The 55,672-nt window shown below is 40.9% G+C and overlaps 1 protein-coding gene across 1 annotated transcript; it reads left to right on the plus strand.

Moving 5' to 3' along the window:
• The first annotated feature begins 10,176 nt into the window (after positions 1 to 10,176).
• gabra4 (gamma-aminobutyric acid type A receptor subunit alpha4) lies at positions 10,177 to 54,108 on the plus strand. The gene is made up of 9 exons (XM_017473678.3): positions 10,177 to 10,698; positions 10,910 to 11,028; positions 15,424 to 15,491; positions 15,735 to 15,955; positions 16,707 to 16,789; positions 19,638 to 19,772; positions 22,955 to 23,107; positions 43,240 to 43,508; positions 50,703 to 54,108. The coding sequence occupies exons 1-9, from the start codon at positions 10,604 to 10,606 to the stop codon at positions 51,234 to 51,236; spliced, it is 1,677 nt and encodes a 558-aa protein (XP_017329167.1). The 5' UTR covers positions 10,177 to 10,603; the 3' UTR covers positions 51,237 to 54,108.
• The last annotated feature ends 1,564 nt before the right edge of the window (positions 54,109 to 55,672 follow it).

The raw sequence follows: 55,672 nt of genomic DNA on the forward strand, positions 1-55,672 counted from the left end.
CATAATGTTTTCCATCCATTTATTCACCAATCTTCAGTAATTGCATTGTCAGGGTCAAGGTCAATCCAGAGCCTATGCTGAAAACACTGGGGGTGAGGCTGGAATACATACTGGATAGGACACCAGCCCATCACAGTGCAAAACACACTTGTTTATAGCTAGGGACAATTTAGGTATAAGCAATATTTTTGGGAAGTACTGTAGAAAGAAACCACAGAGCAAACCCACATGAACACGGGGGAATATAACATAACCCAAGCTGAGCACTAACCTGTGGACCCTGGAGCTGTGAGGTGTTAACACTACCTGATGTGCCACCATATTGATTCCCTATTTTATTAAAGCTTGAGATATATATATATATATATATATATATATATATATATATATATATATATATATATATTGGATACCGAAAACATGATATTTCACTATACTTGCTATACTTAATTGAATCTGGCCAGTGAGCCAACAAAGTATAACCCAACAAACTGTGTCTCCAATCTGCTCCTGGAATGTTGCTAGCTTGATTGCAATTATGTGTGGTGGGCTTAGGTAGGTTTCAGAACTATAAGTCAAAACTGTATGTAAAATTTTGGATTTTCCCAGGCCACTGAGTGTATGCCCTCGCCTGACCCTCAGTCTGGAACAAAGGTAATGAGGTCATGAAGTAAACCTGCTCATAGTCTGATTCCAACAATGTTTTCTCAAACATTGGTTGGGATATATGCTCTAATTTTTTTTTTTTCGGACACAAAATGGACACACCTCCAACTTAATCACTACACACAGCAACAATAATCAGGTATCAGTTATAAAGCCTAAGTTAGTGAGTCCTCCAGTGATGTAGAGTAGGAATAGCAAAGCAAATATTTCATATTTCCTTGGGTTTCCTTATCATGATTTAATGTTGCTTATGAAATGTACTGAATGCATTGTATGGCAAGTATCGCTAATATTTTCAGTCAAAATAATTCACAATAGAGTGAGTACTACATCTTGACACCTCTTCCATTTGCATATATTATGATGAATATCCAGCATTATACATCTTCCACTGCACATATGTTTGACCTTAATCCATTGAAGACAAAACAAATATCTAATATATATTAAAGTATGCTTTGACTTTAATGGATTATAATATAACTAGATACTTACCATATTGGCAACATAAAAGCTAAACACACATGAACAGCACTGGGCTTCTCCTTGTTGCCTTGTTCAAGCAATGACTGGTTATAGTAAGATGTATCAGGCCAGAATACAGTGCGTAAGCATGCATATGTTTTGGGCTGTAAGGGGCTGTGTGGGTGGTAGGTATTTATTGCCTTAACATGGGGTGGTAGTGAGGCGTTTGGTAAAACAGCCAATCTCCACATAATCTTATCATGGCTGTCGCTCTAGCCTCAGGGCACTGACAGCAAGGTAGAGCAGGAAGGAAGAAGAGTTGGTAGAACTGGAGGAAGTTAAAAAGATATCCCTGTCGTCTACACATTAATTCTGGCCCCCGTCTTTATATTTCCCCACCTCTTTTTTCATCACTCTCTCATGTGCAGGCCTTCATTGGGTTTGAATATTCTCTCTCTCTCTCATATCGGAAAGCACACTTTCTATCAATTGTGTGAATAGTGCATGAGTGAAGTCCCTCTTGCTGTGGTAGTTTTAAAGCTGGCAAAACAACAGGGAGTAGGTAATACTTTGTCGTTTGACAGGTGCTCCAGTGGCACACTCCTAATCTCCACAGAAACACAGAGGCTGTTCCTACTGTGTTCATTACTAGTTCAAGTGACTATATCACAATTAGCTGAAAAGGAGATTGTGATGTTCTGCCTCTTCTTTTGGCCTTCTCAGATTTTCTGGCTAAATAAATGTTTTGATCTGCAGGTTGCACGTCTTATGTTCATTTGTGGAGCTTGTAAAATATGAATTCTTGCTGCTTCACTGTTGCACATTGTACAAAGAAGCTGTTTTTTAATGAGGTAATGTTTATTACCACCCTCCTCTTTTGCCTCACCCCACATGCACTCCTCATTATCGCATGCTTTACTGCAGTCGCTCATATGGAGAAGAGGAATCCTGATGAGTCTTATCAATATAAATTATAACATTGTACTGGTTTTTAGTACCTTTTACACTGCACAAAAGGGTTTGCATAGGGAGATCTGCTATAGCTGTTGCTAGCAATCCTCACTCTCACACAGTCAGATAAACAATGCTTTTAAACAATGCTCAGATAAACATAAAGTTATGTTCTTGTTAATGTACATGTATATAAAGTCCATCCATCCATCTTCTACCACTTACTCCTTCTTCAGAGTCACGGAGAAACCTGGAGCCAATCCCAGGGAGCATCGGGCACCAGGAGGGGTACACCCTGGACAGGGTGCCAGTCCATCGCAGGGCACAATCACATACACACTCACACACCCAGTCATACACTATGGACACTTTAGAAATGTCAATCAGCCTACCATGCATGTCTTTGGACTGGGGAGGAAACCGGAGTACCCGGAGGAAACCCCCGCAGCACGGGGAGAAAATGCAAACTCCGCACACACATGGCTCCGGCGGGAATCGAACCCCGGACCCTGGAGGTGTGAGGCTCCTTCCACAACCTCTTCAGGCTGTTCAGGGTTGCACTGGATCCAGAGCCTATTCTGGTATCACAGAGTAGATGGAAAAACAGCCTGGATGGGATTCCAGTCCATCACAGGTCACCATGCACACAAACATTTGCACAAACGTGTATACTAAGGGCAATTTAGCATAGCCAATCCATCTACCTACCGCCATGTTTTATGAGGAAACCTAGACCCATGGAGAACATATGGATCTACATCCTTGAGTTCACACAGCATTCTACCAACTATGTAACTCATGGTACAATAAGTAATAACATTGAAGTGCCTAACCTGAGAAGGAACTAAATGGGCCACATTTAGCTGCACTGTGGGCACTATGAATATCAGGTAATGCCTTATGGGCTAAGTAATGTACCTTTAATCTTCCATACTTTTGTCAATTATGTGCTCCATTACAGGTGGTCAGGTCATGATATTCTCTTGAACTTCTCTGGATGATCACACTGATTATGTTTAGGTAGTTCTGAGATCTTTGCTAAATAATTATCTTTATGACAACCAGTCTACCTCCAGAGAGAACATTGGAAAGCATTCTTTGATAATTTGGGAGCAAGTGAAATGCACCAACCAGAAGCTTTGGAGGTTTCTACAGGAGTCACTGCAGCAACTGTCAAGTTGAGTGGGCTCATTTCCTCTACTGTGAAGAATATGCCCAAGATTTCCTGCACCACTCTTCCACAGATCTTACTCCATTTCAAAATGTTATAGGTTTCCAACCACCATTATTGAATGCCTACACAAATGGCAGCTCTTCCTGTGGAGGAGTGATTGCATTGTGCCAAACAGGTTTGAGACAAAGCCCACATATGACTTTAAAAAGCTATCTGCAGACCTTGCGTAGGAGGGCAGATCCATAAGGAATTCCTGCCAACAATATCATTTGAGTCCCAATCAAAATCAAATTCGAGAAACTCCCCATTCTTTTGACTGGGTTATAGTCTTAGAGTTTTGTGACTGAATGGCAGTGTTTGGAGGACTACACATCTCCAAAATATTTATAAGTAATTTATATATTTTTAAACTCTCACCATGATATATGCTGTTTTATTTCTTATATATTACACAGCGATCTTAAATTGCACTTTATGTAATGAAATTCCATTAACTTAATTGTATTCATCGTTAACATGTTCTTGTCACCTTTATTCACTCTGGCTACCAGTTTGTCCTTTCTTTATTTTTGACCTGTCTTTCTCCCCTCTTTGAGTCTATTTATTCCCCTCACCCTCACTGAAAAATCTTAGTTGGCTGACGCATCACTTTCTGTCTCAGAGCCTTGGTGACAGCACCCCCCACCAGCAGTAGCAGATGTAGCCTAGCTCAGGGAGCCAGCTTTTGCTGAGTAGCAACATCATACTGCTATGGTGAATTTTCCACTATTTGGCCTTCCTGCCCTTCTTATAACAGTGGGGCAGGGCAGCTATAAAAAGTCTAAACACCCCTGTTAATATTGCAGGTTTTTGTGATGAAAAAAATAAAATAAAAAAGCATTCTCATTATGGCATTATGTCAATTGGCATGGGCATCTTCTGTGCACAGCGCTTTTCAGGTGACCCCACAGATTTTCAAGTGGATTTAGATCTGCCATGCCAAAACCTTGATATTGTTTTTGCAAAACTATTTGTTTGTTGACTTGGAGGTGTGCTTCAGGTTGTTCTCATGCTGAAAGGTGAAATTACGCTTCAAGGGTTTAAGCAGAAGCCTTAATGTTTTGCACCAAAATTGATTGGTATTTGGAGCTATTTATTATTCCTTATTAAAGTCCCAGTTCCAGCTGAAGAAAAACAGCCCTAAAGCATGATGACACCATCATGCTTCACCGGTGTATGATGTTCTTTTAGTGTCAAACATCCATCCATCCATCCATCTTCTATACCGCTTATCCTCTTCAGGGTCATGGGGGAACTTGGAGCCTATCCCAGGGAGCATGGGGCACAAGGCGGGGTATACACTTCACAGGGTGCCAATCCACTGCAGGGCACAATCACATACACATTCACACATCCATTCATGCACTATGGCCTACCATGCATGTCTTTGGACTGGGGGAGGAAAACGGAGTACCCGGAGGAAACCCCCACAGCACGGGCAGAACATCCAAACTCCGCACACACAGGGCCACGGTGGGAATCAAACCCCCGACCCTGGAGGTGTGAGGCGAACCCCTAAGCCACCGTGCGCTAGTGCCAAACATTCCTTTTGGAATTATGAATTATTATTCATCTGGAATTGGTCTCATCAGATCATAACATGTTTTTCCACATGGTTTGAACTTTAATCTTTTATTTGTTTTTTTTTTTAGTAAGGGCTTCCTTCTAGCCACCCTACCCCATAGAACAAACATGTGATGAATACGAAAGATTGTTGTCACATGCAGAGAGTAATCAGTACTTGTCAGATATTCCTGCAGCTCCTTTAATGTTGCAGTAGGACTCTTGGCAGCCTCCCTGGTAGGTTTTTGTGTTGCCATTTTGTTAATTTTGCAGGGACATCCTGTTCTTGGTAATGTCACAGTGTGTGCCCCATTTTCTCCACTTGTTGATGATGGCCTTCACAGTGTTCAAGGGTACACCTAATATTTTGGAATTAATTTATACCCCTCTCCTGATCGATATCTTTTGACAAGTGAGATACCACCATACATGCTTTGTAAGCTCTTTGTAGACCATGGCTTCAGCAGTCAGATGAAAACAAGAAGATGTGAAGAAAATCCTACAGAAACAGCTGGTCTTTATTTGGGGTTAATCAGAATAATTTTATTGATGACAGCTGCATGATTATTACTTTTGAACATTAGCTTGAATGTGACTGGTTCACGTTCACAGCCACATCCCCAATTATAAAATGGTGTGCTCATTTAAGCAACCAGGTTATTGTAACTTTTTAATTTTTTCTATTTTTCTCTAAAAAGTTTCTGATTGTTTTTCACTTAATTTTTATACGGTGTAATTTCAGATTGAGGGTGGAAAAATTTCTGACATGATTTATTTTGGTTTCATATTTTTTTATCACAAAAACCAGAAATTTTAACGTGGGTGTGTAGACGTTTTATATCCATTGTAAACCTCAGAAGCTACAGCAGACATTACTGTCAGCCTTTCTGAAATTTTATTTTATAACTACAGTGGCCTTGTCAGTAATGAAAAAGTAGCGCCACTGTATAACCCCATTATAGAGTTTACTCAGGGAATATGGAATGATTGCAGGCTACTGATTGTGTTAAAAATAACAGAATCTTTGATGATGGCCTACAAACCATGAATTCAGATTAGGAAAATCTACAAAATTGTATTGCAGTAGGTAGGACAGCTACCTGTAAGAGGTTTCTCCATGAACCATGACCATGCAGTCATCCGTAACACTGCCACAGACTAGGTGATGACACGGAAGCACTACTCTTCCTGATAGTGTATTTCAATGGGCGTTTTGACTGTGTGTCTATGTGTGTGCATGTGCATCTTTTCATGTCAACTGCTTTTCTTTGTTTGGGATTTGATTACCAGACAGCTTGAGTCACAGTTCTGAGTCATTAGTTTCATTTGCCAGGCTTCCATAAGAGCCCTATCCACATGAGCACTGCAATAAAGAGGCCTCTCTCCTCCTCCTCTTCTTTCTCCTCCCGCTCTCATTTTCTCTCACCCTCAGCACGCTCAATGCTTTCACACCCTCTCGCTCTTCTCAGCGATGTTCTCACAATGCCAAAATGCATCGAAGTGGTGATGTACTAATTTCCAGTGCATATCTGCTACTTACTGCTGATATCCACATAATATCTTCCATCTTCTTGAAGCTCCTGTATATGACTAAAATTAAATTAGAATTAAAGTTAGGTTATAGTAGGGTGCAAAATTATGTCAACTGTCACACCTAATGCGCATTTATTCCCCCCATTTTCCTATCATGGTTCATCCCTATGGTAGCTAATAACATCTGTTCAGCTGTTGCGACATGATGTTAAAAACAATAAATTCTACCAATTACGAGTCGCATGAGATACAAACCATTTGTTGTGATGCTTTTTTAATGCAATTTCTAAGCTATTTCTAAATTCCTACAAATGAAACCTAGTAAGCTGACCACAAACTACTTATTAGTACAACACCGATCAAAATAGCAACCCTGATACATAGATGCATTTGTCTGTATAGTATTAAGCTTGACGATAGAACCTATGAACCTGCTCTTTGGTGGTTCAGGACAAAACGGAGATGCATGCGTATGCATACACACTTTCCCATATCATAAGCATATCCTGTGCATATGCTTTTTTACAAAAGTATAGCACCTCACACACAGATGTAGTTCTCAGCATGAACAGACAATGACCACAAATTCACACATACACATACATTAACCTCTCTTCATGGTCATGTTGTATGCAGAGTCACTGAGAGGTAAGCTGAATAGACTAGGAAAGGTCATGCAGGCTTATTTTAACTCTAAATTAGGACAGGCCTCAAAGGTCTTCTTAGAGGTGGAAAAAAAAAGATACAATATAAAACGTGAATATTCATGTATATTTATGAAAGAGCTGATACTAAATGATACTGATTATTATTTATTTATTTATTTTGACATTTCTAGCTACTACTATGCTTATGTAAGTATGTTTATGGCAAGTTGTAAACATGAGAAAGTTAATATTCATAATTCTTCAAGCAGTGTTTTTCACACCTGGTCTTGGAGTACCACCCCCCTGTGTATTTGTGTGTTTTCCCTGCTCCTAACTCATCAGCTAATTAACAAGCTTGAATCCGATTGAACTGGATGAGTTAGAGGAGGGAAAACACCCAAATGTGTAGAGCAGTGGTATTCCAGGGAGATGAGTCTTAGAGTCTTAGTCTTTCACACACATTGTCTTAGAGTAATGAGGCCATGGCACAGACACACACACACACACACACACACACACACTGTCTCAATTAGGTTCATTTTTATCTTACAATTTTAACTGTGAAAACACTTCCACCTTGTATATTATGTTATGGCATCACAGCGTTCAATCTCAGTAGTTCCAGCTAGATGAAAGTGTTTATCTGAAACAGCCCATTTTCCTGTTCTACATAGCAACTTGGACTGTGCTTACTGAGTATCTTTTACCCCACATTATACAGTGCATCTGGAAAGTATTCACAGCGCTTCACTTTTTCCACATTTTGTTATGTTACAGCCTTATTCCAAAATTGATTAAATTCATTATTTTCCTCAAAATTCTACAAACAATACCCCATAATGACAACGTGAAAGAAGTTTGTTTGAAATCTTTGCAAATTTATTAAAAATAAAAAACAAAAAAAGCACATGTACATAAGTATTAACAGCCTTTGCCATGACACTCAAAATTGAGCTGAGGTGCATCCTGTTTCCACTGATCATCCTTGAGATGTTTCTACAACTTGATTGGAGTCCACCTGTGGTAAATTCAGTTGATTAGACATGATTTGGAAAGGCACACACCTGTCTATATAAAGTCCCACAGTTAACAATGCATGTCAGAGCACAAACCAAGCCATGAAGTCCAATGAACTGTCTGGAGACCTCCGAGACAGGATTGTATCGTGGCACAGATCTGGGGAAGGGTACAGAAACATTTCTGCAGTATTGAAGGTCCCAATGAGCACAGTGGCCTCCATCATCCGTAAACAGAAGAAGTTTGGAACCACCAGGACTCTTCCTTGAGCTTTCCGCCTGGCCAAACTGAGTGATCGGGGGAGAAGGGCCTTAGTCAGGGAGGTGACCAAAAACCCGATGGTCACTCTGACAGAGCTCCAGCGTGTCTCTGTGGAGAGAGGAGAACCTTCCAGAAGAACAACCATTTCTGCAGCACTCCACCAATCAGGCCTGAATGGTAGAGTGGCCAGAGGGAAGCCACTCCTCAGTAAAAGGCACATGACAGCCCGCCTGGAGTTTGCCAAAAGGCACCTGAAGGACTCTCAGACCATGAGAAACAAAATTCACTGGTCTGATGAAACAAAGATTGAACTCTTTGGCCTGAATGGCAAGCATCATGTCTGGAGGAAACCAGGCACCAGTCATCACCTGGCCAATACCATCCCTACAGTGAAGCATGATGGTGGCAGCATCATGCTGTGAGGATGTTTTTCAGTGGCAGGAACTGGGAGACTAGTCAGGATTGAGGGAAAGATGAATGCAGCAATGTACAGAGACATCCTTGATGAAAACCTGCTCCAGAGTACTCTGGACCTCAGACTGGGGCGAAGGTTCATCTTCCAACAGGACAATGACCCTAAGCAAACAGCCCAGATAACAAAGGAGTGGCTACAGGACAACTATGTGAATGTCCTTGAGTGGCCCAGCCAGAGCCCAGACTTGAACCCGATTGAGAGATCTGAAAATGGCTGTGCATCGACGCTCCCTAGTCAACCTGATGGAGCTTGAGAGGTCCTCCAAAGAAGAATGGGAGAAACTGCCCCAAAATAGGTGTGCCAAGCTTGTAGCATCATACTCAAAAAGACTTGAGGCTGTAATTGGTGCCAAAGGTGCTTCAACAAAGTATTGAGCAATGGCTGTGAATACTTATGTACATGTGCTTTTTTTTGTTTTTTATTTTTAATAAATTTGCAAAGATTTCAAACAAACTTCTTTCATCTTGTCATTATGGGGTATTGTTTGTAGAATTTTGAGGAAAATAATGAATTTATTCCATTTTAGAATAAGGCTGTAACATAACAAAATGTGGAAAAAGTGAAGCGCTGTGAATACTTTCCGGATGCACTGTATATGTCGAAAAAAATCTTAGCTGACTGGAAACTATAGATAGCACTTCTGCAATCTTCCCAATGTGACATCATGTTCAGCCTGCAGGTGTTAATTAACTTTCCTCTATCATTTCTGGGATTAAACGTGGCACTCCCGTACGCCTTGCAAATAGCAAAGTCAACAGTGAAGGGTGACAGAACATCAACATACTGCTTTTCCCATGTCAGTGATCAGTGATCCATGCAAACACACACACACACACCTCTGAAGACTTTGTCCTGTCTCAGGTGAACTGAAATCTGTGAAGCAGCATGCAGTTTGTCCTACTTACTGTACAATGTGACTGTACCTGTGAAATTAAGTCTCTCTCTGTGTGTATGAGATTGTTGTGACAAAGTGTGACCCATTTAAATTCATGGTGTTGTTTCCATGCCCAGACTTGTGCTTTGGTGTATTTGGTGGCACAGTCACCTTTTGTTGTTGTTGTTTGCAAATTGCAGAAATAATTAATTGCAATCCTTGGAGGAAAGTGCCTATAACACTTACTCTAACACGCACTGATTAATACATGCAGGATCACTTTGACACTTACACCTCTGCTTGTATGAGTGAACATCAATTAACACGAAGTCAAAGTTTCCACGCAGTAACAAGGCATGGCGTGTCTTGTTCCATCTCGCCAGCACCCAAACTAATAATGGCGTTGCCAGATTGGCCGGTTTAACGCCCAGTTGGGATAGGTTTAGTCATAGTGGGGTTATAAAACCCGCCTTCGCCTGGAACATATTATGCATCGCAACCCAGACTTACACTTTGGATTGGTTTATGATGAACTGGGAAGCTTTTAAAACCTTGACTGGATTAGAAACAGCCGGTCCGATCTGGCACGCTGTGCGCTGAGTTCGCTCCTTCCTGCTTCCTTCCTTCTCACTGTGCGCTTGAAGCACTGCAGACTCACAGCCCAGTTTTTGCACTGCAACATCTCCGTTCTGTACGAGGATGCTTTTACACACTGACAGAGTTTCACCTTTGGATTTATATTTCTCGTGAAGAGATGGGACTTTAGACGGATTCTTTGCTTGGCTTTTTTTTTTCTTTTTTTTTTTTTCCTTTCATTGGCGATCGAGACATTTTTGGTGATGGTATTAGAGCATTTGGCGCGGATGCGCTCTTTTTCTCGCCTGCTACCTTTCCCTGGGACAAGTCATTTGGATATGTGAAGGAGCTTGAAGTATGGCATGCAAAAGATGGTCTCGGCCAAGAAGGAGACGGTGATTGCAATGTGCCCCACTTACATCTCCACACTCTTCTACTTTCTGTGCGTTACGGCTTGGTGAGTTCCATACACCCTGCGCACTCGCCTCTAGTTTTGGCACCACAATCTAACATCAAGTTACCCAGATCGGGTCACATATGAAGCCAAGTTCAAGTGCAGTGGCACTGATTTAGCTGTCTAAAAGGACAGAAAATGATATGGCTATTTTCTGTGCGTGCGGATCGATGGCGCATCCTAACGCGTATGTCTTGTTGCGTGTCGTTTGCAGCATTAAGAGAATCTCAGGTCAGGTAAAGAGGGATGAGAAGTTATACCCCGAAAATTTCACCAAGATCTTAGACCAACTTCTGGAGGGTTATGACAGCAGACTGCGCCCTGGATTCGGCGGTACGTATCAAAAATGAATAAATCAAAATAAATAAAACGTTTTAGTAGTCTGATAGAGAGTATGTTCAACGAGGAAAGTTGTTTAATAAGAAGGTTGATCTGAAATTCATATGCTTCTCCTTTCGTACCTCCAGTGTCTAAGGTACCTCCTTTTTATATGAAGGATGCTAGCTGTTTTACATTACAGTAAAGTCTACTGCTGAATGATCACCCTGTGTTGCAGAACCTAAACCTTTGCAGTGTATATTGAATGATCAGATACAGGGTTAAATTAGCTCTAATAAAGTGCACTGAATTAGTTTACATTGTTGAATAAATGTATTCAGAGTTCATTTGGATCCAGCTGGTGATTATTGTGTATGAGGGTGTGTGTAACTCCGAGCTGATAACTCGGACCTGCTGTGGTCACTGTGTAGATCGGTGCCTACTATAATTCTAATGTAATCAGGCTGAGAATTGTTTAATTCCCTTTGGAACAATCTTGGTATCACAGTTTACCCAGGCCACACAGAGTAAGCGCATATAAGAGCTTTTTATTCGTGCTTCTGCCTAGAGGTGTGGGACTGTTTTTTTTATTATTATTATTATTCTACTCAGCTCACTCACGACATCCTATCCACACCCACACACACTTGACCAATTCCTCCAGCTCCCACAAAAAGACAGGGCTGCTGACACTTTTGACCAATCCCTCCAGCTCCTACAGACAGTCTTGACCAATCCTTCCAGCTTCCATAGACAGTCTTGAGCAATCCTTCCAGCTCCCACAGACAGTCTTGACAAATCCTTCCAGCTTCCACAGACTGTCTTGACCAATCCCTCCAGCTCCCAAAGACGGTTTTGCCCAATCCCATCCACACCTCCATACACTTTTGACCAATCCCTCCAGCTCCCACAAACATGCTTGACCAATCCCACCCACTCCTGCAGTTATAATTTTAATTTATACCTACTCGTTATATTTTCCAATGAACTTCTGTTTCTCAAAATATAAATAAATTTGTCATTTAAACCACAACAATGCTAACCAGGATAGGTCTACTAAGGATGCTGTAAATACGTCTTGCAGCTTCATATCTGACTGCCCACTCCTGTCTGCATGAAAGTCAAAACAATTCCTGAGACATTTTTTGTTGGGTCCAGCAGGATCCTTGTTATGAAGCACACCTCTAGTCTGCTTGAGCCCTTGGCACAGTGGTTGGTCAGTAATGTACAACTTTTAAATAAATAAATAACATACAGCCACACATACATACTCAAATATACCTTGGACAACAGGCTCAGGTGTGCCACATTAGTCATTACTGTACCTCTCTAGCTCATCCACAAATGCATCCCTTCTAGTGCTACACTAAACCAAGTGCCCTCAACTCTCAGTAAGGCACAGGTTCCTTACCGTGGTCCTGGAGTACCCCCTATCTTGCAGACAGTGTTTTCCAGCAATTTTCCTCCTCCCAACACACCTGATTCAATTAATCAGCTTATGTCTGAGTTGAAGTTATTGTGCTAGACCAGGTGAAACACCATATAGGACAGGGACTACTCCATAATCAGGTTCTTGGGAACCTGTGTTTTATAGAATAAGTACAGATATTGTTTGTATGAATTTATGCCACACACGTAATTTATCGTGGGAGAAACATAACTTAAGTGTGCATCAGTAGTTTCACAGATTTTACGCCAGGTTTTGGTATCAATTTACCTAATGACCATTTTTTTAAAACTCTTACAATAATCCACTTAGAGAATAGACCAGAGGTGTCAGACATATGTCCTGGCCCACTACATGTTCTAATCACTAACTGAATTTAAATCCGTGATCTAACCGTTGTCGAACTGAAAATTTTGAAAAAGAGCTAGTCTCTGTTACTCCACTAGGGGGCAAAATAGAGCAATAAACTCAGCTACTCACAGAATGTGCTAATGATGTGTAACTCCTCATTAGCAAGCTGTAACCATGTTTTTCCAAAAGAAATAATGAGGGATTTCACAGCAATGGGGAAGACGACTTATGCAGTCCCAGCTTTTAAGTTTTTCATTTGTACCTTTCAGATAAATTCCAATAAGTGAACATAAGTGTTATTGATGTGTTATTGGTCTACTAAAGTGATCATTTTTGGCCTGGTCCACCAGACTTAAATTCTGTTTACAATTTATAACAGTTTATTAAAGACTTCTATTTTTTGATATCAACTGCAATGAGCTGCTGTTGCTTCTGTTGCTGTTGGAAACTGGAAAAGGTACAGTGCTTGTTGACTGGTGAAAGTGTAATGAAGTTTTTGTATGAATTCACTGTGCTGTATGCAGCATTTCCTCCTTCACTAGACAAGTGTGCAAGTGCATTCCCAACTCCACCTGACAGGCGCACATCTAAGAGGCCACGCTCAGGCCGCTTGACTGTTCTGAATTCTGAATTTGTGCAAATACAATGACATTCCAGTATTGAAAAAAGTTGTTAAAAATCATTTATATATATACATACATACATACATACATACACACACACACACACACACACACACACACACATATATATATATATATATATATATATATATATATATATATATATATATAAAGCCAGATATGTTAATAAATGAATTATCATGAAAAATGTTTTATGCTTGCCTGCACTGAAAAGATGGCAAATGTTTTAAACATTTTATTTATTTATTTATTTATTTGTTATTACTATTATATATATATTTTTTAATAAATGATTATGTTGTAAGGAAAGTGTTCTCTCAATGCCTGTTGGCAGTCTGGCAGTCTTTTGGTTACATAATATTGTTACAATTATTCAAAATATTCACAAAACAATAATGGCCAAACAATAACGTACATTTTCTCTGTCTGCTATTTGGAAATTCAGATCAGTTGTTTACATGTGCATGGAAACACAACTGCTAATGTTTCAGAAGTTGATCCTCTAACCAAACAATAAATGATTTACTATTTACTGTGAGTTAGCCAGTTATACACCAGTCTCAGACATTCTTAAATAGTGTTCAGTTGGAGTTCCGTAGATCATGAATGTTTTTAATAGAATTGCAATGCAAATCACTATTCATAGCCATGTGTAGATATAGCCGCAATATGATAGTACACCACTAGACTACACCCTTATGATTCCCTTGCCGTGTACTGATAATAAGTTTAAGGACTGCAAACATTCAGCACCAGGTTTCACATTTTTGCAATGGTGACTAGATACACATTTTTTTTGTTTGAGAAGTGAAGCATGATTCTCCTCATCAGGAGTCATATGTTCAGGACAGATTTGCACTCGGTTGGAGGTATTTGGAAGGGCTTGAGTTAAATTGCATTTAGGTGCAAATGTTGGCTATGAGGGTACTTGAAACTTGGCAGCCAAGCTTTTTTTATTCTTCTTCTTCTTATCTGTTTTCTCTCAGAACATTCAGCTGGCGGGGTAATGATGCAGTGTGTGCCTTCTGCAGCCATTTGTTTAATGTTTGAATTCAGTTCAGACCATAATGCCTGCAACCCAAATGAGTATGCTATGGCAAAAGCATGTTCAGATAGATAACAGATGCGAGATGTAAGAACTAACTTCAGGAGCTGTTTTTGTAGATGCCAGGTTTTGTTGTTAGATTCAGAGCCATAATCATCATTTTCAGAGCAATCAAGTGGGGATGCAAAAAATAGCAGTCAAACCCAATGATCTATTAAGAGTTCTGGGGGTATTTTGCCCTGATAAAAATTAAGTTAAAGTATTAATGCCAGTACACTTTATTATAAACCAAATCACATGTTCTGTAATCCTTAGTGAAGAGGTTTTAGTTTATATAATAAATAATATCAGCAACTAAATATGACAGTGTAGCTATTTCAGCCAACCACAAGCCTTGGGGATAATAAAGTTTTCCAAATATACACTCACCTTCCACTTTAATAGGAAATAAATAAAGATAAAGATCTGGTGATTTTTTTCCCCTATTCTTCAACTGTCCTGTTTGGGTGAGCATTTCCACCCACAGAGCTGTCGATCACTCAATGGTTTTGTTTCTCGCACTATTCTATGTAAACTCTAGAAACTGTGGTGCATCAGATTCCCAGGAGATCAGCAGTTTCTGAAATACTCAAACCAGCCCATCTGGGACAACATCCATGCCATGATTAAAGTTCCAGAGATCACACATTTTCCCCATTCTGTTGTTTGATGTGAACATCAACTGAAGCTCTTGACCTGCATCTGCATGATTTTATGCCTTGTGCTTCTGCCACATGATTGACTGATTATATATAACAGCATAAATGAACAGTACAGATGTTCCTATTAAAGTGGACAGTGAGGGTATATGGTTGTAAAATTTCTAGCAGAGTCCTAAATTTGACTAGCATGCAGAATGAATAATGATGTCCATCCTTTCATAGGTCCGGTGACTGAGGTGAAGACTGGTATCTACGTTACTAGTTTTGGCCCAGTATCTGATGTGGAAATGGTATGTATGCACGCAACATGAATAAGAACCGATCCTTAGGAAGTGTCATTTTGAGTGGGTGGTCATTTTTAGGTGTTTGTGTCGATCAAATGTACAAATATTGATATAAATACAATATAACATTTGTGACCTTGTAGGGATACTTCACTGGTCTCCAGTAACAAATTGTAGCTGAATAGCTTTTTGGTCACTGGGGTTGGAAGCTTACATCTGTTTGCTTTGATTCTTTCTTTCTTTTTTCAGGAGTACACAATAGATGTGTTTTTCCGACAGACGTGGGAGGACCGGAGGTTGAGGTATGAGGGACCAATCGAGATTTTGCGACTAAACAACCTAATGGTGACCAAAGTGTGGACTCCGGATACCTTCTTCAGGAACGGAAAAAGATCTGTGGCTCATAATATGACTGCACCAAACAAACTCTTCCGCATAATGAAAAATGGCACAATCCTTTACACCATGAGGTACTTATATAATACTTGTATAAAATTATACAATATGCATAGATAGATTCTGCGGTGGGTTGGCACCTCATCCAGGACCCCCATCTTGTGCCCCAAGTTCCCCTGGGATAGGCTCCAAGCTCCCCCGTGACCCTGTGTAGGATAAGCTGTATGGAAAATGGATGGATGGACATAAATTTGTAAAGATTGTAAATCTATTCTGTGGTTTAGTCATATGAAAAAGAATTGAATTCAATATAATTTTCTAACAAGAAGGTAAATTACTTTTTTTGTATGGATATATATTTTAAAATAATTTTCCACAGCAGTAATTTATTACATGTAGAGCATCACTGGTGACATTTATTCTTAATAAAACTATTAGATGGCCATGACTTATTTATGTGTGGGGGCAAGATCCCAATGCATGGATTAGTAAGGCTTAGTAGCATGAGAATGAGATTAAGTGTGGCCACATTTGGAGTGTTCATTCATACAGGGTTTAATGATCGTTTTTGTTGAATAATTTTATGCAATATTAACATTCTACTCTATGAAAAATATACAACCAGTAACTAATAATATAGCGTGCATGTAAACTACTCTACACCATTTCAAGTCATAGCCACAAATTTTTATCTCATTTCCACAACTTAATGATCTCATTCCCAATTGCCTTACTAAGTGATAGCTATGTTTTATTTATGGAGGGATGTCACCATGTCACATATGTGTCATATGTGTCAGTTTATGTTTATGTGTTGCTGTACAGGCTGACAATCAGTGCAGAGTGTCCAATGAAGCTAGTGGATTTTCCTATGGATGGCCATTCCTGTCCACTTAAGTTTGGCAGCTGTAAGTTATTTTCATTCTCTTAATGTGATCAGTTTGGTGGAGTAGGTTTGCGCTGAAGTTAATGTTACTGACAACTTTTCCTATTACAGTATGTAAAAACACTGATGAGTACTGCTGAATTAGTTCTCATTATAAAGACTCTAAACTTTAAAGACTTGCTCCTGCATCAAGGCAATAATTGTATGCGGTGTACTGGTGTACTTGTTATAGCTGAGCAAACACTAAACTGTGGGTAGTGCTGAACCTAATAACCCCAATGAACGACTTTAAATGTTGTGATTAGGCACTTTCAGTGTACTGTATATGTACCGTACCAGTAAAAAGTTTTCACACCCCTGATCATAAAAGGGTTTTCTTCCTTTTTACTATATTCTACTATTGTTGAATAGTAAACAAGATGTTAGCTCTATATATTAAAACATAAGGAATTATGCAAGTGTTAAACAAAAATTAAAACTACTTCATGTGTTCAATTCTTTACAGTTAAATCTCTTAAATCTTGGTACCTTCTGAACCAGCTTCATGAGGGCGGTTCATCCAGGATGTTTTTCCTAAAGTTCCCAAAAAGGCTGAGCCAGTTCTTAATGAAAGCTACTTGTTTTTATAAACAATTTCATTTTAAGTAAAAACTACTTATTAGAAACACATTTTAATCACAAATAAATATTTTAAATTACTATTTTAAGAAAATGAAGATACTGAAATATACAGTATATATCCATCTATTCATCAGTAGTGTTTTGACTGTTAGTATACTAATATGTGGTTTTGTATTATTAGGACAGATACCCCTAGCCTAAATTTGGTTTTTGAGGTACAGGCTATCTCTGTGTGGTTTAATATCTATGAGGCTACAAACCATTAAAGGAATGAAGTTGCTAATTAAGGAGGGAGAAGGAAATGTACTAGTGAAAAAAATAAAAACTTGATAAAGACCCAAACTTGTCCAAGCACAACCAGTTTTGCCTCAAATACACCCACCAGTGCAACGATCCCTAATAAATTGCTCAGAATGGTGGCATAAATGGACTGTATTTGCAGTGAATCATATTTAGAGGCATTAATGTGATGTGGAAGCAAACTGCCTTGTTTCTCTACACAAAGTAGCACTGAATTTTAGGGATGTTCGTTTGCAATTCTTCTTCCATTTGTCGCATGCAGAAATATGAATCAGCTCCTCTAATTGCTTTTTTTTCCTGTGAGAGTATATAGATGCAAAATTAGATCTGAACAAAGAATCCCTCTATCAGCACCTGCCTCTGTGGTGGTCAGTCAGCAAAAAAGGAAAGCTAAAAAGCAGAGGGGAAAACTAATCTCTGATCGAGGAATCTGTAGTTGGTGTACAGCAGGGGGCTTTTATCTTCACGAGCTGACAGATTTGTAGATAATATCAGTCCAGGAGATGGGGAAAAGAAAAGCTTGACTGGCGAGAGGCTTTTCAGAGCCCCTCCTTCTGCTACCCAAGTCATTAGATTGTGACATTGTGGAGGAGGACACACGAGTTCTGGTTTTTCAAGAGGAGGTTTCATTAATCTCGGTTTGGGAGAATTGTTAACCTCACTCTCTTATATTTGGCCTGAGGGAAAGCAGGAAGACAGGGAGCTGATGGAGTCCTGTGGAGCCGACAAGGTCACTACGGTTTTTTTTTTTAAATGATTTTTGCCCCGGGACAGTGTAGACCTATTCCAGTTCCTACCTTCTCAATCTCTCTGTTTTGTACACTGGTTTTCCTCTGTTGCATAATTCTGTTATTTTAATTGTCACTGTTTTTCTTTGCTCATTTTTCTAATATGCTTTCCTTCCTTACATTAATTCCTTATTTCCTGTACTCACACTTTCGTACCTGCATTAACCTCACACACTCCGCTCTTGCTGTTGGTGGATGTTTCGTTCCACTTCAGCAATGATTTTTCTCAGCTCTACCTCACACTACTGTGGAGAAAGAGAGAGAGAGAGTGAGGGGGGTAACAGAAAAAGATGGATGGTCTCAAAGGAGGACAGGAGAATTGGGACAATGGGAGCTGAAATACAGACCTATCGGAACAAAATCCTGAACATATACTCAGCCCATCATTTGGCACTTGATGTATAGAGTGATACTCCGTTGTATTCCGCCTCTACTGAGCTCTGCCTGATTTTCTATGATTGCTCATTTCATGCTTGTTTGTGTAGCAGTAATTGCAGTGTACAGTGTATGTGGCTGAGTGTGATGTCCTTGCCAGTGTTAGAACACTGGCTGACACACACCAGGGACATGCAGATTGTGACACTGCAGTGAACCCACAGGGCTGACATGTGTCCTATCATGTCCAATCCAAAATTAACCCAAACTCTCATGAGTTTGTGTCATATATATATATATATATATATATATATATATAAATGTGTGTGTGTGTGAGTGTGTGTGTGTGTGTATATATATATATATATATATATATATATATATATATATATATATATATATAAACACACACCATTCCATGCTCTACCTATCTATACCTCACTCACATCATCTCAGACATTTAAACATCATTTCTTACTTCTTCATTCGTCTCTGTGCACTTTCCATTTGTTACTGACACACACTCCATGTCCAAGCTCAACCACCACTCTCAAAATAACTTTTATTTCAAAATAACAATGTGACATCGCAACAGATCAGCACTTTTTTTGACACGTTTGGGTTTTTTTTTCTTTTTTCCTCTTGACATTCCCAATCTCACACACACACACACACACACACACACACACACACACATACACACACACACACACACACACACAGTGTCGTGACACACTGTGTCCAGCTCCAACTATCCTTCTCAAAAATAACTGTGTTATCTCCCAGATGCTTACCCTAAGACTGAGATGATCTACACATGGACCAAGCACTCTGTGGAAGTTCCTCCTGAATCATCCAGCCTTGTTCAGTATGATCTGATTGGACAAACTGTCTCCAGTGAAACAGTCAAATCTATTACAGGTACACACATAGATCCTTTGAACAAAATGACAAACTACCTTCTCTTGCAGAAAAAGCTCGAGCTGTTTCTTTACTGTATGCATTAAATGCAGTAATAACTTGAAGGTTTATGTAAAATCAGTAGGGACACAGTGGGAAAGGAAAGAAAATATATGTCAGATACAATCACAAATATTGTATAGCATGTTTACAGCGGTGATAAAACTTGGTGAATGTCCTTAGATATACTGTATATTTATTTTATATATTTCTTTGCCTTCTCATTTGCAAATCATTTGTAGCTGACATGGTGAATTATATAATACTTAAATAATTTAGGATTGTAGGATTTTACTGTTGGGTATGGAAGCCCGTTTCTGCACAGTTGAACTTTCTTGTAATAATGACTTAACATCTCACAATAATGAGAAACTTTCTTATAATAATAACTTAACATCTCACAATAATGAGAAACTTTCTCATAACAGTGACTTAACATCTCACAATAATAAGAAAATTTCTTATAATAATGACTTAACGTCTCACAATAATGAGAAACCTTCTCGCAATAATGAGAAACTTTCTCGTAATAATGACTTAACATCTCGCAATAATGACTTAACATCTCATAATAATGAGACACTTTCTCGTAATAATGAGACACTTTCTCATAATAATGACTTAACATCTCATAAAAATGAGACACTTTCTCATAATAATGAGTAACTTTCTCGTAATAATGAGACACTTTGTCATAATAATGACTTAACATCTCAAAAAAATGAGACACTTTCTCATAATAATGAGAAACTTTCTCATAATAATGAGAAACTTTCTCACAATAATGAGAAACTTTCTCACAATAATGAGACACTTTCTCATAATAATGACTTAACATCTCATAAAAATGAGACACTTTCTCATAATAATGAGAAACGTTCTCACAATAATGAGAAACTTTCTCACAATAATGAGACACTTTCTCATAATAATGAGAAACTTTCTCATAATAATGAGACACTTTCTCGCAATAATGAGAAACTTTATCACAATAATGAGAAACTTTCTTGTAATAATGAGATGTTAGTCATTATTACGAGAAAGTTTCTCATTATTATGTGATGTTAGTCATAATTATGAAAAAGTTGCTCATTATTATGAGATGTTAAGTCATAATTATGAAAAAGCTTCTCATTATTACTTCCAGAATCTTGTTTTTTACTCAACTACGGTGGAAATGGGCTTCCATAGTTGGGGCATGTAGGTAAGGATAAGATTTATTTGAACAGTGAAATTCAATGTAAAACTAAAGACAAAAGCAAATACCGTGAATGTCTCAGTATGGATAAGAAATTCCACTTTCTGCTTAAATGCAGGATTTATATATCCATGATTCTGGTTTCCATTTTGTTCACAGATTGAGGTTTTGTGGTAGCGACTGAATAGTTCTAAGTTTAAATCCCAGGAAGGTCAGAAAGCCGCTGCTGGGCCCCTCAGCAAGACCCTTAACGCTCAACGGCTCAGCTTTATTTTTGGTTTGCATTAAGCCTCAGTTGGATTGTGTGCTGCCTCACCTTGCTTTTGATAAAAGTGCCTGCTAAATGAATACATGTTTGAGGGAAAATAGAAACGGATAGCACACCGTGTTATAAATAAATAAACAGTGAAAAATAAAAGGCGAATTTAAATGCTTTTAGATGGGATTTTTTTTCCTCAGTCTAACTGCATGCTTCACATCAAACAGATGGTCCAAACAACGCCCCATTTCATGAGGCTTATGGTAGGAAATAATAATTTCTAGACTTCTATATACAGTCAACTCCAGTATTGGCAAGCTTGGTGAAAATGAGCAACAATAAATATATTCATTCATTCATTCATTCATCTTCAGTAATCACTTTATCCTGGTCAGGGTTGTGGTGTATCCATGGGCAGGAATAGACTCTGGATGGGGTGCTAGTCCATTGCAGGATACCTTGCACACATGCATTTTCACATGCATTCACATCTAGGGGCATTTTAGCATGGTCTATCCACCTACTGACAGGACAGTTGGCAGGACACCAGAGAACCTGGAGGAACCCCTCACAGACATAGAAAGAACATTTGAAGCCCCACAGAGACACTGTCCTTCCAGACTATAGTTATTTCTTTATTATGGCAATGATTGTGCTTAATTGTATTTGAACTGCCTATGTGTTCTTTTTTTTAATATCCATTACCTGATTTGTGTCAACAAACAGCTGTCTCTTTTGTGTTGAAAGCTTGGTGGTTTTTCTATTACTCTTAAAGGTTCTCAATAATTAATTTTAATACGATTTCCCTTTATCTTACAAAGAGAATTACTGATAATACTAATATTGCACGAGCAAGAGTGCGGTTATACTGAATACTTGTTCAGTATAAAAACTGTTTGCAAGTGCAATATTGTTTTTATACAACAGTTCTTTAAACAAGAAACTAATTTTAAGTAAGTCATATTTCAGACACAAAATGGCCAAAAGTTCTGTTTATTTTTGCTCCACTTGTGGAAATAGATCCCAAAAAAGAAACACTCCTTTTATATCACATGAGCTAGCTGGCTCACATTGATTTGTACATTCCTATTAAAGGTGCTTCTGGTGAAACTGGCATCCCTTCTTGCTTTTCATCTTGAACTGATGAGCTTTCATATTTTAAGCCAAAACTTATATTCCTGAAAAATATAATTTGCCATGTGCACTGATGATGATACTAACACTACTGTAACAACTAAGAAGTGGAATTTTACATGGCAAACACAGACAAGTGGAGTGATACACATAGTGAAATGTCCCAGTGCAGTTATAAGAAATATAAGCACTCTTGGAACACAGCTCGACCAATCAAATTAGTGGACTGGAATGAACTGTTGTATAATACTCATTATATAGCAATGTGCCTATTTAAAGAACATACAGTACTTTTCACACTTTTCTGGGTCACAAACATACTTTTAGAGAGAACGTGAAACAAATTCTGTACTGTAGCATAGTTCCAGGTAAAGCAGGCTGATCTTTCTCACAGAATCATAGCTGGAACCTCAAAAGGACATGATTTGATTGGTTGATATTGGGTTCCCTTGTCTCTGTGTGCATGGCAATGTACATAAAAATTAGAAGACAATTTGTGACAGTAAATGTTTTTTAAGTTGAAACTGCTTCTGGTTTGCCGCTCTCTTCCAGGTGAATATGTCGTGATGACTGTCTATTTCCACTTGAAACGGAAAATGGGCTACTTCATGATTCAAACGTACATCCCATGCATCATGACAGTAATCCTTTCCCAAGTGTCTTTCTGGATAAATAAGGAATCTGTGCCTGCCAGAACTGTCTTCGGTGAGTATTAATCACAAATCCCCTAGAAAATTCCGACTCTTTCTCATAGGTTGAAACGACATTCTCATGCAAATATAGAAGAGCAAAGGAACGGAGGGAAAACGCTGCCTGCCTCTCCCTTTTGCTCGCTTTCTGTCTTTGTCTCGCTTCCCTTTTCATGTCTCATCTAATGACGTCTCCCCAATTTCCCACTGTTAGAGTCTTTAGCTAAATAAGGGATAATTGTCTATAGGCTTGAACAATAGCAACTCTCACTGTCTCTCACTCATGTTCTGTCTTTCTTAGATACTCACTCACACACGCATGCACGCACGCAGGCACATGCACACACACCCCTCTTATGTCTTGCTACACTTTACCTGGGGCTATGGTGATGCTGAGAATAGCACGTTCTCATTCTTTGCTGGGAAAGTGTACCATTGACCCATCTTCAGAAGCTTCCTCACAGTGTGCTGTGCTTGGAGCATTGCCAGCAGAGTGGGCATGAACGTGTGGTTAGTGACACTAGTGCGAGATGAAGGACAGTACTTAGAGAGAGTAAAAACAGCAGAAAGAGAAAGGACTGAGAACACATGATATGATTAATAGTGCTTAACAGCGTTAATAGAGTATTTCAAGTGGGCACAATATGGTATCATCAGTGCTTAATTTGTTTTCTCGGTGCTGCCTTTATTTGAATTGATGCAGCATAGGAATATTTTAGTGATCGTTGTTGCATCATGGCTATAATGACAGTGTATGGAATTCTCCTAATGATGAAGTCTGCCATACATAATGACTCACTGCAATGATTCATGGAGTTGTATGCTTTTTAGTCACACCTCGCTAATTAAAGCCACATGTAAATGCTCTGGTTGTGCAGTTCACGTTAAGTGTGTGTGTGTGTGTGTGTGTGTGTGTGTCTACTGCCAGACATAAATCAGTGCCCTCATCCTAAACTCAGCTGCAGTTGTTTTAAGGTTGGGGTCCTACTGCGACACTTCTCAAGATCTTGTTTAATCCAAGATGCCGGAGATTAATGGACTATATAGGCAACCAGATTAGTTTAGCAACAGAGAACTAAAGCAAAGCACATTTAGGTCTTCAACACATGCACTTTATCATTTTTTTTTAAATAGACATAACATTGATTTAAGTTGTTTTTATTTAAAAATAAAATAATAAAAATCCAACAAAAAAAAACTGATTCCCTGGCAAGGTCTATGGAGGATTGCATATTTGTATTGGTGGAAAGGGTACAAAACACCTGAGTAAAATTACACTCCAAAAAATGACAACTTAGCAAATGGAAATACCTTGAATATTGTCAGATTGACCGAGTATTTCCTATTATAAGATTACAATAAACCAAATACATACATATATATATATATATATATATATATATATATATATATATATATATATATATATATATATATATATATATATGTATGTATATATATATACAGTGAGGGAAAAAAGTATTTGATCCCCTGCTGATTTTGTACGTTTGCCCACTGACAAAGAAATGATCAGTCTATAATTTTAATGGTAGATTTATTTGAACAGTGAGAGACAGAATAACAACAAAAAAATCCAGAAAAACGCATGTCAAAAATTTTATAAATTGATTTGCATTTTAATGAGGGAAATAAGTATTTGACCCCTCTGCAAAACATGACTTATTACTTGGTTTAAAAACCCTTGTTGGCAATCACAGAGGTCAGACGTTTCTTGTAGTTGGCCACCAGGTTTGCACACATCTCAGGAGGGATTTTGTCCCACTCCTCTATGCAGATCTTCTCAAAGTCATTAAGGTTTCGAGGCTGACGTTTGGCAACTCGAACCTTCAGCTCCCTCCACAGATTTTCTATGGGATTAAGGTCTGGAGACTGCCTAGGTCACTCCAGGACCTTAATGTGCTTCTTCTTGAGCCACTCCTTTGTTGCCTTGGCCGTGTGTTTTGGGTCATTGTCATGCTGGAATGCCCATCCACGACCCATTTTCAATGCCCTGTCTGAGGGAAGGAGGTTTTCACCCAAGATTTGACGGTACATGGCCCCGTCCATCGTTCCTTTGATGCGGTGAAGTTGTCCTGTCCCCTTAGCAGAAAAAAAACCCCAAAGCATAATGTTTCCACCTCCATGTTTGACGGTGGGGATGGTGTTCCAGGGGTCATAGGCAGCATTCCTCCTCCTCCAAACACGGCGAGTTGAGTTGATGCCAAAGAACTCCATTTTGGTCTCATCTGACCTCAACACTTTCACCCAGTTGTCCTCTGAATCATTCAGATGTTCATTGGCAAACTTCAGACGGGCATGTATATGTGCTTTCTTGAGCAGCGGACCTTGCGCGCGCTGCAGGATTTCAGTCCTTCACGGCGTAGTGTGTTACCAATTGTTTTCTTGGTGACTATGGTCCCAGCTGCCTTGAGATCATTGACAAGATCCTCCCGTGTAGTTCTGGGCTGATTCCTCACTGTTCTCATGATCATTGCAACTCCACGAGGTGAGATCTTGCATGGAGCCCCAGGCCGAGGGAGATTGACTGTTCTTTTGTGCTTCTTCCATTTGCGAATAATCGCACCAACTGTTGTCCCCTTCTCACCAAGCTGCTTGGCAATGGACTTGTAGCCCATTCCAGACTTGTGTAGGTCTACAGTCTTGTCCCTGACATGCTTGGAGAGCTCTTTGGTCTTGGCCATGGTGGAGAGTTTGGAATCTGATTGATTGATTGCTTCTGTGGACAGGTGTCTTTTATACAGGTAACAAACTGATATTAGGAGCACTCCCTTTAAGAGTGTGCTCCTAATCTCAGCTCGTTACCTGTATAAAAGACACCTGGGAGCCAGAAATCTTTCTGATTGAGAGGGGGTCAAATACTTATTTCCCTCATTAAAATGCAAATTAATTTATAAAATTTTTGACATGCGTTTTTCTGGATTTTTTTGTTGTTATTCTGTCTCTCACTGTTCAAATACAACTACCATTAAAATTATAGACTGATCATTTCTTTGTCAGTGGGCAAACGTACAAAATCAGCAGGGGATCAAATACTTTTTTCCCTCACTGTATATATATATATATAATCTTTTTCAAGCTATTTGTACTCATTTCAAGCTTGAAATAGTCTTGATCTATTGACAGACACTTTTACTCATGTGAATTATTTATTTCTCAAAAGGAAAATAGGAAAGCTACAAGCTTGAAATGAGAAATAATGTCTAGAAATATGTTCAATGATCTTATATTTGGTTTATTGTAAACTTATAATAAGAAATACTAGATAAATTTCAGTATATTCAATATATTTTCACTTGCAAAGATGACATTGTTTTGCAGTGCACTCCTATTATAGTAACAATTTACTGGAGTAAAAATAAAAGTAGCGTTCAATAAAATTACTCAAATAAAAGTAAATAAATCATCTGGTGAAAATTGACTTGAGTAATTACTTTACAAATGACTTTTTATATGTGATGCAACTAATCTGAAAATGTTCTAGTTTTCTATTCTGTTCTCATGTTAACTAATCAAGTCAGCTATGCTGAAGTGAACACCACCTCGATTATTAACAGTATATAAACAAAGGTAGGCTAGCTAATTTAGCCAAATGCCCTTGGGGTTTTAGTAGCTTGCTAAGTTCATTATCTAGCTAGCTCATGTTAATTGATAAACATATCTTTCTAGCTACATAGTTAGTTATCTATTAAAGGTGCCACTTACACATTATCCTGGACATTGCTACTGAACACAAAAAGGTAACATTTTAAGTTTAATGCAGAGTATTGACACTGTAACACATCAAAAGATCTGGCTAGCTAGTCTAGTTCACTTAGCTAGCTAATGGCTTAACTGTACATGTTTCCACAGGCTGGATGTTTCAATGGGTTTTGGCTCACACAATTTGCAGATCATTATCAAGCTGTTTCTTTTGAGATACCTGATAAATGCTCATCTGTCTTCACTGCTGATCCTGATTAAGCATTTGGCGTCTGGAGTGTAGTCTTTTTCAGTTCAGCCCTCAAAATTAAATTATTAAAAATTCGGACATACTGTCTTTTAATTAGCTTACTAATTTTACTACTAATATGTTTATTACTAATAAATATATTATATTTTTAGTCTGTAACGGTGATTAAAAAATGAATGGAATGAAGGTGCATATTTTATTTTTAAAAAATAATGTGTATAAAGTATGATTAAATTATACTCATAAAAGTATCATTACACTGAACCATGTACTGAAGTATTGTAACGAGAGTACTTGGAGTTTGATACTTTCCATCCCTGCATATTTCAAATAAACAAAATTTTTGTATGTTTGGGTGTTTCTACCAAAAGGTACAAAATACAGGGTGGAGTCAATGGAAAAAAATATTAATTTAACACATGCATTGTGATTAGCTAAGCATGAAAGTTACTTCAGGAAGGGCAATTGTGCACGACTGAAAGGCAGGTATTACATTTGCAGACATCCCCCTAGTTTAAGGCAAAATGTTATTATTTACTAGGTTTTAATAATGATTAGGTTTAATACGATTGTCTCAAAATAAGCAGAAAGTTTCTCAAAATTATGACAAAGTTGGTTTCATATTAGTTGTTCACCACCAGGTTCACACCTCTGATGCCAACAGCATTGAAAGAGAGCCTGTAAAAAAAAGCTTTTATTCACACCTTATGAACAGGACATATGCGCTTTAATTTTGCATTCGTATTGTATTTTGAATAGTTTTTCTACATGTCTCACCACTTTAAACTATACTGGACAGACAATTACTGTATGTGCATGTGGAAAGCTGAACCTTTTACTTTATTCTACTGGGAGTCTCGTTCTGGTTGTCAAGACCGAATAGCACATTTAAAAAAATGTATTCTATGTAAATTAACCACAGTACGCCCACTAATTGCTCAATTACTGCTCAACTTCTTAAGGTTTAAGTTTAGGGTTAGTGATGTAGTTACTTTTCTTACAATTTGTATGAAATCCAATTAAAATGCCCTCAACTGGTCAAAATCCTATGAAAGTTGTACAAGATCAGGCTCACTGATACCTCATTTGCCAGCACAATCTGACAATTACAAATTTGCAAAAAATTTACAGAATCCAACTTTTAAGAACAGTGATACATTTGGGGGGGCACAGTATCTTAGTGATTAGCACATTTGCCTCGTACCTCCAGAGCTGATGGTTTGATTCCCGCCTCCACCCTACGTGCACAGAGCCTGCATGTTCTCCTTGTGCTTCAGGGGTTTCCTCTTATAACGGTTTTCACCCCCAATCCAAAGATGTGCATTATAGGATGACTGGCTTTCCCAAATTGTCTGTAATGTGTGAATGTGTGTCTGAATGTCTATGCAATTGTGCCTTGCGATATGTTACCTGGGATAGGCTTGTATGGATAAGTGGTATGGAAAATCGATGGATGATGCATTTGGAATTGTAGCTTTTCCTACATCATTTGTAAGGAATTTGATTAAATTGTGCTCGCTTGCTAGAAATTCTACCTTTATGAGGAATTTGAGTGCTGTACACATTTAGAGAGAGACAGATGCATGAAAGAATGATTATAATCACCCAGTGCTGTTTTGAAGCAATCCAGTGCATGCAGTTTCACACCGTGCTCTTGTTCATTTGAAATGCTCAATTTGATACGTCAAGTGGATGATGAAAACCCATTTTGTATGAGAGTGCTTGTATAGAGTTAGTTTCATTCTTGTGTGTTTGTGTTTGGATGTCTTTATATATGATATATCTGGTGTCGTGTGTGTTAGAGTAAATAGTGTCACGGTACCTCTGTCCACTGTCTGATGCAGTCAAGCTTGTGTGTGTATGTTTGTGCATGTAGGAGGAGGAGAAGGGGGATGCTGGGTGCCTTTGTGTTTGTGTGTATGGGAGTGTGTGGGGTGGTGACTCAAATTCTGGCACAGTGGTTGCTTTATGGCAGGGTTCAGGAAGAAACTCACGCATACGCGCATTGCTGCTCGTTCAAAGAAATACATTTTAATTAAGAATGAGTTAGGGGCGCCCCCTTGTGGTTGAAAATTCCACTACGTGTTAGACCTGAATAACACTGCTTTGATAATATGCCATGTCACTTCTATAGTTCAAATCCCCCTTTTGTCCATAGTCATTTCTTTCACTGAAAGCCCAGAGCTTCTTGTTTTAACCTTGAGACATTTTTTTTTGGCATTTTTTGTTTTTAATACCAGTAACAGCATCACGAAACTCACAGATCACTCTTGGCATAACTCCTCATTAGTTTCAGCTGTGTTGTTGTCTTTGGGAGCCTGAAACACAATCCCAGCCTGAAGGTATAGACAGAGCCTCCACACTAACTCTGACTCCAGCAGAAACATTCTGCACTCCTGAAGTAACGCAGATGCTTTAGTAAAGCGAACTGCACAGTGAGAGGAAGCTCTGCCACAAACAAAAGGAATGTGAAGCGGCAGACAGTACTGTATTTGTTAGAGGAGGATGGCAAAAATGGATATGATTAGATTCCCGTTACTGCAGGGGTCCAGAAGAAAACACACAGTTATAAAAAACATGGCTGGACTTTTCCAGACAAATGTTAGACAGTCAGTATGTATTTCACCTTGCAGTTCAGTTGAATTCTGTGTATAAATAGATACAGTAGGAAAGGAAACAAGGCATCTCAACCAAACTTGTGTGGAAAATGTAACTCCTAGACCATGATATTGAATAATCAATTTATAAATTTAAATATTTAATAATTTCTTATACTGTTTAGAAATGTAAGCAATGTGTCAGTGTCAGTGAGAAGCAAAGAAGTAGATTTAATTTGAGCTCTGTTGTCACCTCTAAAATATAGCACACCTGCATTCTAGGAACCTTTTTATGTGCATCCAGCACCTCTGCAGCTGGATGTAAAGTCTCCCACAACAATATTATCAAAATAAATTATTTTTGTTTTTAGTTTACCAAAAGTAAAACAGAACAACAAAAAAACAGCAATAGAAATGTTCAAATATTGCTAATAGCCTCTTTCACATAACGTAATCATTACAAGTTCAAAGTTCACCTGAATTTGTTGTCATGAAGCAAAGCCTAGAGTCATATAGCATTCACCGTTGAGTGTGTCATGGTGAAAAGAAAACAGTTATCATTACCAGCATTATTTAAGAACACAAACAAAATATTTAAAGTGGCAAGAGTGCAAGAGAACGAGCAGCATCAGGTCACTGATGAAGCAGTTTGGTGACCGTTCCCAGTGATGATGCTAGCCTGATTGTGGAAGATTTTTAGAAGCGCTTACGTGGCTAAATGTTGTCAACCTGCGCATGGCTTTGAAAGTGAAATTGTCTACCCGGAATTAAATAGAGTTAACAGCCCACGTAAGTCATTTGGGCTTTTATGGAGTACAGGAACTCAAATAGACAAAAAGTTCCAGAAGGAGTGAGGCAGTTGATGGCTACTGTGAATACCATACCAATCTCGAGTGGAGTGTGATCAGGGTTTCTCCAAAATCTTATTTGTATCTCATTTGTAGCTCGCAGCATGAATCCCTTCTCATCCTCACCATCTCATCTCTAATGTTTGTGAACATCGTGGGTCCACAGTTTAATCCCATTTGCCATTTGTGCGCTCATGGATACATAAGGGACACAGGGAAGAGTAGGAGGACACTGACATTACAGCTTTGTGGAATATTTTGTCTTAGGTAAGACGATTTTTTCTTGATTGTGTTGTGCAGTTAATGTTCACTGTAAGTACGCTTACTGTATGAAACGTAGCTTTGTTTTTGAAGTGCTTTGGGCAAATGTGCTGTGTAGCTAACTGAGGTGACAGCACATAAGCTGATAAAATGTGCAATCCATAAATATTTCCCTTTGTACTGAGAATGCTCACTGCTATTAAGTTCATTATGCTATTATGTCGCTGTACAAAATGTGATCAATTACATAGGCCTACCTATCATCATTTAATATCGTTGGCTATGTGAGATACTGGAAGCACTATTGCATGTCTGTAAGTTCGAGGACCGTGACCTTTCGCATGCCTCCTGACCTGCCGGATCACTACCCTCTTAATGTTCCAGCACCTGCAGATTTACAAATTAACCACTGGTAGACAGTATATGATGATGTAATATCTTTCACTAAATTTAGCATCCTGAATGTGCAGTACATAGATTTAGATTAGCCATATTACATTAGTAAACACACACACATGCATACACAACTACATGAGATCTAATTTTATTGATTATGTTAGATACATAATAAGAGTCCAAATTTATATTATCCAAAAGTAGGGGTGTAACACAACGCCATTATCCGTATCTGCATCGGGCTAGCGCTCTAAGTATTTGTATCTGGTCAGAAGTACAGCAGGTAAAGGAAAATGGTTTGCCAAGTGCTTGTATATCTAACAAAAATTGTCCAAGTGTAAGGATATTAGCCCGCGGTGGGTGGAGCAGAGACACACAGGAGGCTGTTGTTGCTTTCCGGAGGAATCGAGGCTCTTCTTGGCGGTCAGGCAGCGCCGCGCGTGCAGCTAGGGAGCGGAGGCTTCGTTCGGGTCCGAGTCTTCTGCAAGGGAGAAACAAACACACACACAATGTCGATTAGACAACACGCGTAGTGACACCAATGCTAAGAGCTCGCAGGAAGCCACGCGCACTTGTCATGTGAGCGGAATCTCTCGCGTCGAGCGGAAGAGCGGCCCTTTATACTCTCCCCTCATCCACTGGATGGTGGAATTCTCCCATGCGGTGCACTAGTCATCGGCCGGGGGTGTGTCCGTGGCCCCGCCCCACCGCCACATGCTTCCTGCTTGTCCACAACATTGCAGTGGGGTCGTCTCTTCAGCGCCAGCGTGGCAGTCCGGGAAGGAGCGATTTTAATTTCTTGTGTGCCGGCTATCGGTCCGTCGCGACAGTAACCCGCCCCCCCCCAGCTCCGAGCCTATTGCTGCCGCGTGTCGGGCTCACAGTGCGTCTCGTCGTGAGAGCCCATCTTCATTCCCATGGTGGACCCCCGCTCGGTGCTGGACCTGGAATGAGAAGTCTTTTAATGCCAGGAACCATCGGGTTACCCTGGTGTTAGTGTCTTTGGCCTTGGCCATTCACTGCAGTGGGGCGTGGTCTGTCACCAGGACGAAGTGCGGACCGGCCAGGTAATATCGGAGCTCCTCTATGACCCACTTTATCACCAGGGCCTCTTTTTCCACGGCTGCATATTTCTTCTCAGTGGGGAACAGCTTCTGTCTGATGTAGAGGACCGGGTGTTCCTCTCCGTCGAAAGTCTGGGAGAGAACTGCACCCAGCCCGGTTTCGGACGCGTCGGTGTGCATAATAAATGGAAGGGTGAAGTCTGGGTTGTGTAGTACTTGAGCGCTGGTGAGGGCGTCTTTCAGGGCTTCGAAGGCCCTCTCCACTTCAGCTGACCACTTCACCCGGTCCAGCTGGCCCTTTTTCGTGAGGTCTGAGAGGGGGGAGGCTACAGAGGAGAAGTTAGGCACGAATCGGCGATAGTACCCCGCCAACCCCAAAAAGGCACGTACCTGTTTCTTTGATGTGGGCTGGGGATAGGTTTTTACTGCCTCAATTTTCTTCATCTGGGGCTTTAGCAGGATCCGGCCGATACAATACCCGAGGTACTGTGCCTCCATTAGCCCCAAGTGGCACTTTTTGGGGTTGTCCGTCAGCCCAGCCTTCCGGAGCTCCTTCAGGACGTCCCCCAAGTGGAACAAGTGGTCCGACCATGTGGAGGAGTGGATAACCACATCGTCTAGGTAGGCCACTGCGAAGAGGTGATGTGGGAGCAGGACAATGTCCATTAAACTCTGGAACGTTGCAGGCGCTCCGTGGAGCCCAAAGGGGAGAACCCGGTACTGCCAGTGGCCGTTTGCTGTGCTGAATGTCGTCTTTGGCCTTGCCTCTGGGGCTAGGGCCACTTTCTAGTATCCCAGGGTGGATATGAACCAGGCTCTCCCCAGTCACTCCACCAGGTCGTCCACTCGGGGGAGGGGATATCTGTCAAATTCTCAGACCTGGTTCAGCTTCCGGAAGTCGTTGCATAGCCGCATACTTCCGTCGGGTTTTGGCACAACGACGATGGGGCTGGACCAGGGGCTGTTGGACTCCTCGATGATATTATCTCACAACATTCGGCTAACCTCCTCCTTGATAGCCTGGCGGCGGGCCTCCGGGACTCGATAGGGCCACTGTCGCACCACCACTCCCGGCTGGGTCTTGATTTCGTGGTGGACCAGTTGCGTCATCCCTGGGGAGGTAGAGAACACATCTGTAAATTGGCCCACCAACTTTGATAACTCCTGTTTTTGCCCGGGAGTGAGATCTTCACCCAGCTGGATCACTGTACCCTCATCCTGGCTTGTCTCCAAGGTCGCGAACGCCGACACTATTGGGGCTGGCTCTACCCACTTCTTCAACAGGTTTATGTGGTACGTTTGGGTGTCGGTTCGCTTACCGGGCTGTTGCAGGCGATAGTTCACAGGCCCCTTCCTCTCGAGGACGGTGTAGAGCCCTTGCCATCGGGCTAGGAACTTGCAGGAACTGTTCGGTACTAGCAGGAGCATCCGGTCGCCAGGTTGGAGCTCTCTGGGTTGCGCTGGCCGGTCGTACACTCGCTTCTGCTCCTCCTGGGCGGCTTTCATGTGCTCCTGGACGATCAGGGCCACTCGGTCAATCTTCTCCTGCAATTCCTGCACATATTCAATGACCAAGCGGAATGGGGAGGGCTGTTCCTCCCAGGCTTCCCAAGCCATGTCCAGCAGTCCTCGAGGTCGCCGTCCAAAGAGGAGTTCGAAGGGAGTGAAGTACATAGGCGAAAAGTACAGCGAAAAGTACATAGGGCAGGAGGAGGTCCCAGTTTCTTCCTTCCTCATTCACCACCCTCCGTAGGATTTTCTTTAAGGTTTGGTTGAACCTATCGATGAGCCCGTCGGTCTGGGGGTGGTAGACGGACACTTTCAGGTGCTTAACCTGCAACAGCTGACACAGATCAGACATTAGCTTGGATACAAAAGGCGTACCTTGGTCCTTTAAGATGTCTTTTGGTATCCCCAAGCAGCTGAAGAGGAGCATCAGCTCTTTCGCGATATTGCAGGAGGTGGCTTTGCGGAGGGGCACTGCCTCAGGGTATCAGGTGGCATAGTCCAGGATGACGAGTATGTACTCGTAACCCCGGGCAGACTTGGGGAGTGGCCCTATGAGGTCCATACCAACCCACTCGAAGGGGACGCCTATGACAGGCAGAGGAATAAGGGGAGCCGGCGGGGGCCTCCGTGGGGCGGTGCGCTGGCACTGGGGGCAATGTTGGCAGAAGCCTCGGACTTCTGTGTCCATTCCTGGCCAGACAAAATGATCCCTTAGCTTTTCCAGGGTGTTTCGTGGCCCCAGGTGGCCACCGAGCGGATGGGTGTGGGCCAGGTGCATCAGTGTCTGTATTTTGGTTTTGGGGACTACCAGGAAGTCCACGAGCTCCCCTCGGTGGTAGGCTCGTTGGTAGAGGAGGCCGCCCCGAACAAGGAAGTAGGAGGAGGGGAGCCTCTGGTCAGGGTCCTGGTCGACCCCCTCTATCTGTCGCACCTGGGCCCAGCAGTGTTTCAGGCGGTTGTCTTCCTTCTGCTCCCGCCCAAAATTTCCCTGCCGGTTCACCTGTTGGAACACAGACAACATGGGGTTAGCGTGTGTGTGCGGCTTACCTTCGGCTGTGGCGTCCCCCTCGTCTTCCGCCAAGTAGGCCTGCTGGGCTCGGGTCTCCTTTGGGTGCTGACGTGCCCTGCCGGGTTTTGGCGCTGGGCCGGTCTCTCCCGAGGAGCAAGGGCACCGGGAGGTCGGGGATAACGCCGACTAGGAGCGGCCAGGTGCCTGCTTTACCCTGGATCTGGACCTCGGTCGCTGGGACTTCCCTGGTATCCCCATGGACACAGGTCACGGTGATTGTCCCGTCCTAGCCAAGTTCTTTTGGCAGGACTGTCAGCCGGGTGAGGGTCACGGTACTCTCAGAGTCAAGCAAGGCGGTGACTGGGCTCCCTTCGACCCATACCGACAGGGTAGGGGCTCTTGGCGGCCTCAGCGTGTGGACCGCACACCCCGCCAACCAGGGTTTTTGGGCCTTCTTAGGTGGCCCCAGGTCCGGCTCCATTGGCATGGGTTCGTCTCTGGGCGTCCCATAGGCGGTTGGGCTTCGGAGGGCCCTCCCCCTCTCAGGGTAGCACTGGCGGTCGGGCCAGTGGGGCAGGAATACTCGGGGCGGACTACTGGACCGCCGTCCTTCCCGGCCGAGTTCCAGGATAGCCAAAGTGCACTCCAGGGTGGCTATGAATTCCTTAGGCATCCCTGATGCGCGCACTCCCACGACCTGTCTCTCGGTTGGTGGTAGGGCCCTCAAAAACGGTCCATGGCTACCTTTTTTGCACCTCGGTGGTGGTGTATCTGTTGGGCTGAAGCCACCTCTTGGTAATACGCAACAGGGTGTTCATCTGGCCGTGTGGTCTGGCCCCTGGCCGATAGTTCCACCAATGGAACTCTGCCACTGCCTGGTGGGGGGTTCACCCACACCATGCTAGGATCTCCTTCTTCATCTCTCCATAGTCAGCGGCTTCCTCCGGAGAGACGGCATAGTAGGCCATGCACGCCTCCCCGGAGAGCAGCGGGCCGAGGATGCGAGGCCACTTGTTGCGGTCCCAATCTTCGTGGCGAGCGATGCATTCAAAGGCCTCGATGTCGTCCTCTGGGTTTAGTGGGGGAAGCAGGTGGCGGACCTCACGGCCGGGATCAGGGAGAGGTGTGGCAGTGGTGGGAGTCGCTGCTTTCAGGGCCACTAATTCTTGGGTCATGGCCTGTACGCTGTGCGCGAGCTGCTGTGTCACTGTCTGTTGCTGGAGGCTTGCCTCTAGCAGGCCTTGCAACGTGGGGTCCATTTTTTTTCTTTGTTTTTTTTTTTTTAAATTTAATGAGTGGGTCTGTGCTCATGCCTGCATCCTCCACCAGTGTAAGGATATTAGCCCACGGTGGGTGGAGCACAGACACACAAGAGGCCGTTGTAACTGCGAAAGGAAAGTTTTCTTTATTTATGAGGTTCTGGGGGTGTGCGTGAGTGCGAGGGTGTACATGCGTGCTCTCGTGTGCTTGCATGTGGGCGTGGCACCGTGTGGTGTGGGATGAGTGGGCTGCAGGGCTTCCGGCATCGTGGCGATGCTTTCCGGAGGAATCGAGGCTCTTCTCAGCGGTCAGGCAGCGCCGTGTGAGCAGCTAGGGAGCAGAGGCTTCGTTCGGGTCCGAGTCTTCTGCAGTAGAGAAACAAACACACACAATGCCAATTAGACAACATGCATAGTGACACCAATGCTAAGAGCTCGCAGGAAGCCACGCACACTTGTCATGTGAGCGGAATCTCTCACGTTGATTGGAAGAGCGGCCCTTTATACTCTCCCCTTGTCCACTGGATGGTGGAATTCTCCCGTGCGGCGCACCAGTCATCGGATGGGGGTGTGTCGTGGCCCCGCCCCACCGCCACGTGCTTCCTGCTTGTCCACAACATTGCAGCGGGGCCGTCTCTTCAGCGCCAGCGCGGCAGTCGGGGAAGGAGCAATTTTAATTTCTTGTGCGCCAGCTATCGGCCCGTCGCGACACCAAGCATGAAGAATAAGGAGCTTGTACTCAGTAAATTTCTAGATAATTATATCCTGTCATGTCACAGCAAACCAGCGACTCCATTTCCCAGAATGCACCTCAAACTACGAACAAAGCCGACACAAACTACAACTCCCAAACCAACACACAGACATGTTCACCTACCGGAATACTAATCAGACACCTCTCTTTCCTATCACACACACACACACACCCCACTTTAAGAGACTGCCTGTTCACACAAGCTTTGTAAAGTATACACACAGTTACAATTGTCTCTGTCTATACCAAGCTGGTATCTGGCTCTGATAATCTGGTGTTGATTCTGTTTTGTCCTCGACTCTGATTATCTGCCTTTCCTGCTCTAGTCTGTTTGCCTGATCGCCTGACCTTTGCCTGTCTTTGTTTTTGATCTTTGTTCTGCACTTTGGATTGTTATATTCTCATTAAAGCTGCCATACCTGCATTTGCTTCCGTCTCAATCTCCATTACATGACAGAATACTTCGCCTCAACAAGGATGCCGCAGGTCCTCCAGACTTGTGGCAGACTGTCAGCACCCACAGGCAGCTTATGGGAGAACACCACCAACAGCTCGTCAAGCTGATGGTCCAAGTCAACCGACTTTCTCAGGCAGCTCCAGTTGTCACACAGACGCGCAACCCTCTCCCTCCGAGGCCAACGTTGGAGAAATATGCAGGTGACCCCGCCCCGTGCAAGGGCTTTCTCCTTCAGTGTTTGTTGTATTTCACCATCTAATAGATGTCCGAGACCCGGAAGATAATCCACTTCATGGAGTTGTTGACCGGCAGTGCTTTGACCTGGGCGATGGCGATATGGGAACAAGGCGGCGAGCCCATCTGTCCTTATGAACAGATCACAGATTTATTTCAGTGCGTCTTTGACCATTTGCTCAAAGGCAGAGAAACAATTGATCACCATCACACAAGGTGCACACCGAGTAGCAGAATATGCTCGGAAGTTTCGCACCATTGCAGTGACCAGTGGATGAAACAATCCTGTGCTGAAAGCTGCTTTTCACCATGGTTTAAACCCAGAAGTGCTGACGGAGTTAGCCTGCCGCAATTAACAACTAACCCTTGATTTTCTCATTGACCTGTCCCTCCGTCTTGACCGCCTGCTCCAAAGCCGTCGCTCATTATGATGCGAGGGAGTCCCAACTAACATCAGCACCATCACTGAACCCATGCAGCTGGGATGCACCTGGCTCACTGAAGAGGAAAGAGAGAGGCGGCGCCAAGAGTTCTGATGCTTCTACTGTGGGCAGAATGGCCATTTCATCTGGCAGTGTCCCCTCCGAGCCGAGAATGACACCAGGGAGAGCGGGAGCCACAAAATCTTCTTCCAAAGAGTGAGTCCATCCCAGCTTTCTTCTCAAGCCTTCGTTCTACCTGTCATTATAGAATATTTAAACATGGTTTCTGTTCTGACAGCGCTAATTGTCTCCGGTGCAGCGGGGAACTTCATTGATCAGGACACAGTCACCCAGCTCAACATCCCTTCCAATCACTACAACAACCACACAAGATCCAGGCTATTGACAGAGCACCCATCAGAGGAGGGACCATCTCACACTGCACAAAAACTCTCTTACTCCACATTGGCCCTCTGCACAAGGAAACCATAACCCTATACATCACCGTATCTGCTAGGCATCCCATCATCTCGGGTCTCCCATTGCGAGAACACACAACCCTCTCATTTCCTGGTCCAACAGGCAACTCACACACTGGTCTCCATACTGCCACGCCCACTGTCTCAAGACATTAGTCATTTCTCTGGCTGCCCTCTTTGTCCAGTGCCCTGACCATGAAGTTCCAGTCCAGATTCCATCAGAGTATCAGGATCTCCGGGAGGTGCCCTGTAAGGAGAAGGCCAGCAGGTTACCACCACATCCCATGCCAAAGCCATATCTCCCTGTTGTTCTCGCCTGGTTTCCCACTGAAGGCAAGCAAGGTGGAACCTGGCCAGTACCTGGATGGGAGACCTCCTGGGGAAATCTAAGGTTGCTGCTGGAAGGGATATTAGTGAGGTCAGCAGGAGGTGCTCACCCTGTGGTCTGTATGGGGCTTAATGCCTAAAAACAGCACTGTTGTTCAGATGAGACATTAAACCAAGGTCCTCTGTGGTCATTAAAAATCCCAGGACACTTATGGTAAAAGGGTAGGGGTATACCCCAGTGTCCTGGCCATATTCCCCCATGGGCCCTTCTCTATCATGGCCCCCTTATAATTTCCATCTCTGAATTGACTTCATCACTCTCTCCTTTCCAGTAATAGCTGGTGTGTGGTGACGAACTATGGCTGCTGTCGCATCATCCAGGTGGATGTTGCACACTAATGGTGGTTTACATACTATGTAAATTGCTTTGAGTGTCTAGAAAGGCACTATATAAATGTAACAATAACTGTAACATCAGCCATATGGCTGTGCCGTTGAGCTGCTTTCTGGGACAAGTCTACCTCTGTCAGTAACAGAACAATGAGTGATGGAGGATTATATTCAAGAGGCCCTACAGCAAGATTATATCAGACCTTCAATGTCCCCTGTTCTGCTGGTTTCTTTTTTGAGGAGAAAAAGGGTGGTGGCCTCTGACCATTACTGGGGCTTCAACCACTGTTTAGTAAAATACCAGTATCCACTGCCTCTGGTTCTGGCAGCACTTCAAAGTGCCTACAACTTAGTTTGAATCAGAGAGGGGGACGAGTGGAAAACGGCCTTCAGTACCACCTCGGGCCACTATGAGTATGTGGTCATGCTATATGGGTTCTCTAGCGTCCCCTTGGTGTTCCAGTGCCTCATAAATGATGTCTAAAGGGACATGTTGGGGAAATATGTCATCACCTATATCGACAACATCCTGGTTTATTCCAGTTCTCCTGAAGAGCACATCCACCATGTACGCCAAGTCTTGCAAAGACTCCTTCACTATCAGCTTTATGTTAAAGCAGAAAAGTGCGAATTCCATCAGCACACCATCTCAGTAATGGGTTGCATCATCAGCCCTGTGGGAGTCACTATGGACCAAAGCAAGGTAAAGGCAGTGGTGGACTGGCCCACACATCGAACCGTGAAGGATTTGCAGCGATTTCTGGGCTTTGCCAACTTCTAGTGGTGTTTTTATTAGAGGGTTCAGCTCTATAGCACATCCCTAGATGTCCTTGCTCTGAGGAAGACCCAAATGTCTGACCTGGAACCAAGCCACTGAAGTGGCCCTCACACAACTCAAATAAGCATTCACCACAGCTCCAATCTTCAACTACCCTGATCCCTCCAAGCCCTTCATCGTTCAGGTAGATGCCTCTGAAACAGGATTCTGAGCCATCCTCTCACAAAGGTTCAGAAGAAAACCCAATTGCGTTCATTTCAAAGAACAGCAGAGCGAAACTATGATTTGGACAAAAGAGAACTTTTAGCAATCAAATTAGCCCTGTAGGAATGGTGGCATCGGCTGGAGGGAGCTACTCATCCATTCATCATTTTCGCAGACCACAAGAACCTCGAATATCTACATACAGCTAAATGTCCAACCCCATGACAAACCCACTGGTCCTATTCTTCTCCCGATTCCAATTCACACTGTCTTATTGACCTGGGTCCAAGTACACCAAGGCTGATGACCTCTCCTGTCTTCACAACACAGAAACCCAAGAGAACAAGGAATAATTTATTCTGCCCCTTCATATGTCATAAGCTCCATAGAGTTGGAATTGGATCAAACCCTGGCATGCATACCTTGATCACAAATCCCACCTTCATGTCCTTCAAGTAAGCTGTTTGTTCCTGAGCGATACAGGCTGGAGCTCATCTGCTCATAGCTGCTGTAGCTACAGTTCATCCAGGCATCCAACGCACCTACCATCTGTTGCAGGAGAAGTGCTGGTGGCCAAACCTGTTCAGAGACATAATTAATGCAGTGTCTTCATGCTCAACATGTGCCCAGTCAAAGGTACCTCAAACACTACCAGCTGGCAAACTCAACCCTCTACCCATAACTGAATGCCTCTGGTCACACATTGCCATCAACTTCCTCAGAGACCTACTGGAATCTTAAGGCAATATGACTCTCTTGGTGGTCAGTGACTGATTCTCCAATTCGCTGCGTCTGATTCCACTTCCCACCATTCCCTCAGATTTCACTACAGCCGAACTGCTCTTCCAACATGTATTCAGATACTTTGGGATTCCAGAGGAGATAATCAGTGACAGGGATCCTCAGTTCACGTCCAGGGTATGGTCCAGCTTCATGGAGAAATTGGGGATAACAGTCAGTCTCACTTCAGGCTACCACCCACAGGTTAATGGTCAAGTGGAACAAGCCAACCAGGAAGTAAGGTGTTTTCTCCAATCATTCTGTGCAGCTAAGCCTGAGGATTGGTCTAGATTCATACCTTGGGCCGAACACACCCAGTACTCTTTGCGTCACTTAGCAACTCATCTCACCCCGTTCCAATGTGTGTTAGGCTATCAGCTGCCCCTGTTCCCTAGAAACACCAACCCCACGGACTCTCCGATTGTTGACCAGTGGTTTCAACAAAGTGAACAAATATGGGAAGGTACCCATCAGCATCTAGAACGAGCCACCCATACCTACAAGCAGAAGGCCGATCGATGTTGTAGTGAGCATCCACAATACTAACCATGGGAAAGAGTTTGGCTCACTACCAGAGACTTACATCAACCTCACACATGCAAGAAACTCAGCTCCAGGTACATTGGCCCATTCAAAATAATCAGATAAATAATAAAACAGATAAACTAAGTCACTTACAAACAGGATTTACCACATCGCAGTCCCATAGCCCTATCATTTCATGTCTCTCATCTCAAACCAGTTATCCCTGGTCCACTAGCCACCGATATTCCACCCAATAGCCCTCCTGCTCCATTGGACATTGAAGGCCAACCAGCCTATCTGGTAAAGAACATTCTGAATTAGGGACATGGCCCGGAGGAACAATGTTGGGCCCCAGCACATAACATTCTTTAGCCCAATCTATGCAGAGAGTTTCATCCCCACCATCCAGAATGTCCAGGTCCAAGATCCAAACTTGAAACTGGGCCAAAAACCTCCTCACTCAGATGGTCTTGGTCCATTTGTTTTGGTCCACACCTGAGTGTGATAGCAGTTCTGAAACAATACTGAAAAGCAAAACACATGAGGGTTTGATTCATCCGTCCATCCATCCATCTTCTATACCACTTAATTCTTTTCAGGGTCATGGGGAAACCTGGAGCCTATCCCAGGGAGCATCGGGCACGAGGCGGGGTACACCCTGGACAGGGTGCCAATCCATCACAGGGCAAAATCACATACACATTCACACACTACGGACTTTTTGGACATGCCAATCAGCCTACCATGCATGTCTTTGGACTGGGGAGGAAACCAGAGTACCCGGAGGAAACCCCCGCAGCACAGGGTGAACATGCAAACTCCACACACACAGGGCTACGGTGGGAATCACACCCCCAACCCTGGAGGTGTGAGGCAAACGTGCTAACCACTAAGCCATCGTGCGCCGGGTTTGATTCAAACAGACTGAAAAGTACATATGAGAAAGCAACCTAGGGATGAAAATCTATAACTGTAAAGGCTATAAATGTATCACACAGCACTGCATGTTCATTTTAATGAACATGGTCTTTGTTTGTCCATCAAGCTTCATATCTGATTTCTTACTCACTTCCACATGAATTAAAAACCTTCCACTCACATGATGCATACCTCTAGTCTCAAGATGCCCTGTGAACTTTTCTGGCATCCTGTTCGTATGTGTAGTTGTCTCCGTTTGGTAAAAAATATCTGTTCATTGCAAATGATGCATTCGTGTTTGGTTATCCAATACACTTGATTTTTTTAAATACTGGTTTATTATTGATGTGGTTTTACCACCAGAACATAAATATCATGTAACTCTAATAAGCTTCAAGGCGTCATAGGTGTGAATTAAATATAGAGATAGAAAATGTTAGGGGAAAGTCTGTGAAGGATTTTTTTTGTCATCCATATCCAGTCTGGGTTGTAAAAGTTTAAAAGATAATAAGTCCAATGTTCTCTCCTAACCAAGATTTGCTTTTGTTTTCAAGATTAAACTACAGATCAAGTCACCTTTAGGAGAAAATCAACGTGAGCTATATGAACGAAATCCTTCATGGACATTCATATACATTTCCATGTATGGCATTTGACAGATATCCTTTTGCAGTGCCATACAGTTGTGCTTTGTTGTCTGCTTGGAAAATAATTATTTGCATACAGCTACAGTAGCTAGAGTCCGGTGATACCAAATAGACACTAATGACTTCAGTTATTTGGTTTTATTTGCTAATAATATGAGGACAGAATATTATTGTAATGGCATAATCCATGTATGGGAAACCTTTATGATTACCATTAGAATTTAAAAACTAGGCAACAAACTTTTCACAAATTGATTTTTTACTTTAATCATAGTTCAGCACTGTAACCAGTGCCATTGTTATTTCCTTGTTATTTTCAGGTATCACCACAGTTCTCACCATGACCACTCTGAGCATCAGCGCCCGTCATTCTCTGCCTAAGGTCTCCTATGCTACAGCCATGGACTGGTTTATTGCCGTGTGTTTCGCCTTCGTTTTTTCGGCCCTCATCGAGTTTGCTGCTGTGAACTATTTCACCAACGTGCAAGCGGAACGAGCGAAGAAGAAAGCAGCCAAAAATGCTGTCACTGCAGCTGCCAACAGCTCCATACCATCAGGCAAGGGCAAGGACACTAAGGAGATTCTACAGGTGAGTATAGTAACCCTGTACCTCAAATCAGTATTTGGCTAGATAGTGAAAATTGTTGTTTCATTTGTCATTAACAATGTTATCTTGTTGAGTAAAATTTCAGTAAAACCTCACACTGTAATAAGACGGATCAAGGGGTTAAAGGTCAGTTAGGTTGTTCTAAGACTGTGGATAGATTTATTTATATATACAGTACTGTGCAAAAGAAATGCTGTAAAGCAAATGTTTTTTAAAAAACAACGAAATGATACAACCCCAATTCCAAAAAAGTTGGGACTGGTATGGTAAATAGTAATAAAAATAAAGATGAGTGATTTGTACTTTGTACTTTGACTTGTATTTAAACAAAAAATGTATGAAGACAAGGTATTTGATGTTTTACCTAATCAACGACATAGGTTTTGTTTTTTTGTTTTTTTTTTAATATAAACGTTTATTTTGATGCATACAACACGTTCCAAAAAAGTTGGGATGGGCAGGACTAATAGCGATTTGACAAGTTGAAAATAAGATGATGTGAAGTGAAACAGGTGAGGTAATCCTCTAATCATGGTATATAAAAAGCCTCCAAAAAAGGCCTAGTCCTTCAAGAGCAAGGATGGGTCGAGGCTCACCAATCTGCCAACAGATGTGTTAGTGAATGATCCAACACTTTGAGAATCACATTCCCCAAAGACAAATTGGTAGGATTTTGGGCATTTCCCCTTCTACAGTGCAAAATATAATTAAAAAATTCAAGGAATCGGTCAAATTTCACTGTGTAAAGGGCAAGGCTGAAAACTACTTCTGAATTCATGTGATTTCTGAGCCCTCAGACATCACTGTCTTAAAAACCGTCATGAGTCTGTAATGGATATCCTGACATGGGCTCACGAGTACTTTGGAAAACCACAGATACATAAACACATCAACACTGTCCAAAGGCGCCACCTACTTCTCTGGGCTTGGTTTCATCTGAGATGGACAGTAGTACAGTGGAATCGTGTTTTGTGGTCCGACGAGTTGTTTCATATAGTTCTTGGACAAAACAGCCATTGTGTTTTCTGGGCCAAAGAGGAAAAGTACCATCCAAGCTGTTATCAGTGTCCAGTCCAAAAGCCAGCATCTGTCATGGTATGGGAGTGTGTCAGTGCCCATGGCATGGGTAACTTGGACACCCTTAATGCAGAAAGATATGTACACATTTTGGAGCAACATATGCTGCAATCCAGTGCAGGACAACTACAAACCACATTCTGCCCGGAATACAAACGCATGGTTACATAAGCAGAGAGTGCGGGTGCTAGCATGGCCTGCTGCAGTTTTGACCTGTCTCCAATTGAGAATGTGTTGTGCATTATGAAGTGCAAAATAAGGCAACGAAGGCACCATACAGTTGCACAGCTGAAGAAATGCATAATGTATGAATGGGGGAAAAATCTGCTTGCTAAACTTAACCAAATGATGTCTTCACTCAGCGTCCAATCACTTAATAAGTGTTATTAAAAGAAAAGGTGATGTTACACAGTTGTAAACAGTTGACTGTCCCAACTTTTTTGGCATGTGTTGCAGTCATAAGATTTTTCAAAAATAAATTGAATTCACAAAGTAAAACATCAAATAATGTGTTTATAATGTGCTTTCAATATAGTACAGGGTGACTTGAATTTTCAAATGACTCTTTTTGTTTGTTTGTTTTTTGCATTTCTCATACTGTCCCAACTTTTTTGGAATTGGGGTTGCATGTTTCAACATTTTTTTTCAAATCTCACATAAAGACTAAACAGTAATAAAATAAACAAAGTCAAAGTCAAAATTTGGTCTGACAATCCTTTTCTTTTTAAAATAGTAATCCCAGTATAATTTGCATGGTTTTATAAGGAAAATGACTTGTAAGTTTTACCAAGTTTTACATCTTGGAGAATCTGCCATAGTTTTGCTGGAAACTTTTACTGTCACACTGGCTTCTGTTTTTGCAGGTAATTCCTAGCAGTCTTCATTGTTTTTTTTTTTTGTTTGTTTGTTTGTTTGTTTTTTTTGTTTTGTTTTGTTTTTTTTGGGGGGGGGGTCTGAAAAGTGGGTTTTTTATGTAATATGCTGCTTTCTTTACAGACCTACAAACATTTTTTGTAACACAAAATCATTTTGTTGGAAAAATAATGTTTGGAAATATAAAATGAAATATAAAAAAACTAATTGCCCCCTTAAACTTAAAATCTGGTCGTGCCACCTTTAGTGCCAATTGCAACCAAATGCATTCGATAACTGCAGATCACTCTTTCACATATTTCTAGGACTAGGACTGACTCCTATGCTTTGGATCATTCTCTTGCTGCATAATCCAGTTGCGCTTGAGTTTCAACTTACGGACTAAAGACCAGACATTTTCCTTTAGGATTTTCTGTTAGAGAGCAAAATTCATGTTTCCCTTATTTACTTCAAGTTGCCCAGACCCTGAAGTAGCAAAGCATCCCTACACAATCACACTTCAACCACCATGCTTGACCATAGGCATCATGTTCTTTTTGTGGAATTCGGTGTTTATTTTACATCAGATGTAACGGGACTCATGTCTTCCTAAAAGTTCCACTTTCAACTCATCAATCCATAGAACTTCTGGGAAAGTTCACTACTGTGCCGAATTTTTCCATTTGGAGATAATGGCTCTGACTTTCTCACCTTTGGAGTAACAGAGCCTTTAAAATAGCTTTGTAACCCTTCCCAGACTGATGTATTTCAATCACCTTCTTCCTCATCATTTCTGGAATTTCTTTCAACTTTGGCATAGTGTGTTACTGGGTAAGACCTTTTAACCAACTTCATGCTGTTGAAAAAGTTATATTTAAGTGTTGATTTGATTGAACAGGGTTTGCAGTAATCAGGCCTGGTTGCATCTAATCCAGCTGAACCCCATTATGAAGGCAGTTCTGTAGATTTGGGGAGTTAGTAACTATGTGGACAAATGCATTTTCACACAGGCCCAGTTGGTATTGGATAACTTTTTTGCTTCAATAAATAACACTGTCATTTAAAAACTATGTTTTGTGATTACTCAGGTTGCCTTTGTTCTATCTTAGATTTTGTTTTAATTTCTGAAACAATTTAGTATGCACAAAAACAGAAGAATTCAGGTAAATACTTTTTCACAGCATTGTACATACACACACACACACACACACACACACACACACACACACACACACACACACATATATAATATATAAAAATAAAGCAAGAGAAAGCATGGACTTTTTCCTCCAAATATTTCTTATTTGAAGAATATCTCAATGTTAATGTGTTAATGCTTTATCGCATTGGTCAGATCAGAGGCTTATAAAATGGCACTTCATAAAGTGCAACAATCCTGCCATCCTAACAGCAGACAAAATAGCAGCAACCATGTGTTATACCTGCCGCATATCACACGTAATCCTGTGTCAGAGGTTACAGACATTATCCCTCAAAAAAAGGAAAAATATGTTCACTGTCAATGACAATAAACAGAGTATTTTTCATATATAGTCATATGATGTGATTTAAGATTTAAGAATGTTCACAGCTTCAAGCTTCTGTCGACCTCATAGTCCATTAACGGTTGTAAAATCACAAATAAAAACACACCAGTTGAAGACACACTGATCGCTGATTAAATGTAAGAAGTCCTGGTTTGAGTGCATACAGTGGATTTTGACTAAGCTGCCTTAAAGCCACGTATGTGGTTCCATCTAAACCCATCAGAGCTAGTCCTAATAAGGAATGATTGCAGACTGATGGTAGTTTAGTGTAACACCATACGGATAACAGATTAATGGGGTTGCCTTGGCAACGGGGACAAGGCACATCTGTAAAGACTTTTACCAAGCTACAGAAAGAAGAGGGGAAACGAATACTATTTTTCTAGACAGGAATAGATATATGGGTTTTTATAACTGAGTATAAGTTTGCTAGATCTTTTCTCTCTCTCTTTACATTTCTCCTTTAATTAATTAATTTTCATTCTGGAAAAAAAAGAAAAAACAGACACAGGAAACAATGTTTCTTTTCTAGAAGTTTCAGCAGTGATTTAGTACTAGTTATAGGAGATTATAAAGTCATACTCCACACACATATTCTACCCTCAGAGGAATAAAGGATTTATTAAAGGCTGTAAATTCCAACCGTAGACATTTATGGTGTACGAATTCAAAGGTCAGGGCGCATTACTGCTCTAAACATCAACACTGCATCTTTCACACTGTGACACCCCAAGGGTGTCCTCCAGTTTTGAGACCATATCAATCGAGGACATGTGTTTTCAGTGCTTCGCTAACCCACATACAGTACAAACTTGCAGTGCCTACCAGAATTATTGTCACCCTTCATAGAAATGAGAAGACATCAGTGTATGAAATAAATAAAAACATTTCCACTTCATCAGTTGGAGAAATTCTTACTTCTAACAAAACATTATTTGCAATAGAAATATTTTTATAACAGTATTGTTTCTTTAAAAATATATGTGCCAAAAATCTATCTGTCTATCTACCTATCGATCTATCTATCTATCTATACAAACATACTGTCATTTTGTTTGTATAGATAGATACAATTTTGTTTGTTTGCCACTATACCTTTGGGCTATACATATGAGGTTGCAAAAAGAACAGCCAAAAGAGCAGAATTTAGAATTTAGCACAGTCCAGATTTGTTTTGTTTTTTTGCAGCTGTCAAGTTTCAAAATCAACTGTTAAATGCAAGGTTCATAACAATAAGCTGTTTGGATGTGTTGCCTGAAAGAAGCCCCTCCTTAGAGCATCTCACAAAATGCAGTGCCTCAGTTTCATCAAGCATCATTAAAACTGCAATTGGCATAATGTGGTGTGGTCAGGTGAGAATAAAATGAAACTTTGTGTACATGCAAAGCATCAGCATGTTTGGCAACAAAAGAAAACTAGATATAAGGATAGCCTAGGGATCACCATGGGATTACTTTACTGTAGATGGTAGCACACAGACACCTTAAAGATGGCTGTAGAAGTTTTTCCTTGGATACCCTAAAGAGAGCGATTGCTAATAGCAGTTTACACTCAGGTCTGAAGAGTTGATAACTTCAATTTGATATAAGAGGCGAAGTTAAAATGCTAAAGATGCTCATACTCTACTCAAGGTTTCTTCCTCTTGTCGCCTCAGTGAGTTTTTCCTTGCCATCATTTCCTCTGGCTTGCTCATTAGGGATAATCTGCTTTGTAACATTATCCATTTTTAAAAGCACTATGTAAATAAAATTGAAACTGAATTAGAATTGAATAAGGAAAACGAGCTGATACCATTGTAAATGATAGGGGTGGGTCATTGATGATGGGATAATTGTGTGGTTGGTGGCTCAGTGCTTTTGTGAATATTTATAGCATTATGGATTCTGCTAAGTACAGGTACCCTGATTTTTCATCCCAAAGCTGGTTAAACAAACCAATAGTTAAAAACTGTTTTTCTTCTTATTATTATTATTATTATTTTAAATGTTTTAAAATAAACAAAAAATCTGTGTTTTTGCAATGGTCATCTCAGTCTCTGGATTTGAACTCCACTGAAAACCTGTGCTCTGAAGTTGAAGAGGGGCACTCATGCACAATCCTGAGACTATAACGGAGCTCAAAATATTCTAATAGACCAAAATTGTTAGACATTACAGGAAGAAAATTCAGAGCTGTTATTCTGTCCTGGGTTGGTGTCACAAAATATTAATTAAATTTTAATTTTACATTTTAATATAAAAGTACAGTGTTTTGTAGAATAAATTGCACTGTTTAAAAAAATCTTTTAAGTAAAACAATACAATGTTTCCCTGCATGATTCATCTCAAAATACCAATTATTGCAACTTATTACATATTAATTTTTGCTCATTTCCCTGAAGGGCACCATTAATTCTGGACTGTACATACATATTCACAGTGCAGTGTGGAGTTCTGCATTTCTCTCCCTATCCCTTTGTATGGTGATGTAAGCCGTGTGGTTAGTACAGTTCCACACGCCTCCACGTTCCTCCCACTGACAGTAGAATAACACATGCAAAAGCTTCCCACTGATGCATATGCATGAAAACAGGCCTATACACATCTCCTACAGGAGTTGACGCCTGAATGGACATGCATCGTTGACTGTAGAGTCATTTGCATTTGAATAAAAGTCTTTTCTCTTTTTGTCTTGCTTAATGCCTTTTCATTTCTTATGACAGCACACCAAGTATTTAGCTTTACTTCAAATATTGTAAATAAAGAATAACTAGCTATATCTTAAATAATGTGCATAAATAATTAAAGTACAAACTACCATTCAGGTGTGAGGTTAGACATTAAATGTGAGATTATGTCATACAATAGGTCATACAAATGTATAGGGCGGCATGGCGGTGCAGTGGGTAGCATTGCTGTTTCACAGCTCCAGGGTTTCCCGTTAGATTCCTTAGCATGAATTCCTGTCTTTCATATGCACTCTTCAAGTACACAAGGTTTCCTCTGGGTTGTCTGGTTTCCTCCCATCTCCCAGAAACATGGCCAGGATAACTCACCCCTAGGTGTGCAGGAGTGAGTGAATGTGTGTATATATGGTGCCCTGTCATGACCTGGTATCCAGGGTGTATTCCCACTTCACTCCATGTGTTCCTGGAATAGGCTCTGGATCCACAGTGGCCTTGACCAGGAAATGTGGTCATTGATGAGATTTAGCCATCCACTTTCCATACTGCTTATCATATACAGGGTCATAGGGGAGCCTAGAGCCTATACTAGGGAACTCAGGGCACAAAGCAGGTGACACCCTGGATGGGGTGCCAACCCATCGCAGAGCACAATTGCACACACATTCACACACCCATTTACGCACATCAGACAATTTGGAAATGCCAGTCTGTGTACAATGTACCCCTAAAGCACAGGGAGAACATGCGGGGTGGGAGGGCGAATGTGGGATTCGAACCCCCAACCCCGGTGGTGTGATGCAAACTTGATTTTTTGAAGATGTTCATAAATCTCTCATTTTCAAAGAAAGTTAAATAAATAATATTACGCTACAAAAAAATACAAAACTATAAATGAGTGATGAAATACTGCTGTTTATCATAAATTAATAATGTTAATGAGACTTTTGGGGAAGATAAAAAATGGAAGAAAGGAATAGTTAAAAAGTGTCTTGGTTGTTATCAGCTAAACACCATGTCTTTTTATTTCTCCCACAGCAAAACTCAGACACTAATGGCAACCTACGCAAACGTGTAAACTCCACGACTCAGTCTCAGCCCGACCCTAAGGGCAGCCAAAGAAATGAATCCTGCAGCAGGAGCTCTATGGCTGTTTCCAAAGAGCTCCAGACAAGCCAATTATCCTCCAGCTCAAGCGCAACAGACAGCCCCTCAGGCCAAACACGACCCCATCCCAAATCCTTCACCCAATCCAAAGCACTCATTCCAGCTTCAGCTTCCAAAACCACTCCCCCTGCTCCGCCTTCAGTGCCAACAGTCCCTGAGCTCTCGTCAGCCAACACACCCACCAGCTCTGGTTCTCTTCACCATCTTCTAGTCCCAAAGTTGGAGAATATGCAGAAAACAGAAACCAAGGCCACATCCAGTGCTCAGCCTGCAGCTTCTATGGGCGGGGCAAGCAAGATTGATAAGTATGCACGCATCCTTTTCCCAGTCTCCTTTGGGGCATTTAACATGGTGTACTGGGTGGTATACTTATCCAAAGACACAATGGAAGCAAAAGGAGCCTAATCACAGAATTTTCTGATTTTGTCACATTTCTTGAAGCCAAACTGCAGATAAAGGGCACAATATCCCTCCAAGGATTGCGTCAAGCAAATTCAACACAATCTCTTGAATCTTCTATCAATGAATGGACAAAAAAAATAGCCTGGACAAGCACCTCAGATGATCATCTGGGTAACATAATACCAAAATCTTTTAGAGGTTGTCAATGAGTCTTTTCACTGAATGAGCATGTGGATATTTAAATACAGTCTTAGATTTACTGGCCCTTTGTAAAACTGGTCATAAAATGGCAGACACATTTTTATCGAACACGTAGGTGTAGGGATATTGCCACTGAAAATGAAAAGATAAAAGGAAAACCATTACAATTTCATCTATTTTTCTATTAGTATGTGTGTGTTTTCTGGCAAATCTCCTTCGAAACCACAATTTGTTTTCATGTTGAGACACATTTGTATGTGTTAACAGTTAACAGGCTGTCTGATGGATGTTGTCAGCAGTGAGGAATTTACTCATGAGGAACTTGCTTTGTGTGGGCAGATATCCGAACATCAATAGCCAATCTGTATGCATGTCTTTTATTTCTCTCAGAGAACTCACTAGCTAGTTTATAATTTATTTTCTTTCTACTTTAAGTATTGTGCTTTTTAATTTTTGCATTGAATGTTGCACAGGCATTTTACATCTCCACAAATTAAATGGCCACCTGGCACCAGTTTGCACCACAATATTTTTGTTAGCTTTTACAAATCCCTTACTATATAATGTTTTTATTTTCTTCCATGAAATAGTGGTTCGCTGGAAGTGTGTAACATTGATGAATGATGAATGACAGCATGGATAGATATACAGATCCCATATCGCATATGAGTAGGAAGCATTGACATGTGCTGCGAGTGTCCATACTAACAATATGTATTATGTATGACATTAATATTATGTTTAAATAATTATCCATTTTCTAAACATGTGCGATGCAAATTTACTGCATTATAAGAATATAATCTTCATTAACCATAAGATGCTAGGCCTTATTGACATTTTGGTGACTAACATTCCCATTATTTTGGATATGTAGGAACATTATATGGCTTTTCTGGAACCATTATTTGTTACAGCCTCCAGTTACTTGGTCATTAACTCTCAAACCCATGACTGGTTTTCCAGCCTATTACCAGCACCAGCCTTGAGTCAGCAGGCCTATACTTCATCACATCCTTTAATCATACCCATATTGATCATCCGGCCATTACCAAAACAGCCCAACATCCTTCATTCAGCTAATTTAATCTAAAATGAGAATGCATTTTGCATTCCTAACCCCAAGCCAGTAACAATGAATCATTTTATTATGAAGATTTTTCCTCCATTACTAAGAGAAAGGGGAAAAAAATAAGAGGTTCTCTTTGTGGTTTTGTTTTTATGCTTCTGTTCCTGTTTTTTTTTTTCCTTCTATGCTCTATTTCAGTTCCTGGCCTAGAGGCTAAGCATAAAACAGGGCATTTAGTAGTGGAGGGTCCCTGGGGGGATGGCACGCTGTTCCAGACACTTACCTCTACTACACTTATAAAAGGCACCAGAGGGCTTATTACATTTCATACCCTTTCCGTTTCTTTTCAGTTTGACATTTCTCACCACACTCTTCCTCTCACTTACTTTCATTTTCTGTGTGGATGTGTAAATAGAGGACATTCTCTGTGTAGTTTGTGGACAAAGCTATCAGCAGATTGATGGAGCATTCCAAAAGTCTGCTATTTCTGCCTTCTCCGGAAGTGCACTTGAGTGTGAAATTGACTTTGTGCCCTTGCTTTCACCCCTCCTAAAAATATTCTCTCTCTTTTTCCTCAAACACACACTCATTCACACAATCACTCATTCACAGACAGACATTAAATTCTCGTTAACCTGCCAGCCTCTGGTGTACTTCCTATTTTTGTTTTTTCTGTCTAAACAACTGATGCTAATATGGATCACAGTGGAGTCACAATGCAATTGAAAGATTTTTAATATGACTATTCAGCCATTATTTTAGTCTCTCCTTTGTAGACTGGAACAGTTTGTGGTAAAGGCCTGGGTCTATGTACTTAACAGACTGCAAGGGCTATTTTCTCACAATTCTTTCACCTACAATGTAGTGCTTAAGTTGATTCATTAGGCTGTAATTGGCTTGTTTAAACTCAGTGCAGCTTAATATAATTTCTGTTTTCAAAGTATTTTAGCTACAATTGCCCACAGATTATTTCATCTATGATGTCACAGTTTTGTGTTAACATGATAAATTGATCAGCTTTAGATAAGTTCTGTTTTTCCTAAAAAAAAAAAAATTCTTGCTTCTTTACAATGTTGTCTCTCTTTATGCCACTTTTTTAAAAATCAGAAATGGTATTGCCCTGTAAATTCTACCCAGAATGCTCTCTGCATGCTCTCAGACAGATGGGGGACATCTTCTCTTATAGTTCTACCACTGCCACTCGAATAGCAGAGGACATATAAGAATCTTCCTTGGTAAAACTGTACTCAGTGTACCCTGCAGAGTGTAGTGTGCAAATACTGTAGTCTCTCCTTGGATTGCACAAAAAGAGGGGGAAGAGAATAACCAAACCGAGGACTGAACATGGATTATCCTTTTTCATAAAGACTCTCTTTTGTGAGGGCATGCTACAACCAGAGGAGTAATCAATGCTTCCTATACATAATATCAATAATAAAATGTCTTTGTAAAAAGAAAAAAAGGATCATATACACCTTGTGTTTTGGAGTCAAAAATGATCATTTAATATTGCCCTATGCAAGGTAATTTACCTTAGAACTGTTGTAAAGAGCAGCCACCTCACCGTGTTTCTAAAGATGGGGTCATCATGAAAGTTAAAATAAAGAGTGCAAATATAACAATAAATCTGCACATCAGTCATGTATGTATGGTCTCTTCTACATATGTTTTCATTTCAATAACATGTTCTTGTGGAAATTATCACTGAGGGAAAGGAAAAAGTGACACATTTGGCTTGCTCGTTATGGATTATAAATGCCCAAAGCTTTAAGGAACATATAAAATATCAAAATGCATTATTACAAGAAGCCTCGAGGCTCTTGTCTTCTGCTGAGGTTTTTTGATTCAAAAACATCTAAGTACACAACATCAACATAAATATTTCATTATTCACACAATATCCCTTGCAGCCATAACAATGGTACATTTGAATGTAGAAAATGGAGCGTGTTACAAATACAAGTTCATCTTTCCTCAGTAAATCAAAAATATGCAGACTAATGATGTCCGGTTTACGGCCTTGTTTCCTTGTGTGTGGTAATAAGTGTCTCTCACTTCCTGAAATACAATTCTGCTGAATGTAGACATCATTACAGAACTGTTGACACTTATAGGTAACAGCAGCCCATTTGTCATACACCATGAAGCTTTGTTATTTTTTAACCTTCAATAAAAGTCCAACTTAAAAGCAGGAGAAAAGCCACGGCTGAAAGTGAATAGGCAGCTCAAGAAAAGTAATTTCAGCCCAGCCGTTAAGGTAAGTAATTCAAGATTCTGTGCTTTAAAAATGAGGTGTCTGGATGTATGACAGGAGAAGGGCACTGTGCTCTTTGTCATTCCTGTTTCTTTTTTTATTTTTTGCCTGTGTCAAAACTCTACCTTCTCAACTGCTTTGAGAAAAAAAAAATTGAGATGCCTTGAGACGTTCTGTAGAAAATGGTTTAAATACTTATACTTATTTAAATATATCAGTTTTAAATACTGTAAATCAACTTTCATAACTGAAGTAATATTGGTACTTGTTCAATATTCAGCATGAAATAGGTTCAGGGAGTTCAGGGTGTTATTTTGGCTCGTTGCTGTTTGAGATGGTAAAGCCATGTGACTGTGTTACACTCAGAGTGTGTGTGCGGCTCATCTGTGTTTTAGAGCGGTTTGATTTACAGTAACTGCCGCTCCACACCAACTTCATCTCTTTCTGTGCTGTGAGTTTGAGTCACTTATAACCTGCATTTAGACACAACACGCGCCAGATTCACTTTGGTTTTACATTAGAGTAATCTCAAACATTTTTGTGGGCAGAGGTTTACAGCATTTCACCTGATTGGTAATTAGAAGTGAATTTAAAAAAAAAAAACTGTTGCCTATTAAAGGAGGTCTTTCTGCGGATTTCCGCTAAAATAAAAGCCACAAAGTCTAACACATAAAGGTGAATTAAGTCAGAAATATATTACTGTTGTTATATTACTATTTGTACCACAAATAAAAATGTATTAATTATTACTATTATTATTATTATTATTAAGTGTGTGTATATATATATATATATATATATATATATATATATATATATATATATATATATATATATATATATATTTATAACATTTATAACACTACTTGTTACATTACCTTGGCATTAAATTACCAAAAAAATCATCGTAAACAC

Source organism: Ictalurus punctatus, chromosome 8 (assembly GCF_001660625.3).
Source record: "Ictalurus punctatus breed USDA103 chromosome 8, Coco_2.0, whole genome shotgun sequence".
Lineage (NCBI taxonomy): Eukaryota > Metazoa > Chordata > Actinopteri > Siluriformes > Ictaluridae > Ictalurus > Ictalurus punctatus.

What these genes read in the sequence shown, in the direction of transcription:
- gabra4 (XM_017473678.3), top strand. Translation starts at nt 10,604, where the DNA reads ATGCAAAAGATGGTCTCGGCCAAGAAGGAGACGGTGATTGCAATGTGC. An exon ending in TCCACTTAAGTTTGGCAGCT is followed by an intron (nt 16,790 to 19,637) that starts GTAAGTTATTTT and finishes GTTATCTCCCAG; the next exon opens with ATGCTTACCCTAAGACTGAG. An exon ending in AACAGTCAAATCTATTACAG is followed by an intron (nt 19,773 to 22,954) that starts GTACACACATAG and finishes GCTCTCTTCCAG; the next exon opens with GTGAATATGTCGTGATGACT.